Consider the following 72,089-nt stretch of genomic DNA (forward strand, 5'->3'; position numbering starts at 1 on the left):
TGTGATGCCAGGGTTGCATTTATTTAATGAAGTAGCGTTGCGGCTGTGACACATGCGTGTGCAACAACGTGTTTGCAAAAGTGTTTATGAATGTGTACATTTGCATCACAGGTCTATGAGTGTTTTGGTGGCCACACCTTTGCATACTTGCACCCCGCTATCATAACCCCTCCCCGCTCCAGCCCCACCCGGTGACCACGCATTTTCAGTCTTTGCGCCTGAAATATTTATGAAGCATTTTCCAGGATAGCCTCTTTTGTGTGCCATATGTGGTCCAGTGATTCCCATGGATGACGTCTTAAGTGGAGTGGCAACTCTTTGGTGCATTATCAGTGCTAAATAAACAGTGGCGCAAGATTGTTGCTAGGGTAGATGCATTTGCTATGATGCGAAGGAACGCCAAATAGTTACAAAAGCACTTAATGTTCTCAGTCTAAAGGTACATGAAAACTTTTACAAGAAAAACAGACACCCTAGGAACAGGAGGTTAGCTCCTCCAGAGAACTTTATCTGACAATTCTCCAAAAGGCCGTCATGGTCAACGGCAATTTGGAGGGGGCATGAGCTGTTGTGCAAGGTGAGATACAATGTGCATGTGTAGGGCTACATCAAAACATATGCATGTCATTTGTTTGCCCATGTGATGTACTAGATGTCTCTTTGTATGGTTTTAGAGAAAGTACTGATGCTGACACAGAAGCACTGGCACATGTTGAGGTGGAAGAGAGTGAGGTCCAATACCCTCAAGCTCAAGAAACCCAGGAAGATGTGCAACCTGCAGCAACCTAACACACAGGGCATGTTGAAGAAGACTATGTAGCAATCACCCCCACTTACGGGGGTGTAGAGGGCCGGAACCAGCCTGCCAGCCCGAGCCTAGGTAGGCCTGATCAAAGCAAGGGAATTGACTGGGGCTGCGGGGTGTCAGCAGCCCTGTACGCCATCCATAAGTGGGGGTCATTCCCCCAAGGTTCGTCAGGTGTGTGAATAGTTTTATTTGTTTTTTTTATGAGACACGGGTGCGAGCCCAATCTCCCATAAAAATAAAAAAACAAGATGGCCACCATAGAAAAGGGACAACATCCCTTTTCTATTTCCATGGCGGACACAACGGGAAGGAGCAGCAGTGTCAGGAGCCCTAGCAGGTAAGTGTGGTGCGGTGGTGGGATGGGATGGATTGAAGGCTTGCGGATGATGTGGCAGGCAGAGGGAGGGTCAGTGAGGGATAGGAAGTTGCAAAATAAAATAGCAGCACCCAGGAAATGGCTGCAGGTGGCTGGGAAAATGCAGGCCGTACACTGTGTGTTCCCGCCCGTGTTTCCAGCCACCTTATTGGCTGAACACCCTTCCCCAGGTGGGAATGTGCTATATGAGGAGGTAACTTTACCCTTCGCTTTAAAGAGTGATGCCAAAGATCTCGATGAAAAAAACGAGATATGACTTTTGAGTACCACAGAGCTGCAAAATGTCCAAATGTGTCATTAAAGAGGAGAGTCACCAGGCACACAACCATCAGCATGAAGAGCTGCATAGGAATTAAACAGGAACCAAATACACACATCTGTTAACAGCATGAAAACAACAATCCAAGTACATTTTAAAGCCCACGAGGCATACCACAGCACACGTGGATTGTTGCCGTAAAAATGCTAAGGCAATCTCAGCATTATTAACAAGCATTTCCAAAGACTGCTCTTGAATTAAACAATACTTTTAAAGACCAAACGGTGCTCTCAAAGTCACAAAGTGGTCTTCCATTTATCTGCAGGCCCGATTGGCAGAATTCTTCTTCTTCTTATTATTATTATTATTATTATTATTATTTTTATTGTATTTATTGAGTGCAGACCTAGCTTTGAGAAGCAGTGGAGCTCTTTACAGTGGTATACAACAATACAGATACACTATGGAGCATTTTACAGAGATATACAACAGGACAGATGGATAACGGAACTCTTTTCAGAGGTAACAAAGGAACAGATATATAGCACAGGGTAGGATACAGAGTGGCACAGAGGAGGGGTACAGCTGAACAGGGTAGAGGGAAGGATATGGGCAGACGCCGCCTAGCGATTCAGGTGGCACAGGGGTTGCCTTGATGGCCTAGGTGTTGAGGAGGAGCAACTCCTTGAAGAGGTGGGTCTTGAGTTCTTTTCTGAATTGTAGGAGCATGGGGGGTGGTGGCCGAAGATGATGAGGAAAAGATTCCATAGTCTTGCGGCGTATGCAGAGAAGCCTTGTTTTCTTGTCCTTTCCTTTTGGCAGCAGTGGATTTCAAGTCTGCACATGTCCTGGCTTCTAGTGTTGTGCTGTCTGCTGGAGATGCTGAGTTTCTCTGCAATGTAGCTGCATGACTTGAGGGGTGACTGTCTTATAGATGATGCAGCAAGAAGTGAAGGTGATTCATGCCTGCAGATGGAGGGCCAGGTGCTGTGGTTGTATCTGCGAAGACCCTTGATGAGGCGTGCATCCGCGTGTAGGACACTTCTCAGGGCCACAAGGGAGGATGACGGGAGGCTTTCAAGGAGGGCATTTCCCCCATCGAGGTGGGCAAGGACCAGTGCTTGAACAGTGGATCTAAAGCTGTCCGGAGGGAGGGCTTGTCATTCCAGAGGAGGGAGAGCTGATAAAAAGCTGGCTGAGGTTTTTTTGCTATGTTTGTCATGAAGGAAAGGTGTTTGTCGATGTGGAGCCCGAGGGACTTGGTGAAGGAAGTGAGCTCGGGTGTGAAACCCTCAGGGTTCATGGTTGATAGCCAGGTCTGTATATCTGGGTGTTCGGTGTTGTTAGTGAGGAGAAGAAATTTGGTCTTGGAGAGATTGTGCTTCAAGGCTTGTCAAACTCTTGATGCCTTCATTCATACTGATCTTTTACTCCCCGCTCCTCTTTCCACCCAGCTCTCCTGTTCAGACCATGCCATCCTCTCCTCCCACCTGGGTCCTCTCGGCCCTCTGACCGCACCTCCCCCAGCTCTGTCATCCTAGTTTGCAGACATCCGTCCGATGAAATGAGTGTCAGTTGCTGCCTTCGCTTCGACCTTCATCCCCCCTCCCCTCCCATTGCTGATTCGACTTCTGAATCTGCTCTTAACATCCTCCATCTGGCCATCACTGACACCCTCAACATTCTTGCCCCTGTCATGAGAATCCACCTGAAAACTGCCACTAAGTATAACACATGCTACAATTCTGAACTTGCAGTCCTGAAATGCAAGTGCAGAGTTGCTGAACAGAAGTGGCAGACCTCGAGCTCATCCCCTGAGAAACTGGCCTGGAGCCTTCTTCAAAGGCAATATCATCTCTACCTTCAATCCATGAATGGGGCCCACATCCAGGCTTGTGTCTCTGGGGCATCCAACAACATAGCTGAACTCTTTAAAATGTGCAAATAACTAGCCAATCCTTCTGCAGTCTCCACCTCTCATTTTCCCTCCCAGCCCCTCTGCACTGCACTGGCCGCACACTTCATTGAAAAAATGCAGAACATCCTGAGTACTCTTTCTTCCTCCCTTTCCCCCTTCCCCCAAGCACTCCCTTGTGCATTCCTTCCTAAAAAGCCTTCCACTGACCTCTTGTGCCCGGCTAACTACCGCCACATCTCTATCATTCCCTTCCTTGGGAAACTCTTGGAGAGGTTGGTTCTCCCCTAGCTAACCCAGCATGCTGAGCTAATTGGTTGCCCACATGACCATCAATCTGGATTCCGACCATCCAGAGGCATGGTTACTGCTCTCCTGAACACCCTTGAAAAACTGCTTGCATCTCTTGATCTAACTCTCCTGCTGTTCTCATTCAACTTGATCTCTCATCTGCTTTTGATATGGTCAACCACTCCATCCTCACAAAGTGGCTCCATGATATCTTGGGTATCTTGGAGCGGGCACTAGACTGGCTGACCTCCTTCCTCACTGAACGTCCCTTCCAGGTTATCCTGGGTTCATTCTCCTCACCCGCCTCTATCTCCGCTTGTGGTGTTCCCCAGGATTCTACCCTTTCACCCTGGCTCTTTAACATCTATCTTGCCCGATTTCTCAGCGTATCTCCACTTTCTCACTGCACTTCCAGTGTTATGCAGATGACACCCAACTCTTTTTCAAACTTCCCTCTGAACCTCTTCCTACTGCCTCTTCCATTCCTGACTACCTGTCTGCTATCTAGTCTTGGTGAGCCTTTAATAATTTCTGTCTCAATGCCAGCAAGACTGAGATCCTTCCTATTGGGACTCCTGTTCGTTCTTTCCTCCCTTCAATTTGGTCACCCTCTATGAGCTCCACCTCCACCTCCTTCCTCTGAAGCCGGAAACATTGGAGTTATCTTCTACTCCTCTCTCTTTTTCCTTCCTCACGTCCTGGACCTTGCCAAGAAGGCCCATTTCCAACTCCACCTCCTCACAGGTAACATCTCTTTCCTCACTTTTCCCCAGAAGCTTAATGTTTCTAGAGCTCTGGTACTCTCTAGGCTGGACTATTGCAACAGCCTCTTCCTTAATCTATCCTCTTCCTCTATTTGCCTACTCCAGCTAATCCAGAATAGGACTGCAAGACTTATCCTTGGCTCGAGCCCAGGGACCATATCTCTCCTGCCCTAAAATCTCTCCACTGGCTACCGGTTGCTGCACGGATCAAATGTATATCCCTCTGTATCATCCATAAGGCTGTCTTGGGCCTAGGACTACACTATCTACAACTTGCTCTCACCAAATACACTCCCTCCAGATCTCTCCAATCCTCTGGCTCCAACTCTGCTTGTCAAGCACTTCTGAATGCAGCAAGCAGGTGGCCTATCTCTTTCCTTGGCTGGCTCCCTCCTGTGAAACAGCCTCCACCTTCCTCTCCATCTTGAGCTGAATCTACTCAAATGCCGCAAGCACCTCAAGACTTTCCTCTTTTCATCCTCCTTCCAGTTCTCAATCCCATGCTAACCCCATAATCACTGAGATTGGTGGCCTGGGCCCTTATGTGTCCTTCTGGGTCCTGTCCAATCACTCCAGCCTCCACCCTCCCCCTGCACTTGCCTTTGGGTACCCACTGACGTGTGTTGTTTCACAGGCCTGCACTTATTGTACTGGCAGTTGACCACTCTCCCACCAAATGGTTACTGACTTGCACTTACCTATTGCCCTGCAACTGGCTCTCTGGCATTTCCCCCTCTGTGGAACCTCCAGCACATCTCCCCGTCCTCCGTTCCTTCTCTCTCTCTGCACTTGCATGTTACGAATGTTCACAAGGCCTAGTAGTACTGCCTTTGCATGTTGCCTGTTTTTCTCCCTTGTTCCCTCCCCTTTTCCCTGTGGGCACTTTGAAACACAATTTCTTTGATGTATAAGCTACTTACAAATGCAAAATAAATAAATAATTATGCACTGGACATCCAAGACTGGATCAGCGAGAGGCTGGTTTTGAGCCTGTGGATGTCCATGATCGAGTCGATCTTGAGGTATAGCTGTGTGCCGTCGGCGTATTGGTAGATGTGGATGTTGTGTGGCTAGGAGGGCTCCCAGCACCTCCATGTATAGATTGAAGATCACTGGAGAGAGGAAGAAACCCTGCAGGACTCCACAGGTGACGGGTAGCATTGGCGTTCTAGAGACGTCCATCCGAACAAACTGCTGGCGTTTGGTGAGGTAGGACTTGAACCAGCATAGGACAAGGTTAGTGATTCCCATACGCTGATGTGGAAAGCTGCTGAGAGGTTGAGTAGAAACAGGAGGCAGGGGTGGCCATCGTCAAGGATGTTGAGGGCGTCTCTGACCACCTGTATGGTGGCCGTCTCCATGCTGCATCTGGGTCTGAAGGGTAGGTTTGGAGGAGATTGTTCATGTCAATTTGTTGCTGGAATTGCGCTGCTACAGTTTTCTTGATGATCTTAGCTAGGAAGGGAAGATGGGGGATTTGGCGATAGCTAGCTAGGTTGTCGGGATCCAGAGTGGGTTTCTTTCATAGAGGGAGGATTTGTCTTTTCTTTAGGGTCGATGGAAAGGTGTCTTGGGGTAGGGAGCTGTTAAGGATCTCCGGGTAGGGAAGGCGAGCTTCTGCAGGAAGGGTCTGGAGGATGGATGCTGTGAGGATGTCTTCTGTATATGATGTGGCTTAGAGGGTGGGCAGGATTTCAACCAGGTCCTTTGTAGAGAGTGTCGTGAATGTTGTCCAGGGTGTGGAGATTTTGCATGGAGGGGCATGAGGTGGATCTGTGGATGCAGAACTGGTTTCTATGTGCTGGTGAATCTTGTTGATTTCGTTGATGAAGAAGATGTTCTTGGCAGTGGATTTTTCGTTGGAGTGTGGTATGGCAGGATCGTATAGTGGGTTGACACAGTGCTTGACTGCTTTGAAGAGGGCTCTGCTTTTGTTATAGGCTTCTGCTATGGCGTTCTGATAGTAAGAGGTCTTGGCTCTGTTGATCAGTTGTCAGCAGGTTGCTCAGAGTCCCTTAGGCATGGGCTGTGTAATTTGTGGATAGCTTGTGATGGGTTGGAGTTAGGTTCACTGGTGTTTTTCTGTTTATCTGATGTTTTGTATTGAGTCACATGCAAATAAAATGTTTGCACACTGATGGATTAGTATTAGGTAAGGGTTCAGGGTAGAATAGGAGTGTAATTAGAGTTAGAGTAAGGTTTAGGAACTGTGTTTTGGTGATTGTGGAGATTTTATTAGAGGTTTGGTCAGTGTTAGGGTTACACTCATGTACTTTTGTGTATTTAAAAATAGATTTTCTAGGCACCATTATTACTGACAATATTTTCCCTCTATGCATTGTTTGTATTTAATTACTACATTCGTTAAAACTACTTTTTGCTGAATAACTTTTCACATGACTACATTTTCTTGCAGATATTTTCACATAGAAAATGTCATTCTCGAGGCTTCTATCTCTGACATTTCTGTGACGAATCAACGTCCGGGCCACCAATGGTCCAGGGATGAATATCGGTTTCTAAATAATCAATCAGCCCCACACCTCTATTACACCAGAAGGGATCCGAACAGATTTGAAACACAAGTCAATTACAAACCTCCTTGTCCAATGTTGGTAATTTGGACAGAACAGCAGGCTTATCTGCAAGATTGTGGATCGTTGGTTAGTTGCAACACAGCCAAAATACAATTATTAACCAATGGTAAAAGGGACTGACCAGTCAAGGTTATATAAAAATATCTACTTTATTATTATTCAACAGGCAGTTCTAGCACACTACAAAATACAACCCACCCTGTTAAGGAATGCAGAGGACAGACAGTTTCAAGAAGGAAAAGGGATGCACTCTGGATACTGACAGGAGGGTAGTTGGTAAGGTAATTAATCTAAATAGTTCAAGGATACTTGGTTTCAGCACAAAGGGAGAAATGGGTCCTAAAATGTCACTAGGGCATATGGGCAAGGACCAGGGGGACTGAACCACAATGTACCTTGTGCTTGTACAAGTTCTTGGTGCTTGACAGTGCAGAGTCGGCTTCATGGTGCTTTGCAGCTTTAGCGACAGAGTTCAAGATGGGAGACAGCTGCGGGCATCAGGTGGCAGGCAGTTCGGCAAGCGAGGCTGGACGGATGGCAATTTTTCAGGCACTTCCTCCTGGCTTCTGCATCATCCATGTGGATCAACAGCCACCCCACCACGGGGGTGGGATTGCTGTCATGCACAGGTCAGAGCTCATCATTACCCAGCTTAATTGTCCTCACAACTTGACTATGGAAGCCCTACTTTTTAGGTGTATAATCTCCCCTGTGATGACTTGCCACTTCCTGCTCGTATATCACCCTCCTGGCTCTCATGGGAACTTCTTTGATTGCTACCCTCATTTACTGGCACACCTCCAGATGCAATACACTCATTTGGTGGTTCTGGGAGATTTTTATTTGAAATGTAACCAACGCAGGCCCCCTGTCCTTAATTTGTTCTTTGACTGCTTATCAGATCTTGAACTACATCAGCATGTGAAAGGCCCTACACATAAGCGCTAAGCTTGATTTTTTCAAAGGAATCTCTTCTGGCTCTGTAGTCTGTTGAACCTATATTGTGGTCTGACCACCTTTTGGTTTCCTGTGCGCTTGAGGTAGTGGGGCTGCGGCCAAAGATCCCTGCAGCCAGAATCGGGCAATGCTCATGGCACTCCGCAGACACTCAAAGCATGGTCTCCTCTGTTAGTGCTAAGTTTAGGGCAGCCCGAGTGGTCTCGCTCTCCCTTCTTTCCCAGACATTGCTGGAGGCAGCTAATGTGGCTTCTCATCTGCGATTGGTTCAACCTCGCAGATTGCCATTAGAGCCCTGGTTTTCAGATAATCTAAAGGCTGCTCGGCTTAAATTAAGACAGGCCGAGCAAAAATGGCGTACGGCCTACGACCCTATTCTAAAAAAGCAATACAAGTTCAGCAGACTATTCAGAAGCTATTAAAGCAGCCAAAACATCATACCTGACTGCGAATATTGAGTCCTCACTATGCCAACCTAGAGCACTCTTTTCAGCAGTTAAGTCTCTTTCCTCTTCAGTAGAATTGACTTCAAAGGTCATTCCCACTCAGGAACTGTGCAATGCTTTATCACAGTATTTCATTATGAAGATCAAAACTATTCACCAGAATATTTCTACAGTGGCAACCGCTTCTACCCGCAGTGAAAATAGCTTCATTCCCTCCATGGCTCTGGCTTGCTTGATGAGCTGCTCGGTCTTTGCCAGGTTCTCTGAAGAGACAGTACTGGCTGCCATCCAAAAAATTTAATCCTGCTACCCTTCCATTGTTGTGCCCCTGACGGTCATGGAACAAATCTCCCCTAACCTTCTCACAGAGATCACGGCGGCCATTAATAACTCTTGTCAATCGGGACTGGTCCCGCAGGAATTGAAGGCGGCCAGGGGGATCCCCCTTCTGAAGAAACCATCCTTGGATCCTGCTACTATGTTCAATTTCTAGCCCATTTCGCTTCTTCCTTTTCTCTCAAAGCTTTTAGAATCACTGGTGTCTCCTCTGCTCTCTACGTTTCTTGAATCCTCTCGTCTTTTGGACTCTGCTCAGTTTGGTTTAAGGCCTGGTAGAGGCACCAAGAGTGTCTTAGTTGCCATCCAGGATAACATGGCCAGGCTGGTGGACACAGGTGCCATGATTTTGCTAAACCTATGAGCAGCGTTCAACACTGTCGACCACTCCATCTTGCTATCCCACCTTGCCCAGATGGGAATATCTGGCCAGGTACTAGCCTGGGTCACCTCATTCCTGGCGGATCGTACCCAGACTCTCTCTATGCCCCCTTTTCTCTCTGCTCTGTGTCATCTCAGTTGTGGAGTACCGCAAGGCTCCTCCCTGTCTTCGATCCTTTTTAACATCTATATTTGGGACCTTGTGTGTCTCATCCGCTCCTTAGGTGTCAGATGCTACTTGCATGCCGACGACACTCAGATCCTGATCTGATTAGATCTTGATCAGGCTGAGATGTTGTTGTGCCTGCGGGGTGCCTGGTGGCCGTGTGGAAGTGGATAAACCACAACTGACTCAAATTGAACAGAGACAAAACTGAGGTGCTGGTGGTGGGTTGTCCCCCTGATTCTACACTTTGGGTGTTCTCTTTCTGGCCTTCCTCCTTGGGCCCTCTCCCTATTTCGGTGGACAAGGTGAAAAATCTAGGTGTGTTTCTGTCTGCATCTTTTTCTATGGACACGCAAGTAACAGCTGTGTGTCAATCCGGCCACTTCCAGCTTAAAGTACTAAAGAAAGTTCTTCACATGATTCCCATCTCTCTTTGCCCACCAGTGGTGGTGGCCATGATGATATCTCAGCTGGACTATTGTAATTACCTTTATTTAGCACAACCAAAGGGCCTGATCCAACAACTGCAACGACTGCAAAATCTGGCAGTGCATGTGACAACTGGCACACCTTATGGAGCTCATTTATCCCCGGTTCTTCAAGCCCTGCATTGGCTCCTGGTGACCCAACGGGTCACCTTTAAGGTGCTTTGCATTGTCCATCGTGCCCTCCATGACCAGGGTACAAAATACCTTCATATCAAGTTTACCCATTACCATCACAATCATAAGCTGCGCTCTGCCTCAGCTGACCTGCTGGTGATCCCTACTTACCAACGGGTACGGATTGGAGGACAAGTCTTCTCCATAGCAGCTCGGGCACTGTTAAATGAACTCCCATTGGCCATCAAGAAAATCTCCAACTACTTGGCCTTTAGAAAGACTGTTAAAACATTTCTATTTTAGGATGAGTTCTAATCTGCTCCTTGGCTACGGACCCCTCCCTCTAGCACCAAGATACCCTTGGGTGATTGTGCGCTTTAGAAATTGGCTTAACATAACATAACATAATACAGCGGCTCGGCATCAGGAATTACTGTCTCAGTACTGATTGGTTGCACTGAAGCACTGCCGAGGCGTCTCAGACAGCATGAGCGACTGTGGTGTGACAACAGTCAGTGGTGCAATCGGTTGCAGCGCGAGGGGCTCGACTGCCTTGAAAATGTCCTTAAAAGTGGATGCTGATTGATGCTTGTTGCTAGGGAGAATTCTAATTTCTGTGATAATTCCCTTCAACCTTAGAGACCCCCAGCTCTTTTTCTGGACTTTAGGACTTTTGAATTTTAACCCTAGTTAAGTGAGTGAGTGAGACATTTTTTTTACAATGTAATGTATTTTGACCTGATTTGGATTATGTGTTTCCACTGTTTTTGGAAACAAAGAAAAGTTGTCCCCTTTCCCATTGAAAAGATTTAAAATAAAGCCCCTCCTTGCATGATTGGGGGCGCAAACTTGTTCCTGCCTTGTCCTTGCTTGAATAGTCACAAAATATTAGACATGGGGATTAATGAGGAACTCGTCACATTTCTTTGTGTTGGTCAAAGTCTGTGTCTACTTGTTGGGACAGCTTTGGCCAAACCTCTAGTAATGTGAGTTCTACGTGTGTCAAACAGAAACGTTAAAGGAATGACAAAAATCCATACGTAACAAAAGTATGTTGCAAAAGCAATTTATATAATCCAAGTGTGTGGTAAAGTAGCATACATTTACAGTGACACATATATTCAATATGGACAGAAAAACAAAATATAATATATAAAATGTTTCACTTTCAGTTCTTGGTGCCAAAATTCCATAATCTAAGAAAAAAGGAACATAATTGCAGCCCTAATTGGTTGCTAAAGCATGTTTACAATAGCATACAATAAACCAAAACAATTGTAAGAATGTTGAAAATACCACATTAATTCTGTGGAGCAATCTCCTCTGAGATTTGCTATTGAGCAGAGTTTTGGGACTACGTGTGAAAAGGCTAATCTTGTGTTGCTTTCACCGTTTCTTGTAGTCCCTAAACTCAGGTGCTCAGGCTGACCTTTGAGGTCTGGGTCTTTGGACTGTAAGGATATCTCAGAATATAGCCAATGTGTTCAAAGGAAGTTTGATTAACATGCTGTTAGAAGAAAGGTTTGGAAATAGTCTGTCCATAGTCATCTTCTGTACGCTGACTAGGACTTTAGGACTTTTGAATTTTAACCCTAGAGTGAGTGAGACCTTTTTTTACACTGTAATGTATTTTGACCTGATTTGGATTATGTGTTTCCACTTTTTTTGGAGTCTGGCAAACTCCATAGGCATCAAAATGGCCCCAGTCTTCTTTTTTCACCATTTTCTGTTTGTGAGGTCTTTCCTGGATTTTACTCTGCACGCCAAGCCAGGTTTGAGCCCTTTATTCGTTTTCCCTTTGGCGAGCTTCAGTCCTGAAACCCGCCTCTGGCTTCAGTGTGTCTGGAAGGGCGGGAAGTGGGGGAGGTTCCCGAAACTTCCCTGTCTCTAGGAATGCCTGAATGCAACCAGTCCTGATTGGCTGGCTGGCTGTCCTTTTAGGACAGCCATCCATCCTGCTGTTTGAGTGACAGCCTAGACTATGCATGAATGCATGAATGGGAGAAACCTGCTTAAAAGGTGAGGGTTTTGGGACTAGAGGGAGAGTAGACCACTGGGAAGAACACCCGATGAAGAAACAGTGAAAAAAGCTTGCTGCATCCTCCTGAACCTTTGAATTGTCCGGTGAAGCCCTGCTGCTCTGCTGGCACTTCTTTTTCTGATCGACAAGAGATGCTCCGGAAGGGACGATTTCTTCCCTTGGGTTGGTTGGACCAAATAACCCTGAGACAACCTCCACTGGACCATCTTTCCTGACTGGCTCAACTTCCTTGCTCATGCAGGAACCGAGTGCCAGGGGTCGAGAAATCCATAGTCGAGTGCAACGTCTGCAATCCATCCAGAAGCTTCAGGAGTCTCCTAAGGACCCTCTAGAAGCAGGTAGACCAGAGTTTGAGTTCCCTCACCAGAGTGCAGGACTCAGCGAGTGAATGAAGCACACCGGGTATCCAGGATCTGCAGTGGTGCTGTTTACAGTGTGCTGAAACCACAAAGTGCCACCGATCTGAAAAGAGCCTGTAGCTGCCAACGATCTCCAAATTGCTGCCGCAGGAGTCCTCCAGACATCCTCCCTCTTGTCCCCACAACTGAGGCCCAGGATCACAGGATCTGCATTGCTGCAACAGGACAAGAATCCAACTGGACCACTCTTCTTCAAACCAGAGGTACTGTTCAGAATTGGGGTACTTACCTCAGTGTCTTTAGCTTTGCTCCTCTCAGTTGAGACTTGCAGTGGCTACTTCTGTTAGAGAGGTGATTTCAACTCTGTTTTCCACAAGGGTTTGAGAGGTGATTCCTACAAAACTCTCTAACTTTGTGCAGGTTCTTTTAACTACAAAGTGCCTCATAGACTGTGCTCCAATTGATTTTGGCTATCCTGGGTCCCTGCAGACTCTATTGACTTTGATATGTTATGTCCCTCAGAGGTGATAACTTGTTTGTAGACAGTTAGTGCTGGGAAAGGTTTTGTCTAGACTTCACTGGAAGATTTAAAGTATACTCACATGCACTGAGAACCTGTTTAACCTTTTTCCTTCCTGTAACATTTTCTTTCTGCAACCTCAGAATCTGCAAAGTGTACTAGTGATATATAAATGCCATTACTGACCTTGTGAATGAAGTCACCTCGGGTGTAGGAAGTGTGTAAAGAGTATCCAATAAACTTCTGCTGATTCTGGAAAAAGTATTTTAAAGTATATTTGATTGTTAAATATGTTTCTCTTTTTAAAGAATGCTTATTTAGAAAATGATGTTAAATAAATAAGTAACTATTTACAACTGAAACCTTGAGTATAAATGTTACTTGGCTATTTGCGAGTTTCATTGCTACAACTCTACAACTCACATTTACCCCTCTTGAGATAAGCCTGGCTGCTCAGTCACACTACCAACTTGGGTAGTACAGCCCTATACCAAAAGGTGGGTTACCTAATACCAAATAGACAAGTGTTGTGTAGTTTCACGCACCATTTTTCTGTGAGGTAGGATGTACCTGATAAGGCACAGATAACTTCTGACCGTATTCTTGGCCTAACTTTAAAAGTAGCACTCTGTGTGCATTGAATCCCAACTCCCTCTCCCGCTTCCACACCTAGCCCTGTTGCCTCCTCCCTCCCACTCCTGATTGATTGGCTAATCCACTAACCGTGCATGAGAGGCTGTAGGCCCTGCGTGCCACAGATCCCCCACTCTGCTGGCGTTTTTCTGTAAGGTAAGGTGTGCCTGCTAAGGCACAGATAAGTTCTGCCCGTATTCTTGGCCTAATCATAAAAGTAGCAGTTTCTGCGCATTGAATCTGACCTCCCCCTCCCACTACCGCACCCAGCCCTTTTCCCTCCTCCCTCCCGCCCCCGCTTCTGATTGGCTAATCTCTGCTCTTAACACACCCTCCCAGGGCAGCCCTTTGCCTGGGCAGCCCCAGCGGCTAAGGGCCCCAAGGCAAAGGGTGGCTCCTACAGTAGTGGCTCCAGACAGTGTCTGCAGGTGTCAACAGGGGAGACCAGGCACAGCCGTCAACCAGCAGCGACCAGCAAGGTAGGAGTGGTCTGGGTGGGGAGTAGAGCAATCACTGTACTTCTGGAAGCCTTGCCACTCTACCTACCCTCAGAAAATAGCACGCCAGGCTGTTAATACTAACCAGCTTAACAACTTGATAGAACTGTGAATATTAGCTTGTGTCACACTGAGATAGAGCTGTGAATATTAGACTATGCCACATTGAAGTAGTGCTGTGAAAATTTGTATACACCACATTAGATAGAACTGTGAATATTAGCCTGTGCCACATTGAACTAGAACTGTGAATATTAGCCTATGCCACACTGAGATATAACTGTAAGATTAGCCTGCGTCGCACTCAGAGAAAAATGTGAATATTAGCCTATGCCACACTGAGATAGAACTGTGAATACCGATGTAATTCATCTTCAACACAAAATACTTTAAGAAATATTTCACACTTGAAACGTAGGCTTCTCTTCCACTATACAGGGCTCTCAAATCTAGGTGTATCCCCCTAGAACTCTCAATGTTTATCTGCGTCACACTCGGAAAGAACTGTGAATATTAGCCTGCGCCACATTGAAATAGAACAGTGAATTTTGGCCTGCGCCACATTAGATAGAACTGTGAATATTAGCCTATGCCACACTGAGATAGAACTGTGAATATCAGCCTGTGTCACACTCAGAGAGAGCTGTGAATATTGGCCTATGCCACACTGAGATAAAACTGTGAATATTAGCCTACGCCCAAGACAAAACCGTGAATACCAATGTAATTCCATCATCAACACAAAATGCTTCAAAAAACCTTTCACACTGTGACACCTAAGTCTCTCTCCCACCATACAGGACTCCCAAATCTAGGTGTATCCCCCATATCTGCCTATTATATAGTGAAACCTATGGTACTGTGAAACCTAGGCCTCTCTCCCACCATACAGGACTCCCAAAGCTAGGTGTATCCCCCATATCTGCCTATTATATCGTGAAACCTATTGTATTGTGATACCTAGGCCTCTCTCCCTCTATACAGCACTCTCATAGCCAGGTGTGTCTCTCATACCCAAATTGTACTGTGAAACCTAGGCCTCTCTCCTTCTATACAGGCCTCTTAATTCTAGGTGTGTTCTCCTGTACCCAAATGGTATCTGAAACCTAGGCCTCTCTCCTATCATACCGGGTTCTCAAATCTAGGTGTACCCACCTTAACCTCAGATGCAGCACTCCTTCAGATACCCCTGTACAGGAAAGACGTTTGGGTGGCCGGGTTTCGTTTACATCTATCCTGACTATCAGTTGTTTGAGCGCCATGATGCCTTGAGTGATAGAGCGCAATACAAATAAATTGATTGTTTGATTGATTGATTGATTGATTATCTGCCTATTATACTGGGTAACCAACTGTATTGTGAAACCTAGGCCAATCTGCCTACTATATTTTGAAACCAACTGTATTAAAAACCTAGACCTCTCTCCCATTGTACAGGACCATCACTCCTACTATACAGGGTTCTCTAATCTAGGTGTATCCACCTCATCTGCCTATTATACAGGGTAATCGACTGTACTATAAAACCTAGGCCATATCTGCTCTCACCCATATCCGGCCATATCACTCACATTCACCGCTCAGATTCTTGCACCAGAGAGACCATGAATCATGAGACCATGCCGTCCACAAAGGAACATGTTTGCTGCAGCCGAACAACATAGATGCCTACGGTACGTATACCTCACACCACGTGTGTGGACATAGGCTGCAGGCATGGCCAAGCATCCATGCACCGTAGAATGCAGTTATAGCTATGCTCATCTGCTCTAGCACCGCATATAGCCGTCCACAAGGATACACCTGACGTACATCAACACCTCTGCCACTAGCATACAGTGACTACCAACTAAATGAAATTTGATACAGCTGGCCACACATCGACGCTTTTCAACAATAGCACTCTATCGTAAACCACCAATGGCGCCCACCCACATGCCTGACCAAATTTGGGCTGCTTAGCTGAGTTTAGCCAGCCACCTAAGTCCTAGACCTGCGAAAATGCACACATGCATCGCCTAATCTAAAACTCTTAGTACCTCCAGGACATTGACTACGGTCACCGAGGGTGTTCCAACCACAAAGCACATTGAGGCCATACAAATGGGGAAAGAGTACAATATAAATAACACAATACAATACAATACATCAATTCTTTCCTAACACTTGTGCATGCACTCCTCCTATCTTCTTCATCTCGGCTCGTGTCGTCCTTTAAGGTGGACGGCCCAAAGCTGAGGAGAGTGTTGCAGGCAACGGCCTTGGCCTTGGTTTGGTTCAGAGACTCTGGCACTTCCCACCTAGGAAGCTTGCTTGCAGAGCCTAGCAGGGCACGCTGTGTGCTGGCTGGGTACTGGTTCTGGAGCTGCTTGAGGGTCCTCTGGATTCAGTATCTCCCTATTTACCCTGGGTGATGTTTAGGGGAGGGATCTTGCTTCCCTCTTAGAATTCCTGGCCTTTCTTCACTTGTGGAAGGTGCAAGGCAGACTGTACCTTCAGACAGGGTTGCAATGAGTTCTTCTTGCGACTCCTTGCTAAGTCTTCAGATGATCTTTCAAAAGAGGGGCTCAACTTTTTTTTAAAGCCAAATAGGCTCAAGGGATTGGTGCAGGCTAAGCCTACTTTAATTACCAATCCTGGGGCCCCACCAACAATCTTTGTTTATGCATGAGCTCACAACCAGAGTGCTTTGCAACAGGAAAGGGAAAGGGGTGACAACATGTACTACCAAGTCCCACCCATCTTCCTGTCTGTTGTGGATCAAAGTGTATCTCTGGTTAATTGAGCTCTCTATTGTTCCTGATTAAAAGCTGCAAGTCTCCCTTGAAGCGGCGGTCAGACCAGACTTATGGTCGCCGCCAAACCACATATTCGAACCTCCCTGAATGGCATCCCTCTGTGGGGTTGACCACTGTAAATAGTTGTCCCAGACCTGACATTTCTTTTTTGTGTTTTTGGTTTTTAAACTCTGTTTATTGGCATTTAGCAGCATAAAACACAGTAAACACTATTACATACTGGCATTACCTCCTCCCCCTCTAGCCCCCCCCCGGTACACCCACCATATTGCAGAGATTTGGTACCATTCGTATGTTATGATGCGTTATTGTCCCATGTAACGAATCAGAACAATCTTACGTCTGTACCATTACATTAGCACCAATCACACTCACTCACCAGGTCGTACTATAACGGTGCAAAACTTTGACCACGTCAGTTAACTTTCAGCCTCTCTCGCAGGCAGTTCTTCTGCAGTATCTTCAGATTGTCGGATCAAGTAATGTGTGTATGCATCCCACATATTGCCAATAGTGCCTCGGTTTTGATTCAGCGACCCCCAGCCATTTTCCATATCAAGGCAGTATGTAATGTCTAGTTTCCATTGTGCATGTCTTGAGCTTCTCGACCCTCCCCATTGTATCGCTACCCGTTGTTTAGCCAATATGAGTATTAAACTAATCAGTTTCCTAGTGTGTTTGGGAATTCTTTGGTATAGGCCAGTAAACCTATTAACGGATCTGGGTGAATTGACAGGCCCGCTATGCCGCTGACAGTTCCAAATACCTCCTCCCAGTACTGCTGTATAGCCGGACATTTCCAAGACATGTGAAGGAAGTCTGCCTGTTCAGTGTTGCATCGTTTGCACCTTCCTGAGGTGTCTGAGTAGTATTACTGTAGCTTAACCGGGGTGTGATAAAACTGGTGTATGTACTTGAAGGCTCCCTTTCTAATCCCCATGCAGCAGAATGTCCAGACCTCCTCTGGAATGTCCCTCCCCAGGGTCTTTTACCATTTTGCCTTGGGTGAGGTTCTGGCACTACTCCTAGAGTTCATGTACAACATCGTATAGCACTGACGTCACTTTACTCCCAACCATTCCTCGCAATGTTTTATCTAGCATGGGGGAGACGTGAGGCTGTTCCGGAAGAGTAATAAATACCTGGGTCAGACTCACCCGTAAGCAAAAGTACAGAAATATGTCCAGAGCTGACATTGCCCCTTTCTCCTTTAGCTTCTCCAGGGTCACAAATTTCCCTTCTGGGAAGAGGTCCCCAAAACTTAATATCCCCAACCTTTTCACCAAAGCCACAAAGCCTGGTTCAGCCGTCATCTGAATCTCAGGCATATATATCATGGGAGCCTGGAGTAGTAGAGAACCTCTCCATTCCTTTTATGTTCAAAGTGCACCCTCGGCTCTGCAGGTTACATCCACTAGGTTCCTTGTTGGGTGCGTTCTGCTTGGGTCTGTGAGTATGACTGATCTAGAAGGTCTGGCGCAGCCACCACTCTCTCTACCTCCACATGTCGCCTATCCCAGTGTATGTCATACCAGTGCTTCAAGTACCCTGCCTGTGCCACATGGTAATATATTTCAAGGTTAGGTAGTGCCAGGCACCATGCAGAGATCGGAGCCGCTAACTTATCCCAGGATACTGTGTGGGGTTTCCCAGCCCAAAGACTTTGCTTTTTGAAGTATGCCCTAGGTACTGCTATCGGAGCATTTAGGAATACATAAAGGAACCTAGGAAGCAGTGTCATTTTAACTAAGGGTACCCGGCCATGTACCTTTAAGGGAAGATTTTGCCACTGTGCCACCGCCGATTGGGCTTGGCCCAGAGCTCTAAGGTAATTGCTATGATATACCACTGACTCGTCTCTAGCAACAATAATACCCAGATAGCTAGTCTGGGTCATATGCCACTGGAAGCCCCTGCCATCCTGGTATTGTACAACCGCTTCCATCAGTGGGAAGAGTACCGACTTGGAAGAATTTGCTTTCAGACCAGATATTTTCCCAAACCTTTGAACATCCTGCATTATCTGGTCCAGTTGGTCTTCGGATCCCTGACGAATAGCACCATATCGTCTGCATATAGTGAGATTACTATTGTGTGCATGTGTATCTGCACTTCTCTGTGTATGTGCGCTTCGCGTATTTGCTCTGCAAAATGGCTCAATCACTAAAGCAAAGAGCAATGGCGAGAGCCGGCACCCCTGCCGGGTTCCCCTTTCCAGGGACATCTGTGGTGTCATCTGGCCATTCACCCTCACTCTAGCCACTGGTCATGTATACAGCAACTGGACCATGGTGATAAATCCTGCACCCAGTCCTATCCATCCTGATACAGTGAACAGGAATGGCCATTCAACCAAGTCGAAGGCCTTGGTGGCGTCTAGTAAGCCCGCCACCACCGGGTCCTCGGGTGACATTGCCGTCATCATCCCAAACATTCTGCAAAGACCATGGGAGGTAAATCGTCACGGGATGGAGCCCGCCTGATCTGGCCGAACCAACATCGGCATCAGCTGCGATAACCTAGATGCTAAGACTTTGGCCAGGATTTTGTTATCTAAATTAATTAATGAGATTGGTCGATAAGACCAGCATTCGTTGTTGGGTTTATCCGGCTTCAACAATACTACGACTACCGCCTCCCTGAGTGTGTCTGGCAGGGACCCACTCTCCAAACTTTGTTGGTACATTTCCAGCAGGTGGGGCCCTAGCTTCTCAGCGTATTATTTATAGAATTCTGCCGTGACCCCATCCGGTCCCGGCGACTTCCTGTTTGGCAGAGACTTAATGTCATTCAGCACTTCTGACAAAGCCAACGGGCAATTCAGCAGGTCTCTCTGGTCACCAGAGAACCATTGTAGGGACATCTGCCACAATTATTCCTCTATGTCAGCGTGAGAGGCCTGTATCTGAGAGGAATATAGATGATTGTAAAAATTAAAGAATTGCCCCACTATTTCGATATCCTTGAATCAATCTCTCCCCTGCTCATCTTTAATGGCCTGGATCCTGCCATGCAGCTCGTCCATTCTAGTCGCCCTAGTCAGCGATCCGATCAGGTTTATGTCCTTTCCCATATTGGCACACATTAGCCTAATTGCTGATATACTTCACCTCTCCCAGTGCTAAGTCTTGAAATTCCTGCAGCTGAACCAGGATCTCAGCTTGTTCTCGATCCGTGGGGTTCAGGGATGCCATCTGCAGCCTGTGTATACTTCCCTCTCTGAGTTCAAGATCTCGCCTGACCTGCCTAAGAATCCCTGTCTTCTTGGAAATACACTTCCCTCTCAGTACGCACTTAAAACCTTCTCACCTGCTGACTGCACTGAACCCACATTTTCCTCAAAGTAGGCGTCTATTGCTTTCGCTATAATTTCTCGAAATACCGTATCGGTAAGTCCCTCGTTTTTGAAGCACCAAGGGGGCTTTCCCTGTTTTCTTCTGGATAAGTTCACTTCTAGCACATCAGGGGCATGATCAGACAAAGTATGTGCATGTATCCCCACCTCCAACACCCAGTCCACTAGAGAATGTGACACCAGGAAGAAATCTATTAGTGATGCTGAGTTGTGAGGTCTCGAATAGCATGTGTATTGTCTCTCCGCGTGATTGCAGATTCGCCACACATCAGCGATATCCCACGAGATGGTCATGCCCTGTAGCGTATTGGTCCTTCTATTCCCAGATCCCTGAGTGCCCCCAGTGCCGGTTGCATCACCATTTTAAAATCCCCTGCCCAGATTATCTTCCCAAGCGGTAGCTCCCTAAATTGACGATATACCCATTTGAGCGTGTCCACCGTGTCTAGATTGGGGCCATAGTAGTTAATTAGCGTGTACAGTTCCCCTGGGATAGTCCCTTGAATGATGAGGCCTCTGCCCCCTTCGTCCTTCCTTACTGTGGTCTGATGGAATCTCACATTGCTAAGTATCAGGGTTCTCACCCCCCTTGCATATGACGAGTACTAGAAGTAGTACCTATTACAGCCCCACGCTCTCCCAAACTTAGATTCTGTGTCTGGAGTAAGGTGTTTTTTTTTGTAAAAAGGCAAATCCTACTTTCTGTCGTTGCATATACAGCAGTGTTTTCCAGCACTTGGTGGGGCATTTCAGCCCCCTAATGTTCCACGTGCAAAGCTTAAGTGTAGCCATGAGTCATTGGTAACACACAAAGCTGGCACACCTCCAGTGGTGCCCACACTCTGAAGATTGTCAATTCCGACCTTTTCCCTCTCCCGTGTTTCACCCCTTGCATGACTGACTGGCTACCCATAGCTTGTCCCTGTAATCCGGTCCCACTGGGTGCCGGGGAAATTGTGAATATTGTAGCAGGTGTACCTTGTGTCCCTCTCTCCCCCACTGACAACCCCAACTTATCAGTGAACCCCGAGTCTCATCTCTTCACCCCTCCCCCAGAACTTTCCCCCACCCCCTGTGCTGAACTCTCCAACTATTCAGCTGTCTCCCTTTTCCGAACAAGTGTCTTAACATGCCTCCACTCAGGGGGCCACTCTGAGCCCGACCTCCTAACACATTCAGACTAACCCTAGATCCCCCTGCTAAATCAAGGGCATATCATTGTCGGTGGCACAATTAAGTCATAGCAAAAGGATATATTCTCGTGAGGCATAATCAGTCATTATTCCCTCATAGTCTAGGGTTCCTCTGCAATGATTCTAGAAACCTTGTGGCCTCTTCTGGGTTGCTGAAGAAGATTACCTGATCATTGTGTTCAACTCGCAGTTTAGCCGGGAACAGCATTGCGTACTTCATCCCCCGGTTCTGCAACAATTTCTTGTCTTCCAGGAATGTCTTCTTTGACGTCTGTACCTTGTCCGAGAAGTCTGAAAACAGTTTGATTGTTTGATCCTAGCATTGAACTGTCCGTTTCTCCCGAGCCTTGTGCAGCGCCACATCCCAATGTCGGTAATTTAGTAATTGTGCTATTAGTGGGCGTGGTGGTGCCCCTGGGATGGGTTTCCTTCCGCTTTGTACCCTATGTGCTACTTCCCCGATACATAGGTCTGAGAACCCTTCAGGGCCCAGAGCTTCTCCCAGTATTTCTTCTACCAGGGTCTCCATGTGTTTCCGATTGGTCTGCACCGAAAGACCTATGATTCTGATGTCATTCTGCCTCAATCTGGATTCTAGGTCATCCTGTTTGTCTTTGAGTTCTTTCAGGGCTTTCTTCACTTTGGAAATCTCTCTGGCTGTGGGAATGGAGATGTCCTCAACCTCCGAGACCTTTCTTTCTGCCTCATCCAGCAGTTTGGTATGTTTGTCTAGATGGACCTGCATTTGGCCCACCTTGTAGGTCAGGGAGTCCAGTTTACCATCTAAGGATTGAATACTAGCCTTCAGCTGCGTGAACATCTCTTTGATATCTTGGAATGCACCTGCTGGGTCTTGAGCCTGGGCCTGGGAGTGCACCTCATACGTGGTCTCCGATGTTTGGTTATTTTTGACTTGGGCTGGTGACTCAATGTGTAATTTGGCCTGGTCTTTGCCTCTCTTCCCTGATTTTGACATTGCCAGGGGTCAGGGCAACCGACGGAGGAGGGGCCGAGATCACTCCAAGCGCTGGATCCACAGGAATTGTCCACCACTGCCGTTGTGGCGATGTCCGGGGCAGGACAGGAAGTAGAGATTCTGTGCATTTCTGAAAACCAATAAGGGTCTTGTCTATGTCGGCCTAGCACGGGCTGTCTCGCTCTTCTGACGGTGTGTATCTTCTAGGTTCCGATGAACAGCTGAACCCCTGCTCCCTGGGTATTGCTCAGTGTCTTGCTCTACCTATACACGGTCTGTAAAATCCCAGTCAGACTCTTCCTCAGCCTCCCAAATGCTTTTTACTATGCCCTAGTGGGCCCGCAGTGGCGGCTGCAGGCAAGGTCACCACACGGCGCTCACCGTCATGGACATAGGACATAGGATGGTCTGACCTGTAGAGGCGTCTTAGTGTCCCACCAGGGTCTGTCTCTCGTCCATGGGTCCAGGTCTTTTCCTCCAGGTCAGTGGTTTTGAGCACCCCTTCCAAGCGGCGAATAGTCAATGTAGCAGGTAATGATGTCCAAGCAGATTTGTCCCCTGCTAATCCTCAGGTCTGGCCCTCGCTTGCTTACCGTGGGTGCAACTGGTCTCATTGCCCAGAACCCATCCCGCTGAGTGTCCCGTCTCCCAGCTCTGTGGTAGTCCTGAGATATGGCTGGTGCGTGCTGGAAAAAGGTGGGTCTCACCTCTTCCAATACTTGTGCCTCTTGTGAGAGGTTGCAAAGTGGCTCGTACCCTTCCCCTCAGCCCGTTTTGTGGTCAGCGCAGGCATCTTGCCCTTTTTGTTTTTTGTTTTTTCGTAGTCTAACGCAACTCTTCGCAAATTGATGCTCTGCGTGGCTCTGTTGTAATGAGTGTGATTGTGGTGCCGTTTTTCCTGCACTACGGAATGCATTCTGTGCCCCCTGGCCTGAGTCACGAATGGGTTGTGTCCTCCCACGATGTTGTGTTCAATTTGGAATGTACTGTACAATCTCAAGACATGTGGGTGCCATATTAGAGTGGTCCCAATGCCACCCCGTGGGTCTTTCTACTTCCTTTCACCTTCTACTGGTGATGGTATGGCCCTTCTCGCCCCGTGTAGCTTTATGTGGGTTTCGGCTGTCAGCGGGGTGGCCGTGTTGCTATCCTTGGGTCGGGCGCACCTCCCTGACTTCCTCCTCAGCCCTGTGTGTCGGTACCCGCATACCTGGTCTTGTGTGCCGATTTGGGACTGCAGTAGAGTAGGAAGGCTCAATCCCCTCTCTTCGTCCACGGTAGGGGAGATGCACCCCGCCAGGTCGATCCTTGAATCCGGAGCTCGTCAGTGGAGGGTTCCGTCAAGGCTGCCGTGGTCCCCAAATGCTGCTTCCTATTGGGTCTGTCTGAGTTGCGGCTAGGGGACGGCTGGCCTACTGCCAGCAGCACCGCGTAGCCATGCTGTCACCCACACCAGGGATGGGTCTGAGCCGTATCGCGCTTACTTCTGCTCCCGCAGGACCTATGACCCGCTCCTGAATCCTCAGGCAATACGCATACTTCGGCATCTGCTGTCTCTTCAGCCCTGCCCTTGGTCTCTCAGCGGGCTCTGAACAGGATTCACCAACCAGCTGTAATTCCTTGTTATCTGCAGTCGGCCGGAATTGATTGCACCCCTGTGTTTTGGGCCAATATCTGTGTAGACCTCGATCCTGTTCGATATTGAGTCTTGAGTCCAACCACTGAGGTAGCTGTTACAATGCCTTGGAAGAGCGTGCCTCGCGCCTCTGCTCCCCCAGTGAGTCCACCGGATACTCAATGATGTTGGTGGGAACCCGGTGGGGCAGCTGCTCCGCCCTCCCCTCTTGTCGAGGTGTTAGTCCTCTGTCCAAGGGTCCGATGTGTGGGTCCTTAATCCATCTGCCGGTTTGGCGCGCTGCTCTCCGTCACTGCCGAGGAGGCTACAGGGCGCACCCCATAGCTCCTCCTCCCCGCCCATGAGGTCCCCTGGCCGCTCTCAAGTTGTCTCTCGGCCCAGTTTCAGGGGTCTACGGGACCGATTTTCATCTGAATTTTTCTCAATTCATGCAGGATGTCTTCAGCCACGATATCTGTATTCTTTAGATAGTTCCAGCAGGGGAATATGACAGTTATTGTTCCGGATCTCAGTTAGGTGGCGCAGAGTTCACAGGCTTGCAGCCATCTTAGTCAGGCTCTCTAGCCCCTCCTCCCCAGACCTAACATTTCACTGCCCTTGAAACTAAGATGCAGGAGCTGACTTCAGGTTGACACAGATACATATCAAAAGGGTGTTGGGTATCCTGTCCTTTGTCGGTCCTGCGACCAGGCCTCCCACAGGCCTTCTTCAATTAACTTCTCATCAGTATGCACTGGCACCAGTAGGGTGGACAAAGGATAGGGCGGATCCATGGAGCCGTTGTCAGTTAATGAGGCTGGCCATGGCAGGAGGAAGGTTTGTCTTCCCCCTCCTTCAGAAGCTTTGATGTACCTGTGGCTGTCACATTCCAGCAGAACATGACAGGAGGACTGCACCTGTAGGCTGTGTCCCCCCCAGAGTACATGTGAAGATGTGTTTGTTGTGCGGTGAACATAGGAAAATCTGTGCGGAATATCCCCACATATTTTCTGGAGGTTGATCTCCCAACATTCCATTTCATTATAAAATTACAAAAAAGCCTGGGCTACCGCATACTCCCCGTGTGAATGGTCGAATTCCTCACAACTTCTGCCTATGGGGTGATGCATCACATGCATTTGAAGTCAGGAAGTCCTGATGCTCCACTGTTGCCCTGCCTAGTGAGGGTGCGTCACATGGGAAGATGCTCACAAAGACTGAATGTTGCATGCCTCACAACCGCCCACCAAATAAGGCAAGTACGGTGGGTTCTGACGGGAGGTCAGCCATGAAAGAACCTTTTCAGGTCTGTAGTTTAAAAATGTACTTAAGGCCATACTTTACCCTGGGACTTTCTTGACCATTTTTCTCTCTTTTTCTGTGAAATCTGTCAGCCATTCTAGGCTGTCCCAAATATTTCTCTCAGGCAATATCTGGGGTGTAATCTTGTCCCTGAGAGTGCAATCAGTAGTGTGTGTGTATTTTGGTTCATCCCTTTTAGGGTGAATATTTGCTGCTGTCCTCTGTGCAGAATTGTATTCTTTGCACGAGTCTGTGATGTGATATATTCCGAGAACCTATCAGGCCATCTCAAGTGCATTTGTGGGGAAATGATGTTTGCTAGGTATCCTTACATGGATCTCTTTACAGCCTGTGTTGGGGAGTCTGCCACCAATATGTTGTGCATGGGAAGGCCATAGGAAGAACATACTTAACAACTGCTTCATTTTAGGGCATTTATCTAAGCATTCTCTGGTCATATTTCAAGAAAACCCCTACATATTTTTGATTCTTTTTGTTATGCCTGCTTTGACAATATTATCTTTCTATGCTTTACGTATGCATGGCCATACAGGGGTCTACAACATTTGGCTGCCCAGGTATTTTGGACTAGAACTACCCTTATCCCCAGTCAGCATACTCAATGGTGAGGGATCATGGGAGTTACTGTCCAAAAAAGCTGGAAAGCTGCTGCTTGCAGACCCTTGCAGCAGAAACAATATGTAGTGATCTGAGTACTTAGATGCTTCAACTGGAGGAAGACCTCCTGATTAAATGTTTTGCAGCCCCAATATTGTGGTCCTTCATCAAGAAGCAGAGAATACTGAAGGGAGCAAAATCTCAGAGAAGACAAAAGGGTGCAGCAACTCCATGGGAGAAGGAGGTGAGTGGAACTAATTCAGCAGCATGGCAAGCAGAAAGAGGCAAAGATGGGCATAGGGGTGTGCAGGTGGTCAGAGGCGGAGAGGTGGGCACAGAGAAGGAGAGATGTGCCCAAAGATGGGCTTATGGACGAGCATTGGGATCTTGATGTGGAACTGCAGGAGAGGTGGGCAAGGAACGAGGGCTAGAGAGGAACAGTACAATGGGGACTGAGAGGGGTGAGAGAAGCAGAAAGATGAGTGGAGATGAGGGAGGGGATAAGAGAGTATATTGGAGGAAGCCCCCAAGAGGTGTCACGGCAGTCACAAAGAAAAGAAGGGAACAGAGGAAAAGATATTTGGAAAAACACTGGCAATGAGTGAGAGAGTGAGGCGAGGAGTTCAGGAGGATGATGGAGGAGGAGAAAAGGGGGAAGCTTGGTGGGTGCACGGGTCTTCTCTGGCTCCGTAACTGGTGGGCACAGCGATTGGTGTGAAATCACTCTGTGCACATTGGTGGGGCTGGGAGGGGCATTGTTGGCTGTGGAAGTGGTGGGTGGGTATTATGTGGCTTGGTAACTGGAAGGTACCAGTCAACACCAACCTAGATGTACATTCATGTAATATGACATTGATTTGTATAACAGACATTACTAGTGTAATGGACATCCAGCTGGCAAATACATAAGGGTCGGTAGATACATGATTTTAATTTTACAATGGAATAACGCTGCTGGGTAGTTTCCGCTACTCTAACGTTTTGCATTTTTTCATGACCCTTCCTTCAGAACCATCTTTCACATCTGCAGCAGTTCAGTGAGCATAGTCGCAAACATGAGTTTTAAAATGTGGAATTCTCCCCGTGTTCTTATACTTTTGGTATCTGACTCTCTCTTCTTTACTTTGTAGTTGTTACAATGAAACTTGGGCACACAGGCATTTCAGAGCTTGTATTTGTTGACTTCCTGTGGCATACTTACAATGCAACTTGGGCACACTAGCATTTCAGAACTCGAGACTCAGAACAATATTTAGAAGGAAGATTGAAGGAGGGAGTGATGTGTGTCCCCAAAATACATTAACCATATTTTGTTTTGGGTTCGGGAGACGCTCATGTTGCTTCTGTTGTCCAGCTTGGATGACAGTACTGGACACAAAGATGTTTTCAAATGCACCATTAAGTTTCAGAGCCTTTGACTTCTAATGTGGAATAAACGGTCTCATCGTGATGTAAAATAGCAACAAGAATGATGGGCGAAATTCCCACACCTCTTCCACACTTTCTGCCCAGCGAGTCATGGTGCTGAGGCCAGGGGGGCAGTGAGGGGGTGGGGGGGCTCCTAGAAAGGAAATGGTGGACTCTTTCCTCCCCATCAGTCTTTTGTTTCATAAACATTTGAACACACATAAACACGCATACACCAAAACGTACACGCTGTCATACACATGCACTGACATCAATACACTAACTCATGCACTGGCAGAAACAAACACTGAAAAACACACGGGTACACACTGTCAGGCAGGTATAGACATTTAAGCACACTGTCATTCGTACTTCCGTTGACATACACGCTACAAATATGCACTGGCTGGAATATTAACCCACTGATACACAAACACTATATGACATCCAGACACTGGCACTCACACATACACACACACTCACATGCCATGCTCAAACCTTGGAACCTACACACTGGCATGCACAAACGGTCAAACAATGCTGTAAACACAAACGTACATGCTTTGATATTAACCACACACACAGTGACATACATGCACGATTTTACACATTGACACACACTGACCACATACGTACACATAAGTGCATTCTCACATGCAGATACTGACAGCTGCCCACCGCCCTCCCCACTCACGACAGAACGCACATATATTCTTACTGAAAGACCTTGACATGCTAACATGTACATACAGAAATATCAATCAGACAAAAGCTTAAACCCGCCACACATACCCGCCAAACCACCCATACACACACAAACACACACACACACACACACACACTTACATACATTATCACATAGATCTACAAACGAGTAAGGTGGTTTCTCACGAACACACAAACATCCTAAAAACAAGTAGACACATACACACACATGCAGATACCCTCAGACAAACACATGTTTACACAGAGACATAAATAGGCACAACCCAACCACACATATATACACAGTATGTACACAGAGACTGAACAGACACACACAAACACGGTCACAAAAGAACACATTATATGCACCTACCACGCATACGCACAGCAGACAGACACACTGACATATACACATTACCACATAGAGAAACACCCCCGTGACGACCTAACACGCCCACACAAATATCAGCCCAGCAGGCAAACAGCGCACACACAGGGGGTCATTACGAGTTTGGAGGTAGCCATGGCCCTATTAGCGCCATGGCTGCCTCCAAACCCGGGTCCGGTCTGGTGGAATGGGGACCTAGGCGGACCCGATAAGTCCCCATTCCAAATGCCATTCCCCATTCCCATTGAGCCCACATAGGGCTCAATGGGAATGGGGAAGGCGCTAATAACGGGCCAGCAAATTGTGGGCCCGTTATTAGCTCCAAGGTCCCTTAACGGGTCCCGTAAAGAACGGCTGGTCAGACCAGCCGTTCCTGGTGGGACCCGCTAAGGGACCTCGGAGTAGGGCGGTAAGGGTTTAACGGCACCGGTCTCCTTACCGGTGACCGTTAACCCTTACCGCCCAACTCGTAATGACACCCACAGTCTCACTGCTCTCACGAGACACATTAATTCAGGAAATCGCCCACACACACACACATACACACACATGCACTTTGGATAGATTGCCCATTTTGACCCGCTAATAGGAGTGCATGCAAACACATTCCTCACATAGACACATTGAAGGCTGAACCCCTAATAAAGATGACGCTCACTGACACACATCTATGCATTATCCCATGAACCAACTAGTCACACAAAAATATACCAGACAGGCATATTCAACCCACGAATAAGCAATGAACATCCTCGGGCACCTACCCACTCATTCCTGTGATGCAATGCTGGATTTATTTTGGGCCGGCTGTTTTCAGAACTGACATCCGGAAAAAAAAAACATCTCCCCGGAACAACATATTTGCTGCAATCGGTTGTGTTCAGACTTGAACTTCTGCCGAAACCAGGATTAAAACCCAGGTCGTAAGAACGAGGAGCGAGAGACAAGACCACTTGAACGTCTGAGCCGGATGCCCGTGAAATCGCTTGTTAGAATTGTACTCACTAGTAATTATTTAAAAAACAACTTTTTTAGGTTTAAAAGGTGTGTAACTGTTACAATGTGCCAGCAAAATTATAGACAACCTTCCTTTCCTTGATTATTTTCCAAGTGTTCGTGATTCACCTTCTGAGAGGCAAATGTTTATTGGGAGGGTAAGAACAAACAACCCCTCTTCCTCCCTGCCCCACCTCCCGCCAGTCACTGGTGGGATCCCACAGTAAATAATGGCCATTTCCAGCCCCATGAGCACACATTAGGCATTCTATCTGGACATAAGTGTCTCTGTGCCCTGGACAGAGACCACCTTGAAACAGACAAACATATAGTACCTGGGTACTTCTGACAAACGTCAACACAGTAGCCAAAGTGTCTTCCATTTCCCCTTGCTCCGCATTAACATAGCCCAACCCCTGCTCTTTTCAACCAAAGCGCCTGGAGGCCATGACAATGACAGTGGTGCATGGTTTGCATCCCACTAACAACACACACATGTACTGGTATCTGCCCGTCTTTACATACTCACAAAAATGCAGATATACGAAAAGTCACTGGAGCGCACACACTCACAGGATCACAGATGTGTAAGCAGACTGTGGGCCTCATTACGAGGCAGGCCCTCCCGTAATGAAGGGTGCCGATACGGGACCGGCACCCTTTATTACGAGACGCCCTATTACGAGGTTCCCTTTGTGGGACCCGGTAAGGATGCCTGGTAAAACCAGGTGTCCTTAGAAGGTCCCGCGAGGAGACCAGGGACCTAATAACTGGCCCGTTATTGATGGGCCCGTTATTAGCTCCCTCTCCATTCCCATTGAGCCCTACAGGGGCTCAAATGGGAATGGGGATGGGTGTTTTTCAAATAAGGACTTACCGGGTCCTCCAAGGTTGGAATAGCCTGGTAAGTCCTCATTGGAGGAAACGTTACTGGAACCCAGTATGGAGGCTGCCTCCATACTCGTAATGAGGCCCTGTATGTTTTTTACAAGCTAAATAAATATATACACCTACATGCTAACTTATGTACCCACAATCCTCTGGCAGAACCCGCCCTGCAATGTAGCATCTGAGGACCAGGACTTGATTTCTGTGGGGTAAATAGTCCCTGAATGTCAGAAATAAAAAGACCAGGCCAGGCCAGTATTAAAGAGTGCAGCTGACTGGTGATACCCATTGTAAAAAGCAGGCCAGTCCCAAAATACTTCTGTTTCTGCCTTAAGGCCTATGACATGAACAGAAATGGGCCTCTTTCAACTTTACCAAAAGGTGCTCGAGTGAAGGAAAATGTGCATCAAAACTTAAAATTGCTAGATGTGCCCAATGCATGGCAAAAGACATTTGTTGCTGAAAATGCTGTTTTCATAAAATATGAAAAGCTACACTTTCTACTTTTCAGGAATCCAGGTGAAACTGAGACGTTTCACGCAATGAAAAGAGCGTTTGTTTTCAACAGCCAAAATGACATTTAATGGAAAGGTGTTAGGCAAGAATTGATGGAGTAACCTGGTCTCGGGGGATAGCTCAGGGGCAACACGCTTGCCTTGGAAGCAAGACAGTGCAGAGCAACACAGGTTTGATCCCTGGATCTGCGCTTAGAAACCTATGGGCATTAAGCTCGTTATAAATAATCAATTAAAAAAAACCTGTGGAAGACAACACAATACTTGTCATCTTGGTATTAGGTAACCCACCTTTTGGTATAGGCCTGTACTACACAAGTTGGTAGTGTGACTGAGCAGCTAGGCTTATCTCGAGAGGGGTAAATGTGAGCTGTAGAGCTGGAGCAATGAAATCCACTAATACAACTAGCCAAGTAGCACTTATACTCAAGGTTTGTAGTTATAAATAATGTATTTAACAGCAGTTTTTAAATAAGCATTCTTTAAAAAGGGCGATGTATATAACAATCAAATATACTTTAAAATACTTTTCCAGAATCACCAAAAAGCTAGTAGATACCCTTTAGAGATGCTTTTTACATACTTCCTACACTCTCTGGTGACTTCACTAACTAGGACAGTAATGGCATTTATATATCACAAGTACACTTTGTAGATTCTGAGGTTGGTAGAATGGAAAGGTTAAGGGAAGTAAAAAGGTTAAACAGGTTCTCAGAGCATGTGAGCACTTAAATCTTAAAATGTAGTCTAGACAAAAACCGTACACAGCAATAATAGTTAAAAATCAAGCTATCACCTCTGTGGGACAGTACATATCAAGGTCAAATGGACTAGAAGAGTCTGCAGGGAGCCAGGACAGTCAATGTCATTTGGAGCACAGTCTATGGAGTTTAGGCACTTCCTAGATAGCAAAGTCTTGCACAAAGTTAAATATTTTGTTGAAGAAAAATCAGTTTAGGTTCACAAGCTGTTACACATGTGAAGGGTAGAGCAGAAATCAACTCTAGCAAAGTAGCTACTGCAACTCTCAACTGAGAAGAGCAAACCTAAAGACACTGAGGTAAGTACCCCAAGTGAGGATAGTGCCTTTGGTTGGAAGAAGAGGGATCCAGCTGGCTTCTGTCTGGTTGCAGTGATGCAGATCCAGGGTTCCCGGGCCTCAGTCGTGGGGACAAGAGAGGGGACGTCTGGGGACTCCTTTGGCAGCAATTTGGTGGTCAGTGGCAGCTACAGGCTCTTTTCAGTTCAGCGGCACTTCGCGGTTTCAGCGCTTGGTAATCAGCTGAACTTTAGGACTTTTCATTTTAACCAGCTCATTTGCTGGACTTTAGGACTTTTCATTTTAACACTGGAGTGAGTGAACCCATTTTCTCACTCTCTCATGTGTTGTGATCTGATTTGGATTATGTGTTTCGTTTGTTTTTGGAGTCTGACAAACTCTACAGGCATCTACTTTTTATATGGTGACACACATCACCTTTAGTGCAGCGTCACAGGGAAATCCTCTAAATTTCTCATAAGGTATAAATAGCTTTTCTTGTGTGAACTACTGTTCCCAAGAATAGTAAAGTGAAATTGACTTTACTTACCTTTTCTCTGTGCATGTCCAGCACACACCATCTTATTTGGAGTGCTGAGGGTTACTTAGTAGCCCCTTTTCCTACCTATGTATGTAACATTTTTTATGTTACCCTCACTACTTTAAATGGCTGGTGGCAGTGGTTTAAGTTTTCTACCATTGTGGTTTTCTACCGCAGGCTGAATCCTCAGCTGCAGTATAGCACCCATTGGTGACCATTTTGTCAAAATGGCCCGGTCTTCCTTTTTCACCATTTTCTGGTAGTGAGGAGGTCTTTCTTGGGTTTTACTCTGTGCACCAAGCCAGGTTTGAGCCCTTTGCTCGTTTTGCCTTTGGCGGGCATCATTACTGAAACCCGCTTCTTGCTCCAGTGTATCTGGAAGGGCAGGAAGTGAGGGCGGTTCCCAAAACCCCCCTGTCCTTTGTCTTCAGGAATGCCTGAATGCACCCAGTCCCGATTGGCTGGCTGGCTGTCCTTTAAGGACAGCCTCCCTGCATCCTGCTGATTGAATGACAGCTAGGCTGTGCATGAATTGAAGAAACCTGCTTAAAAGGCGAGGGTTATTAGACTAAAGACAGAGTCGACCACTGGGAAGAACAACCCGGCGAAGAAACCATGAACGAAGCTTGCTGCATCCTCCTTGACCTTTTAATTGCCCAGTGAAGAGCTGCAGCTAGGCTGAAACTCCTTTTTCTGATCAACAAGAGAAGCTCCCGGAAGGACGACTTCTTCCCTTGGGTTAGTGGGAGCAATTAACCCCGAGAGGAACTCCATTGGACCATCTTCCCTGCCTGATTGTACTTCATTGCTGCTGCAGGAACCAAGTGCCAGAGGTCTTGAAATCCATTGTCGAGTGCAACATCTGCAATCTGACAGAAGCTCCAGGAGTCTTTCCAGGAGCCTCCAGAAGCAGGACAACCAGAGCTTGAGTACCGTCACCAGAGTGCATGACTCAACGAGTTAAGGACGCCCAACCAGTGTCCAAGATCTGCGTTGGTGCTGATTACCAAGCGCTGAAACCGCGAAGTGCCGCTAAACTTTAGGACTTTTCATTTTAAAGTTCTCTAGGGTTGAAAGGAATTAGCACATAAATTAGAGTTTTCCCTAGCAAAAGGCTTATTTCATTTTTCATAATTGAACACTGGAGCTCTCTGTTAACTGTCCTGTTTGGTGAAATTCTGAATATATCTTGGGGTTAATATTGTGGAAGCAAAAACTATATGTAATAAACAACAGGTTTAAATGTAATTTACTATGCAACTGGGTAAACACAATTCTGTGCAAAATGTCAAAAGGTAAAAAACCTTGCTATACTTTGAGAAGCATGGACACAGAGGGGCAGTTCCACTGAAACAAAACTGTGACCCATGACCTGTTGGAGCTGGGCCAATCAAGAAGAATGCCTGGTTGTCATTTAGTTGTTGATAACAGGCCCTGCAGAAGTAACCTTGAGGTCAAGCTTTCTATAAAACTGCACAGTAAGCAATGAGCAAGGCCTTTGAAGCCAAGAAGGACATGTGAAGATAAATACATAAAAACCAGATAGCTTGTCACATGTTTTCAGGGAAATGCAAACCTACTTACTGAGGCCATGTGATGCTTTGCCATTGATTAAACATTGAATACAGTTTTTCCTTAATAAGAGGAGCAGCTTGTGTCCAATAGAGCCCATCCTGGGTTCAAATTAAACAGAAGAAAAACACCCATTGTGACCCTGTAAAAACAAAATGTGTGTGATGTACATAGTTTAAGTTATGTGGAAAAGTATGATTTTTGCTATTTACGTACACCTGAGTAATGGGAGAGTTTGCACAGGGTAGATCGTGAAAAATTAATTAGTATGTATGACCTGATTTGCAGTAGAATATATAACCCATATATATATAAATATATCATTATGGGGTTATTTGAAAAACCAAGGGAGTTATTGCAGTATGAGATTTTTCAGAACAAAAGATTCACATATCCTTGTCAATGTGAAATGATGTATCTATTCCCCTCCCTCAGCCTACATCACACATATCTCTCAAATTCTGGTCCTATCAGCAGCCAGTGGGCATTCTGGTGGGAGGTGAATGGAACTTGCTAGCCAATCTTGACTGTGGGAATTATGACAAGGTCGCTGTGTCACAAGGCCTAGAAAAGGTGGGGTTTACATCAGAACTGGCCTTTTTGTGAATTATTCCGGGAGAGCTTCTTCTGGACTCTTGCAAGGAACAACTAGCAGAGAGGCCTCAATCCTTGCATTGGAGACCGTGGCTGGGACGTAGATAAGCTAGCTGGGACCCAAACCAGAGGAGCAGAAGGAGTCTGGGTGCAGGAGAAAATCCCTGACTGAAAGCCCTTGACTAGACATGTGCTGTCCTAGGAGTAATCCTGCTGTTTTCCCTGACCAAAGCCTCCCATATAAGTAGATATCCCAAACCAATCACTTGTGTGCGGAGCCACCTGCCTTTATCCCTTTCTACTAGTGTGTAGAGGGGAGTGAAATTGGGTAGGCCCTTCACACTTTTTATTAAATATGACTAAAACGTATTTCCCCGTTAGAAAACCACCCCTCTGTTGAAATTGCAATGTGGGAACATCCATCCTTAAATATTTTATTAAAGTGTGGGGAGGGGGGGAACTGTGTATACCCTTAGCACATTTGATTAAAGTAAATCAAGTAATTCCCACATAGAAAATCACAGGATCTAACAATAGCTCATGCCCAGTGTGTTAGCCCTGATATAGCTATAAAGACCTGGTTGACTGTCTCTGAAATCCTTGACTTCCTCATAGAAAGGTGGGGCTAGGTGTCCTTAATCTCAAAAGGAAGTAATCCACAAAACACTACCTTTCAAGTCAGTGTGGAGGGTGTAAAACAAAATTTCCCATTCATTTTAAACCAGAATTACAAAACATTTGTATGTTATCCGCATGTGTGTTGCAAAACAACATTTTTCTTTTGTTTTCATTTTTCTCTGACCGCAAACTATCAAGTCTTGCCTTTTATTTTCATGTGTGTTGAAAACAATTTTCATTTGAGGTCCTTTTAAATCAGTGCAAAATGTTTTTTCCATTGTGCTCACACTCCTTGCACCTTGCCTTTCAATCAAAGGGGTCGGATTTAATTGAGGCCTGCAGGGTGGGGGTTGCTGTGAGAAGAGCATTGTTTCAAATGAAGTTATTTCTGTGGATCTTGTATGGTATTGCAAACGTTTTCTATTGGTTACATTAAATCTGTGTAAGCTATTATTGCATGTTTCAAAATGTCACCTGTGTTGTTTTATATAACCAATTTATTGTGTAATCTTGGTTCCTAGTCTGTTGGTGACACAGGGTATTTGTTGTGGTTGGGTGCGAGATGGGTTGGAGGCCTCACCAAATTGAACCTAAAGTAAAAGTGCTTGATTGTGTGACACCTTGCTCGGGGGAAAGGAACTCCCTGAGAAGCGAGTGACGGCAAAATAAACCAAGACAGGTCTGGAACCTGGGTTTAGGCATCCTAGACTAGGAGAGTGCCACAGCCTGTCCACTAGCACAGGAAGATGGATGGTGAATTCTCTAATGTGCTTGCACTCCCAGAAGAACCTTCTGCCTGAGAAAATGAGGATGTACACACCTCCTTCCTACTCACTTTAGCTTTGTGCCCTTAGGTAAATGTAATTATCTAGCAGGGAGAGATCCAGGGATCAGAAAGGACTGGTCTGCAGAGAGAGCCAACCTTAGGCATGGGCGCGGGGCTGTCGCCCTGGGTGCCATATTAGCCCTCTTGTCACGCCCGCTCAGTGGAGTCTTTCAAGGGCTCCCATGAGCTGGCGTAGTGAAGGCATCCGATCGAAAGGAAATGCACCTGATCTCATGCTGGGGTCGGACGCTCCTGCACAAGATCGGGGTGCTTTCTATTTCAATAGTCTTTGAAAGACTACTCCATGCTGGTATAGCTGCAGCGCTCTGTTCAAGTGATAAACTCCCAGCTCCACTATGGGAACGGGGCGCATTACATTGCAATAGAGCGTCCCTGCCATACCAGCGTGGGACATGCTACCCCATGATGGTGTAGCAGCAGTGCTCTGTTGAAGTGATAAACTCCCTGCTCCAGCACGGGTGCAGGGTGCTTTCCATTTCAATAGGGCACCATTGCTACACCATCCTGGGCATCAAGGCTGCCCTGTGTTGGTATGGCAGAGCAACCCCAAATAGGGCACCCCTTGCCTCCCGGAGGGTTCACCAAATTTTCTTTCTTCCTCTGCACTGCAATAGCTAAGGCCGACCCTATCTGCAGGCACAGTTAGGGGAGAAAGGGCAGGTGTCTTCCTGTGTCCATTCTGCCCCACAGAATCCCCCGTCTCTCTATGCTCTCGAAATCCTAACTCACTCTCAGACACTGGGCCTCATTCCGAGTATGGCGGTAAGGGTTAACGGTCACCGTTAATGGTAACGGTGACCGTTAACCCTTACCGCCATATTCCAAGTTCCCTTTGCGGGTTGGCATTTAACGCCTGCTCTTAGCAGGCGTTAAAAAAACAACCCGCAAAGGGACCTTGGAGTAAATTACGGCACCGTAATTTACGGTGCCGTAATTACCGAAATCCCCATTCCCATTGAGCCTTATGGGGGCGAAAATGGGAATGGGGATGGGCTATGGTGAATGGGGAATTACCGGTCCCGCCAACCTTGGAATGGAACGGTAATTACTCCATTCACCATGCCGGATTTCCATGGAGTAAATAGCTCCATGGTTGCCAACCATGGAGCTATTTACTCCATGGTTACTGCCAAACTCGGAATGAGGCCCACTGTTTTTTTTCACTGTCACTCTTTCAAAATTATTCCAACATCTCCTCTGCCCCCTTCCACTTCACGCCTCAATAATCTTCTTAGTCTCGTCTAGATTGCTTTGTCTATGGACCTCAGCCACTTGGAGACGGCATTAGTCACAACTGCAATATTGTGCAGCTCACACACACACACTGATTCTCCGACACATACACGCACGCACACACAATAAAAACACTAATATTTACAATGTGTCACACACTCATGAAGTGCACAAATTCAGCCGACAATGACACTATTTATAAAAATAGGGCAAAGGTTGGTTAGAAATATGCACACGCTCACACATACGAACACACATACACAATCACATAACTGCAGACACATGCATACACATGTACACACACGTACACTCAAATGTGCACATACACAAACACACACAAACACGGCTCCACACACATTCAAACACAAACAATTGCACACACACAAACGAACACAGACACGCGTGTGATGCACACATGGTTTAAGTTCCTCTATATAATGTTACTTTGCATTAATTTACATTACACAAGCACACACTACATCCATAAACGCTTACATAGAGACACCCCGCCTGCAAAATACGCACACACAATATGTACATTCTGTTATTGCAGAAGTTCGAAACGTGTGAGTCTGTGCACGCCAGAGGTGGCAGTGTCATAAAAATCATTGGTGCACGCACCTCTAGTTCATTTGATTTTTAAAGTGCATACCCTTAGTTCAAAGGATCACGCGAGCAAAAGGCACAGTCTGCTCAACTTGCGGGTGCAAGCACGGCCCATTTCCCAAGTCACAGCTCCCCCGTGCAACGCGGGCAGCGTCCATGGCTCTGCAGCCAGAAACTTCACGAACTCGCCACCACATCTCTCGTCTTCTCAGCAGCAGAGCCTTCCTTGCGCTTGATGGGCCATGTCCAGCTGGAAGGCCGTGCACGGCACCTGCCACCTTGCACAGCTATGAAAGTAAAAGCCAGCAACACAAGAAAGCAGCCTTTCAAGGATGTGTCTACAGCTAACATGCAAATATAGTTTGCTTTTATGTCAATAGTCGAAGGCTCCTAACATCATGCACAACGCATAACAGTTTATTGCACAGGTTATTTTACCGTGTGTCTTAAATCCCCGAACGTGCAGTGGTTACATACGTTTTTGAGAGGCTTGTAGTATTTTGTATATTGGGGCTTATAGTTTTCCATTCAGTACGTGGAAAATAAAGCTACAATTATATTATTTTGGTTCAACATGTTTCTATGAGGATTTACATGTTGACATGTTGCTTTACAGGGCAATTTGCATATTTTGCAAGTCAACTCTATAAGCCAGTATTATTGCACGCCGTGGCATCCAAAACGTAACTGTTTGTACCGAGAAATGCTTGAAAGGTCTGCTGTGAAGTGCTTAAATTGCAGACAGGGTTCAAATCCCTACTTCACTGTTTATCCAAAGTGTGTGATCCTGAGCAAATAATGTAATCTTACCCCGACTTAACTGCAACAATTGGAGTGCTTATTGGTGATTAGGTTTGCATCCTTAAAATGAGACAGATTTTGATGACTTTAAGGTGAAAATGGTGTGCTGTGTTGCTCCTTTGTCAGTGCCTGCCAAGGCTGTCACCTAAAATGTCATTATTATTGCACTAAGCTCTCTCAGTACCATACCACTTGATTTGACAGGTAGACAATGCGCTATATCTATGTGTGCCTGCCTCTGGGACCAGCCCTGAAATAAACACACACTTTTCTCCAAGCAAGTTCAGCCTTTGCAGAAGCAATGAACGCACTCGAGAAAGGAAAGCAAACGTTTTATACTTGCCATTTATTTAGCAATGAGCAGATCAATGAACACTACAAATTGCACATGAACTTCAATTTGGAAAGAATGTGAAAAAATGCAAGTTACAAATTACATGGAGCACAATTTTACATTCTTCAGGTATTAGCAGCTACACCAGGAACCCCTCTCGCTTTAAGCGCTGGACCCTGGGCCACGACCTATCAGATCAGGCTCTGGACTCTTCGCCACCCCCTCTCAAGTCAGCGCTTAACGATACACAGCCCAGTAGGAACCACTGCAAGGAGCCGTTAACCCAGGACACATGTATGTATACGATGCAAGTTCACCAGAGAATCCGCCTCTCACCCAGTAGGTGCAAAGGAGCCAGATACTCAACCCTTTTTTTGGCAAAAGTGAGGAGATGCTTCAGATGTCCGCCCCCTCCCTCTTTTGAGCACTTATTTGAAATTCCCTGAAATGAGGAGCACCCCCTGCAACAGATGTAGCGGAGGATGGGGAGATCAAATCATGACTGTGTCATTTCTGACCCTATCATTATTTTTATTTTAAGTGTGTCAGCTGCAATTTAAACAGCGGCTGTCACACTTTCATTTCCATCTCTCAAAAATGGATGGAAATGATTTTTGTTCTGCATTTCAATGAGACAGGCCCTTGCACATTTTTTAGGCGCTTTGGGGTCTGCACAAGAAATGGTAGGGGGCTAATGAAGAAGCAAGGGGATCAGGCCATGATTGATTTGTTCCAACATTGATGTGTGCAGATCTGAAAGGATAGGGGTCTCTGCACTGCACAGTGTAGGTTTTAGATATTTTCTGAGCTGTCTGGAGCAGTGGTTAATGTGTTTTCCATGTTGCTATGGTACTTGTTTGTGTGGTTGTCTGTGAGTGTGTCAGGGAGCTGCTTAAGAAGTGTGGATAGTGGTGCTGGTGTATCTGTGGTGGGTTAGTTTGCTGTTTGTGGAACTGTAGCACAAGCACGTTGCCTTCGGATGGTGTGTGTTCGATTGTGCAACCTATGTTGTTTTAGTGGACGGGTTGTGTGCCATTTAGTGTGGGAGGCAGATGATTTTTAAGTGGTGATTGTACCATATATTTCTCCTATTAATGGCAAATTTGATTTCATGGGTACACCATGCAAGAGTTGGAATTTGGGCTTTAAAAGTTCACTTTAAGCTGCGCCCAGAAAATGGAATCGGTTTGCTTCCGGTTGTTCTTGCTGCCAACTCACCAGGGAACCAAAGACCAAAAGGGGGATGAACCAGAGGAGCAACTCGCAAGAACGCAAAGGACAACAGAAGAGTTATTCACCTGATCAGCCATGGAGCAGAGGTGCGATGGACGAGAGCAGGTATGGGGCAACTGAACAGAGAACTTTGCTTTTACCTTAGTCTTACTTCAGTCTATTTTTCGTTTTGGCTATAAAATGAAACTATTACACTAGAGTACAGCTAGGAAGGAGATGACGTGAGGAGGGACACACAGTTTAGGGTGTTGTTTAGTTATGTACCAACCTATTGACTGCCCATGGTCATTCCCAACTGCCATTGGCCCCTCTGTGCACAAAACCCATTCTCCCAAGATTTCTTTGAGCATCAAACATTGGCCTACTGGTGTTATTTCTAAGTAGTCTTCTGAGAATTAATGTCTCAATTGCAGCTGTAAATGTGCTACTGATGTATTTTATTGTATTGCATTTGGTTATTTATATAGCGCTGTTTCCCCATTTGTATGGCCTCAATGTGTTTTTTTCCGGATTGGAACGCCATCAGTGACCGTAGTCAATGTGCTGGAAAGTTCTAGAAGTTTAGGTTAAAAGATGCGTGTGTGCATTTTTGCCGATCTAGGACCTGGGTGGCTGGCTAGGCTCGACTAAGCAGCCCGAGAGGTCCAGGCATGTGGGAGGGCGCTGTTGGAGGTTGCGATAAAGTGCTATTGTTGAGTGAATCGATGTGTGACCGGCGATACCAAATTTCTTTTCATTGGTATTCACCTTAAGCTAATGGGAGAGGTGTTGAGGTACGGCAGGTGTTTCAGCGTAGACGGCTATATGTGCTGCTAGACCGGAAAGCATAGCCGTAGTGGCATTCTAAGGTGCATGGATGCTTGGCCGTGCCTGTGGCCTGTGTCCACAGATGTGGTGTAGGCATATGTACCAAACGTCTTCAGGGATTATACGTACCATGGCCTTCAGAGTTGATCGGCTGGTGCAATCGCCATCCAGAGCGGACCGTGTGATCCCTTCACTCATGATCTCTCCCTAGTGAAAATGGTCAGAGAATGCGCTGAGGGTGGGTGAGTTTATTGCAGTGTGCCTTAGTGGGGGTGCAGGCTACCCTGGACCATTCGTCTCATTTTTCGTGGTCTTTCTTGTGGAGGGGTCTAATGGCTGTCGAGCACGGTGGGATTATTGTAGGTGTGCCAGAGCGAAGGCTGCTGGCTTACCTAGTGTACTTGTCACGTGTGAATGTTGTTGTGCATGGTGTGATAGTGTGTCAGGCGAGCCACTGCAAAAGCTGCTGGCCCCTGTGTTGTAATTCGTGCAATGGATGTTGTTTCAGTGGTGTAGTCTCGAGGTACCAGGAATCAGGGGAATATTGGGAAAAGCCAGGATTTAAGGGCCTTCCTTCAGTGTTGCAAATGTGTAGCGGTAGGGAGTTCCAGATGATTGGTGCTTGGACGGAAAAGGAGGAACTGCCCAGCCTTGCAGAGTTGTGATGTGGGGTCACTAGGGGAAATGCTGTGCGGGATCTGAAGTCCCAAGAGGGTTGGTGGGGAATAATTTTGTCTCGGAGGAATTCCAGACCAGTGTTGTGGACGGCCTGGTGGGTGGTACACATGGTTTTGAAGGTGGTGCGTTGAGTGATCGGAAGCCAGTTGAGGATTCTTTAAGTAGGGTTGCTGTGTTCTCTAGCAGGCAGGTTAATGAGCAGGTGTGCTGCTGCTTTTTGGATTCTTTGGAGTTTCTTTAGTTGAGATTCCGGGGCTCCTAGGTAGAGTCAGTTTGTGTAGACTAAGCGGGACAGGATGATGGAGTTGATGGCCGGGAAACGGTGGGGATAGGTGAGGTAATGAAAGATACGCCTGAGAATCCATAAGTGGTAGAAGCAGGTTTTGGAGATGATGGTGGTGTGTTGGGTGAGGGATAAGTCTAGGTCCAGCGTGCATTCAAAGTTTTTGACCATGTTAGACATTGCCAGTGTTTGCCCTAGTGATTTGGGCCACGGGATTGGTTGTGGGAGGAGCGCTGTGTTCCCGCAAACTAGGATTTCAGTTTTCCCAGGGTTGAGGATGAGGTGGTTGGTCGTCATCCAGTGGTCGATATCAGGGAGGCATGACGACAGGTCCGGACTGCCAGAGCCTTGGGAGTTTGGGATTTTGAGGATGATCTTGGTGTCGTCTGCATAGTTGTAGCAGGAATGATTGTGCAAGCGGATGATTGTGGGAAGGGGATATAGTTAGAAATTGAAGATTAGGGGTGAAAGGGATGCTCCTTTACTTACTGATCATGATGTGGATGTGAACTGGTGGAGGTGCATAATTTCTGATCGATTTGAGATAAAGGAGGGGCTCCAAGAGAGGGCTGTGCCTCTGATTCCTAGTGTTCGTAGTCTGTCTACTAGGATAGAGTGATCAATGGTATTAAAGACTGCATAGGGGTTTAGCAGGATGAGAACAGCGCAACCTTGCATTAGCTGTTTTATTTAGGTCGTTCCAGATGGAGAATAGGAAAGATGATGTTCCCCTTAGTGGTCTGAAACCTGAATGTGCAGGGTCTAAGAGGTTGTTGGCTTCGGCAAATTGGCCAAGCTGTTTGTATGCCACGTGGTCCATGAGTTTGACGATGAAATGCATATTGGAGATAGGCCATTATTTTTTGGGGAGGAGTGGGTCAAGTGTTGGTTTTTTGAGGATAGGTTTGAGGTAGGATGTTTTTAGGGCTTTCAGGAAAGATCCTGATGTGAGCGAGTGGTTAAGGATTGCGCATGCGACATTACCTGCACAGGTCACAGTTAGGATGTTTTTCAGGATTGAGGGTGGGCAGGGATCCTCAGGGGAGCCTGATGGATGGCTGACTGCTACAAGTGTGAAGAATTCTTGATGTGTGATGGGAGAGAAAGAGTTGAGGAAATGTGTCTGCGAGGGGTTTTGACGGGGGTCTGTGGGCGAGTGGTACGGCAGCGGTATACGTTTCAGTTTAGAGATGTTGGTGGAGTGTCTTAAATTGGCGGCATTGTTGAAGTGGAGCAAAAGGGTACCACATACGGCTTGGGAGCTCAAGTAGGCAGGCTAGAGCATGCAGAGGATTTTCATTCGGTTATGATTCTATGTAGTTCTTTGATCGCATTGCGAGCATTTAGGATTCGGTTCCCATAGAATGTTTTCTTGCTTTTATTGATTTCCGTCTGTATATTCCGGTTGATCTTGCTAGGGCGGTTTTGTTCTGGGCTGACGGGTCGGCTCTCCAAGCTCTTTCCAGACAGTGCTTGAGAGTTTTGAGTGATTTGAGATTGGCGGTGAACCACCTAGGTGTTGGTCCTGATCTCTGCGAGGTCTGTTTATTCGGGGTGTGAGGGCATTTGTAAGCCAGAGATCAAAGGATTCGATTGTTAGAGGCCCTTCCTGGGGGTGAAGTGTATGGAGAGAGTTGAGGAGTGAGTGCTCTAGATCTGGGGTGATTACAACTTTGTTCCATAGTGGGAATGTAGAGTGGGTGGTTGGCGGTGCTCGTGTGTGGCCTTGAACGCTGACTGCTGTGCTCAGAGGTATGAAGACGTACAATGCTGAGTGATCGGTCCATGACAGGTGGTGAGGGGGCTGGGTAGATAGGTTTGTGGTTCTGAAGATCGTGTTGAGTGTGTGACCTCTCGTGTGGGTCGGTGTGGAGATGTAGTGTTTCTAAAAATGTCTTAACAAAGTGTGCCTCCAAACACTTTATTTATATCTGTTCCTTGCACTGAGGTTCTGTTTAAACAAGCATTGGCAGTAGAGCTGCGTGGAATAGTAGATTTAAGTATTCAGCCGAATACCGGTATTCAGCCGGAGCCGAACAGTTACCTTTTTAATAAATAAAGTTATGTAGACTAGAAAAAGACTTTGGGCCTCATTACGACCGAGGCGGTAGGGGTTTAATGGCGCTGGTAGAGCTGCCGGCGCCGTTAACCCCCTACCGCCTCATTACGAGGTCTGCTTGCGGGTCCTGCTAAGGACGCCTGGTAAAACCAGGCTTCCTTAGCGGGTCCCGCGAGCAGACCAGGATGCTAACAATGGGCCCGTCATTAACGGGCCCGTTGTTAGCATCCACCCCATTCCCATTCAGCCCTATGGGGGCTCAAATAGGAATGGGGATGTACCGGGTCTGGGTTCCTTGAATGGGCCCTCCAAGGTCGGAATGGCCCGGTATTTCCCCATTCAAGGAACCCGCTCCCGGTACCCAGTATGGGGGTAGCTATGCCACCAAAAGCGGCATGGCTACCTCCATACTTGTAATGAGGCCCTTTGTATGTTAAAAACACGCTTTAAAATATGTATATCCATTCTTTATTGCATTTCTTTGCTGTCTATGGAAGATGTTTGTGTACCACAAAATTAATACATTATCAGAAAATAAACTGTTCAATAACAGCACTGCTTGTATTTATGTGCATTCATAGGTATTGCTTGTTAGGAAGGGCTCAAGTAACTAAGACTACCTGAAAGTGTTGTATGCATTTATATAATCATTGTGAGGGGAGACTGGGATGTCTCTACTACTTTCAAAAGTTCCTTTTGGGCCTGCCCATCCTTAGCCCTCTGGCTCCAGCAAGGCACTGAAACACAAAAGGAGTGATTACCTCAATTAGCACCCGGCTGACTGCTTAAGTACTACTGAATACAAACCTTTGGGATGCTAAAGCCATGCTTTCTATCTCTGGTACTGCGTGGGGATGAGGCATTTGAAAAATGTATTTTCAATAATAGATACTATTTATTTTTATTTATTTTCCGGGTGGGGTATGTTTGTGGTGTTTGGGGGCATGGTAAAAGACAACAGTCAAAAATGTAGAGTGAATGCTGATCCTCCATGGTTGTCGGCTGACCCTAATCAGAAGGGACAGTGCTGGTTTTCAGATCTTTAATTGTGATCTGCATGTTTACTTTACTTATTTGGTTCACTTGTACATCTATCTAGTCCAATGATTCTAAATTATAAACTGCTATCTCCTTGTCTTTACTACACAATTATATCTCTTTGTTTATCCCTCTAATGTTGGAAGGAATATTTCTGTTGCCACAGACTGGGGCATTTTGTTTAAAATACATAGCCACATTCTTTAGTATGATCTGTCACTTTTTCTCAATTTAAAGGGGCTCATTCTGGTAACAGGAGAAGTTTGGAGGGCAGGAATTGTGACGTATATTTTGATATTACAAGCACATCCCTACTGCAGGCACACTCGCCACCGAGCCATCTTACTTGCTTTACAACCTTGCAGGCTAAATACAGTCCTTTGCTGCAGGTGGACTACCTCCTGAGCTTTTTTACTCCAGGGTTGGAATTTACTGTGGTCTCTGCAACAGCTAAATTAATCCACCTGATTATAATCTTTGGATTGAGAATTGGTGGGATGGGAATCTGTAACTTTCAGATTTCTCACACAGGTCACCTGCAGATCAATAAGCACCTAAATAAAATACAATTTTCCAATAGAGAATTCATACACTTTTGTTCCAGCTGAATGGTTTTCAATTGTAAAATACAGGTGAGACCAGAGATACATAAAAAATATTGAGAGTTTTGCTTCGGTTTACCCCTCCCATGAAAACCACCAGATGAAAGTCTGTCTGTCCAGCACATAAAGAGCAGGCACTTTGTTTGCACTTGCACACAACTGCTCTGCCTGTACTCAATCAAGACACTTGTGTACAAGCGCAATACATATCATATCAAGAAAGTGACAGCAGCATGTATTTAATAATCCTTAAAAGGGATAAACATAACCTTCCTGAATGATTCCAATCACACAGTCAAAGCAGCATTTAATGTATTTTGCAGGGCATTTGCAGGGCATTTTGCAGGGCAATCAATTTGGCTTTGAGTGATAAGTAAGTATTCGGCTGAAGCTGAATATCAGATTTTAAGACGGAATTCGGCCAAATACTTACTTGACGCCGAATTTCAGTACACTCCAAATTGACAGTTAACATTGTTGGATTGTGTATATAAATGACAGGCGTGTGTCAGGCACTCTGATGGTATAGGCCTAGATAAACATACAAATTTGCAGTTGTTGCTATCTTATGGTTAGGTAGTACCATTATGGCAGTGCCTGGCAAATGCCTATGCCATGCCAACACAAAAGCCAAAACTGTTGGCATTGTTGGTATGTGTGTTCAATATAAGGCTGTAGTAAGATGGTTACTGGCAAATGAAAGGTGAACTGAGTTTTAAGTAGTGGTATGGGCTTGCACGAAGTATTGCATTTCTGCTTTACTGAATTGCCTACATTTGTACCTAAAAGGATTAAGAGAAAATGAATCTATAATATTCTAAAATGAACTTTAAAGCATCACCTGTCACAGCTGGATTAACTTCCTATACTATTCATGTGGGAACAGTACATTTTGGCCTACTGACACTGTTCAGAGCCGTTCAGATTGATTGGCACTAATGAACATGAAAGAGATGGTGTCAAATAGTATCTTAACTTGCATGCACAGTTGGATCAAAGATTTCTATCTATGAATACATGGTTTTGCTGTTTGTCAGGGGAGAATCCAGCGTGATCTGTTTTTTATTATTCCTGGCAATGTCGAGTGCAGCCACAAAGCAGAAGGAGCCATTGGAGATTGCAAGCCAAAGGTCAAGCCCAGCCTGGCCCTGTTCTGCATAGCCTAGCTGCTCTCGTACATCTCCCCTGACCCCTCACGCCATCCTGCTCCCTCCTTTTTTGATGCAGCCAGAGTGCCACTAGGACCCTTTTCCCACTTCCACCAGAGGGGACTCGCAGACAATACATAAAAACAGGCAACCACAAAGACAGGCATACAAACTAGAGAATCACACATGCACACAAGCAGGCACAAATACTAGGCACACACCGGATGTATACACACAAGCATACAGGTACAGGCAGCTCTGGCCAGTGGGCCGGCTCTGGCCGGATCCAAGATCCGGCATCAGATTTCTAGCCAGATCTCGGGATCCGGCTTGCCTCTGCCTCAGCCCTGGCAAACAGCACGCTGTGCGAGATATTTTGGTGCACCACCCGCCCCCTTCCCACCTCGGAGGTGGGGACGCACCGGAAAAACGTTTCTCAATGTCCCTCGGTTTCCTAATTGACTGTCAATTAGTGAACCGAGGAACAGGGTGAAAAGTTTTGCTGAGCCGAGTCCTATACAATGCAAGAAGAGCAGGGGGAGTGTGTTTGTGTCAACTGAGCCCCCTGCTGTTCTTGTACTGTATATAGCCCGGTGCGCCACTATTCACGGATAGCAAATAGAGGTGCGCCGGGAGTGTCCTTTAAGGAACGCCCAGTAACCTTACCCTAATTGTGTAGACAGATATGTCGCAAGAGAACCTGCATCCCGGGAGACCAATCCCAGCTAAGAGGAGTAGCAGAACGGCTGAAGTAAAGGCAGCAGGTCTCCCTTGCTCAAGAAGCACTGAAAGGAAATGGGGCCTTACATATGCAACTATTCCCAGGCCTGTGGGAACATCGCCTGTGTTCAATTTGTCAGCCATACAAGAGCAAGCAGAAACTGTTCACTGGAAGCGGCTCCCGGGTCCCACCAAAGTTTCCCAGACTGGCGCGGCCAAGAAGAAAGTAACAGAGGATCCCTTCAGGGTTATGAGAGGCCCGACACATTCGTACTGGCCTCTGATTCCATCATAGCGCCTCCTGTCGCTGACAGGAGGCGCACCTTTTGCACACGTGCAGCTCAGATTACTGACAAAAAGCGCTAGGTGAAGAAGTGGAAAACCGGTTTGAGTACAGCCTATCTGTTTGGTTCACTGCTATACACAAAGCATGTGTTTGTATTTTACTATGGGTTGTGTACTTTTCAAGCCATGAAAGAAATTGCCCATTTTAAAACTATTATTTCGAACATTTCCTTTGATCTGAGTTCAAATGCCAGCTCTGCCCCCCTGAACTCCGCCCCCACCCGGTCCTTGTGAGATGCCCCTTCAAATCTGTTCCATTTTCACCACTGGGTGTAGGGACCGGTGTCCATATACGTTGCGGAATTGCACCCCCACACATTTACAGAACAAGCACACACGCGTGGAACTATGAAGCACGTTAGTGAGTGGCATGTATGTATGGACTCCTAAACTCACAGTCTCCGCCGTGCACTCTTACACCGAGGTGAACACACACAAGCACAGCTGCTGTCTTCTAAACAAAGTGTGACTCAGAAAAGAAATTCGTATACACAGCCGGGTTTATGGGGCGTCGTGTCCGCTGCAAAGCATACCTACAAATACTTCCACACAAGTCACGCCAGTTAAATTCCAGGCTACGGTGGCACCTGCGTTGTGTACACACGGTGCGGGAGATGTGGGGCGTGTGCGGTATTCGCACCTCAGTGCAGCTCCACAGACGACCCCGAGCTAAATTACAGGCGACCTGGACAGTCTCAGCCCTCCAAGGAGCCGATTTGCAGAGGGTGTGGAAATCCCACACCCTGCACTCATCCCCGAGTCATATTTGCACACATGAAGGCAGGTATACTCTCTAGGACACACGAGTGAGAGGCCATGTCCGCCCCCTTGTCTTTTCATTAACACCTGGTTCATGGCTGGCGCGCGGTGTCGATTTTAATTCTCTCCTCACAGGGACGGCACTGGCAGATGCTCACAGTGACACACTTTAAGCTGGATATAATGAGCCGACCTGCTGGAGGGAGTTCTCGTGGTCACGTATTTCAATTAGCGCGGGTACTTGAGCTGTGCAGCGCTGAGCTCAGCGTGCCGAGCCCCCGCGGGGCCAGCACGCGCTTCTGCCTGTTCACTTCGGGCGCTTTCCCCCCTCGCAGTTTCCCCCTCCACCACCCACTTCCCCCGGCAGTCTTTTCTGCTGAGAAGTCCCGGGTCCACGCTGCTGCTTTTGGAGCTCTCCGTGGTGCTGATCCGTTTTAGCCTCCGGCTCTCTCTCTCTCTCCCAGGTGCTTTCGTTGGCTCTCTCCCTGGTGCTGAATGGTGCTTCATGAAGTTATCCATTTACTCCGGCTTTACTTGCTGATTTTCGGAATTCTCTTAGGTTCTGGAGGTTTTTTGGGAGCTCTCCTTGATAGTGTAGGGTATTATTACCCGGGAGCTCTCCACGTGGATACGATGCTTGCGCACCTCTCAGAGTGTAGGGGTTGCTTTCTGGAACGTATCTTGGGTATCAAAGCGTTTTTATTAGAGTTTCTTTGTTTGTGAAGCGTTTTGCTATAGCTATTAAGCTTGCTGAAACCTGCATGCTGCCCCTCTCCCTAACGGTGAGCAGTTTTCCTGGCATTCTCGGCGCCACTGAACGTTTTACGGTCTCACTTCGTGGCGCCGAAACCCTCATCGGAGGTCTCCGTGTTGCTGGACGCTTCACCGGCGATCGCAGTGTTGCTGAAACGGCATTCACGCTCCACGCAGCACCGACGCTTTCACTGGCGCGCTCCATAGTACCGACGCGTTTTGGTAGAGCCATTCACAGGCTATCATTTTTACTGAAGCGCTGCACAGCGATGAAGCTGTTTGCCGTGTCTCTGTCGGGTGCTGGGTTATTTTGCCGTAGCTCTCCGTGGAGCTGAATCGTTTCACAGGCGCTATACACCAGCCAGGCTGAGCCAGAAGCATCTCGGAGAGTTATTCGAGCGCTGGATATTTGCTGGAGGCGTCCTCGGAGGCATTAACGCTTTCTGGTGGCGCTGTCCAGTGCCCTTGGCTTTTGCGAGTGCTGAACGGGGTTGTTCTACGGCGCACCGGGGAACTTGGATGTTTATGTTGGAGCTCTTCGGAGTTTCTTTTTCAGCACTTCTCTAGAGATCTGAAGCTTTTTTTGAGGGCTCTCGAGAGGGTTGTTTTGGGTGGCAGGGAATCCTTACATTATTGTGGCGCTATTCATGATTCTGAATCTTTTTCTCTAGCACTCTCTCTCTTGCTCTGAGGATTTTTTTTACAGATTTCTCGGGTGCGCTTAATCTTCTGCACGAGCTGGCATGTGCCAGTTGCTGGGAGTTTCTGAGGAAGCGCCCTGAAGCGCGTAAGCATTTCCCGGACATCTCTGGCTTGCCAGGGGAGGCTTGTTACACATCCGGGGTGCCTAAAGGCTTGGCTGGATGACTTCAGAGTGCTTTCCACCTTGTACTGTGGCTTTCCGGTACGACGGCGACTTCTGGTGGCGCCCTTAGAACCAGGAGTGGACTGGGCTGCGGGGGACCCTGCAGATTGCCTGGTGGAACACTGCACCCTGGACCTCTTTTGTAAGGTTACCTGTTTTATTTCCAAATTGTCTTACGAGAAAGCGTCTGGGCTTGCACAACATTTGCAATTTGGGGCCACTTTTAAAATGATATCAGCAGCCTCTTTTGGTCCCAAGTCCACCCTCTGTTAGAACTACTCCAAATTGTTGGCTAATTTAACTGGAGCTGTTTGCGGTGCTGAACATTTTCCTCGCAGCTTTCAAATGCTTTGCTCGAACTCTGCAGGGACCTGGAGTTAACATGTCGTGCACTCGCGGGTGGTGAAGGAAGTGTTTTCTTAATCTTTCCCAGGAGCTGAAGGCGTTGACTGGGGAGCTCTCTATGAACCTGGGGAGCTCTCTGTGAACCTGGCAGATTTTCCTAGCGCTCTCTCCGGGGCGGAATATTTTTCGGCGCTGCTCTTCGCGGCTCAGAGTCATTTGCCGCGGCTCGCCAGCGTGGAGGGTTTCCTTTGCTGGGAGGAGGTATGTCTGCCAGGATGTACATATAATACGGAAGTTCTCTGCTGGAGCTCTCCGCGGTGCTGAAGTTTGCCGCTAGGGCTCCCCGTGGCGCGGATTCTGAAGCACCCCACTGCGCAGGAAGATGTTGCTGGCGTTTACCCGTCTGCAAACGCTTGACTAGAGACACCCATGGCTATGAGATACTGTGTACTTAATTTCTCAGAGATGCTGATAATAACTGGTACAGATCGCTGGAGGAGTGTTACTTGTATGTGTCGCAGCGCTGCAGAGTCGTTTTCTCACACTCTTGTTCCGCACAATGCTGAGTTCCCCAGGGTGCTGAAGTCTGTTACCGGGGCTGTACAGGGTGCAATAAATAACTTAATTCTAGAGCTCTGCAGTGGACAGGTGGCTTCTGAGCCCCCCAGAGCGCTCACGCGGTTTTCCCGGATCGCTTTAGTCTGCTAAAGTGTTTTGCTTGAGCGCTCCACAGTCCTGAATGTTTGTGTTTAAGCTCCCCAAAGAGATACGCGGCTTTGATACTAACCCGTGTGCAGAAGCTTTCGGGGGTGTTGAAACCCGTTGCTGAAATTAAGCCTGGCCCTGAAGGTTCACTTCGCCTCTGCTCTGGCCGCTCATGAGTCCTCGCTGTCTCTGCTCACCGCGCCCTCCGGTACTGCTTCCTCAAATCTTCTATTCAAGGCGCTGTTAGCAACCAACCCGAAACCTGATTCCAGTGAAGTGAACCTCTCCTCTCCTTCAACCACAGCAGATAGGTTGCGTGTGAGTCTTCTCCATTGGGATGACCACGAGCACCTGCCCTTTCCTCTGCTTATTCAAGGCATGCCTCTTAAGGAAGGCAGGGGTGGCCCTTAGCAGGAGCTCCTTGAGGGCTTTCCTAAACTCCTTCCTGATCAGGCAGTACAGCACCGGGTTCAGGCAGCTGTTGGCGTGCGCCAGGCAGATGGTCACGGGAAAGATATAGGCTTGTACGGTGTAGAAGGCTTCCGTGAAGGGTAGCACGTTGAATTTGATGAAGATACTCCAGATAGTCAAGGCTTGGTTGGGCAGCCAGCAGATGAAGAAGGACAGGACCACGATGGTGACAGATTTAGTGACTTTGGACCGCCGCTTGGAGTTACTGTTGCTCACCTTGAGCCTGTTGAGAGACTTTAGCAGAAGGAGGTAGCACGCAGAGATGATTATCAAAGGGATGAGGAACCCTAGCAGGACCTTCTGAATCTGGTACAAGCCAAGTAAGAACTGCGGGTCCATGTTCTTCACCTCCGGGAACTTGACGAGGCAGAGTTCCTCATCAGAGATGACCTCAGTGGTGGAGAAGATGGCATGGGGCAGGGTGACCAAGATAGAGACGACCCAGATGAGGAGGCTAGCCACCTTGGACAGGCGCCTAGAGGAGCCCTCGTTGACCTGCATGGGCAAGGCCACTGAACAGTACCTGGCCACGGCCATTGCCGTGAGGAAGAAGACGCTGGCGTACATGTTCATGGTGGAAACGGACGAGATGAGCTTGCACATGACCCTGCCGAAGGGCCAGCTGAAGTCCATGGCAGTGTCTGCGGCCCAAAAGGGCAGGGTCAGCACGAACTGGAAGTCGGTCACAGCCAAGTTCAGCACAAAGAAGGTGACGGTGGACATCTTCCTCCTGTGCCTGGAGTAGAGCAGGAGCAGAACCAAGAGGTTGCCCACCACGCCCAGGGCGCAGACCACGGAGTACACCAAGGCAATGAAGATCCGGGTGGCCCTGGAGGCGTCTGCATAGGGCTCAAAGTCCTCCGAGACAAAAGAGCTGATGCTGTCCATCAGGGTCTGGTTGGTGCTGTTCCTAAACTTCCCAGAGTGGACTTTCTCCTCCAGCCCACCGCAGCTAATCACCGACATGGTGATTTCAAGGAGCAGTCCCCGTCCTCGACCCAACGTTCTCAGCCCTGGAGGGAATGGGGGGGCATCTGGCCTGGAGCCTGGTATTCCTTGCCTTCAGCTCTGATTGGAAGTCCTCGAGGAGGTACACGAGAAGCACCAGCTCCTGCTTTTATTGAAAGTCAACAGCCCTCGGAAGGGTAGACATCCTGGCACACTGCCTGCTACCATCTGCCTCTACTGCGTGTCCAAAGTCCTCAGCCCGGGAGGAGGCATGAGGCACCTGGCATGCTTCCGGCGCCCTCTGCCTCCAGCTGCTGCCGGCACCTCGCAGCCGCGGAACTCTGCAGTGCACAGTGTACACAGAGGAGACGCGTGCAGCTAGTTTTCGGTCGGCTGGCTCCCTTCCACCTGTCCTTTTATAGCGCATCAAAGTAACTGCCTACTTCCCCGTCAACCCTTTCCTCACTGGGAGGACCCAGGCGAGTGTCAGTCAGGTGGATGCTTGAGGCGAGAGGGAGGCACGGGAGCGGGCGGGAAGGAACAGGGCTGCACATGCATGATGACAAGAAGTGGAGGGGGGCGCGTGAGTGATTACTGGGCATGTTTCGCTGGATGTGTACACTTCAGTCGATCATTTCGCTTTCGTGTTCATTTGCGTAGCATCGAAATCGTTTAGCAATAGCGCGAAAGAACATCATCGCCAGACGGCGCGAAGGGCACGTGCAAGGAGGGAACTGCTGGAAGCTGCATGTTCGGAGGTGCGTATTTTATCTATGTCGGGTACAGCTGGCAGGGCGCCATTTCAGATGAGCCCCCGCCACGCCTTCTCTGCTCAAATCATACTCAGGTGGCGCCGACTCCTGCCCCAATCACGCAGGTTCACAGCTCGTGCACAGCAGGGGTCCGAGACGAGTTAAGAAACTGTGCGCCAGTGCACGTGCAAATTTACACGGTGTTAGCATTGGGCAGAGTTTTTCACTTTCAATACAATGTTGTACAAGGGAAACTTTGCCTTGGAGCAAAATTACATTGAAAGTGCATATTTGTTTTCATAAGGACAATTTTGCCCAGGCGCTTATACCATGAAAAATGACACTTGTCACGGTGCAAATGTTTCTGAATGTGGCCCCAATGTTTTTCACTCCAGAGCAAACTTTGCCCTCGTGCAAATCCGGCACAATTTTGCAATTGCACCAGTGCAAAGTTTCCGTAATCTGGCCCCATATGTTTTTTGCACTAGGGCAGACTTTCCCTAGAGTTAATACCGTGCAAAATTACACTTGCACTGGTGCAAACTGACTGTAATTTGACCACTGGTCTGCAATTTCCCTATTCCCTGAGATTCGAACTGCGTGTACTGAATTTTCGCAGGCAGATCATTAACCCACCGAGCTGTTTTAACAGATTTTACAGCTGCTAGCAAGAGCAAAGGGGAGTCACTTGGCAACAGCTGGGAGACTTTTCGCCGACAAAGGCAACGAGAAGCCACAGTGTAATAACAGCAGTATATCCCGCCTACAGCCCTCTTTATACGACCTATTTAAACGATTCCCACACAAAACGCATCCCGGTCCTGGGCTCTCCAGTAACGGAGGAGTCAAGGAACAGTCCTTGGAAAGATGCCCGCTGAGTCTGCCTGGCCAAGAAAAGACATGGCTCGCGGATCCCACAAGTCTCTGCAGCAAGCACCCAACTGCCGCGCTATCTTTCCGCCTCAGACGATCGGAAACACGATATCTGTTTTGAAATGTGCTGTTTCGTTGTTTCCATGGTGTTTTATAGTGCTGTGTCGAGAGCCGTAAGTGGCTTTCAATCTCCAGCAGGGGCTCTTACGGGAGCGTGGCCTGGCAGGGGGTCGCGCTGCAATTAAAAGGCAACAGCTGCCTCTCCCGAACGCTGCTTGTTAGGCCATGCCTCCGTAAGAGCCCCTGCTCCATTTTCCAAAAGTGCCGGCGCCTAACGGGCAGCATTCACGTAAGGTAAGTGTTTCCTTGTGTTTTTATTGCTGCGCCGACCCCCCTGCCAGGCACCCCTTACATCGGAGCTGCGGGGCTCATCACACTGTCACCTGGGGCGCAGGGTGATGATCACTGTCTCTTTAATGAAAGTGGTCCTGGAAGGTGGTCGTCGTGGGTGCACAATAAAAAGGCGAGGATTTGTATGTAAAGCCTGAAGCTCTCGCTTACACGCGAAAACTTCAGGCTGCAGAAAACAGCCTCGCCTTTTCACTGAGTCTCCAAGCCCCTTCCAGACTCCCCTTTCATGATTGATGCAGGGATCATCACCCCTACATCTCGAATGAAAGGGGTGCCTTGCGGGGGATCGGCAACACACTGAAAAGGCGAGGTTTATTTTTTTCTAAAGCCCAAAGCTCTTGCTTGCAAGCGAGATCTTCAGGCTTTACAATCTTTGGCCGGGTGGGCTGGGGTTGGCAGGGGACTTTAGGGAGCCCCGGCAGGGCCCCGTCTCGGACACAATTTGTGGAGCCTGCCGGGGCTCGCCCCTGCCCACTTAAAGCGGGCACGGAAAGCCTGGCAAAAACGAATTCTTCCACTAGCCCACAAACCTGCTTCGGCAATTAACAACGTCATGTGTCAGTGACCTCCATAGATCCCCCAGGGTGACCTGCATAGCTCCCTCCGGGTGACCTTCATAGATCCCTCAGGGTGACCTGCACAGCTACCCCCGGGTGACCTCCATAGATCCCTCTGGGTGACCTGCACAGCTCCCTCCGGGTGACCTCCATAGCTCCCTCAGGGGGACCTGCATAGCTCCCTCCGGGTGACCTCCACAGCTCCCTCAGGGTGACCTGAATAGCTCCCTCAGGGTGACCTCCATATCTCCCTCAGGGTGACCCCCATAGCTCCCTCAGGGTGACCTCCATAGCTCCCTCAGGGTGACTTGCATAACTCCCTCAGGGTGACCCCCATAGCTCCCTCAAGGTGACCTGCATAGCTCCCTCAGGAGGCAGCTGCGCATCAATGGGGAACATCTCAGGCATCAGCGCTGTGCAAATGAATTGCATTTCTGGGTGCAGCTGTGCTCATTATTTATCTCCAAAACAATTACATTGGCTTCACCCGATACATACTCGGTCCGAACAGTAACCACACAGCAGTGATCGCCCCAATGCCAGCCCCTCTCTCTCAGCCACATACCTTGGGCACTATACCCTTCATCAACCCAGCAGATATCACCACATCTCTCCCCATCGCATATCCTTTCTCCTCCGAAACACATAACCTCACTCCCATCACCTACCCTCTCTCCTCCATCACATACCCTCCCTCCTCCATCACACTCCCTCTCTCCTCCATCACACTCCCTCTCTCCTCCATCACACAATCTCTCTCCCATCACACTCCCTCTCTCTTCCAACGCATACCCTCCCTCCTCCATCAGACACTATCTATCGTCCGTCACACTCCCTCTCTCCTCTGACACATAACCTCACTCCCATCACATACCATCTCTCCTCCATCAAATACCCTCCCTCGTCCATAACACTCCCTCTCTCCCCATCACACTCCCTCTCTCTTCCAACACATACCTTCCCTCCTCCATCCCACACTGTCTATCCTCCATCACACGCCCTCTCTCCTCCATCACATAATCTCTCTCACATCACACTCCCTCTCTCTTCCAACACATACCCTCCCTCCTCCATAACATACCCTCTCTTCTCCATTCAGGGGCGCAACAAAATCTACATTTCAGAGGGAGAGGAGGGAGCCAAGTGTTGATGGGAGGGGCCACTTCACAAAATAGGCGGGCAAACTTGGAGGTTCTGCCCCCACTGTTCTACCCCCCTATGGTCTGGTGTGGGGAGCAACTATCAAATAGTACATTTTAAAGTGCAATATGCAGAGAGGCGATGGAAGTCTTTCTTGAAAGGCGCTACAAACACAGTTAAACTTGAACACTGCCAGTTTCGGGAAAGGCTTCCCTCATCTCTCTGCCTTACAAAATGCAAGTGCGCACATCCAGGGGTGCACCTAGTCTAAAATGTACCTGTGTAGGGGCATCTAACTTCTTTAAGCATTGTAATGATACTATGCTAGTGCAGCTTCAATGTTACACGCAGTTAACTCTCTCCTTTAAGTAAAAAACACCCACATAAGGACTATTGTGAGAATGAACTGCCTCCTGCCCCCCCACCCTCCCAATCACTCTCCTGGCATGTAAGTACAAACCCCACATCACGATTTCAATTGCCTAAAAATGTATACATATGAATGCAGGTGCTAACAATTAAATGCTTGATGTAACTAAGGTTTCCACAAAACACTTCAAGGGATCTGACCTCGGGTTCTCCGCATTTCATAACATATCCCCAAACCCACTGAAGAAGATCATCACTCAAGACTCTGGTGCTTCTGACCTGTCAGCACCGTCACTCCTGATGCATGCCACAATGCCTTTAAATTCCATACAAAGCTTACATTAGATAGCAAAACTAATCCCCCTTCGATTAAAACCAGTTGGCAAGTGAGGAGGCAAGTTCAAGTAGAGTCGGCGCTGCATCCTGTGCTGAGAAAGTTGTTTATTCGTGTTAAAAGTGCTGTATTCAGAACAGTGGTGGAAGTGGACAACAGTAACTAGTGGTACTCTGCATCCGAAAAGGAGGGAGTGCGATGGTGGGAGATGGGGGAGGGTCAGACTCTGCCGGATGGGGTTTGGCCTTTGGATTGCCATCTACAATGTCTCTTGTTGCTTTGTGGCTAAACTAGACATTGCGTGGAATAAACAAGCGCTGGCAAAGTCGACAGTTTAGGCTTTTATTTGATCTATTTTCAGTTCATTGTGCATTTGTAAGCCGCTTATTCAGCAAGTAAATTGTCTTTCTAAGTGCCCACAGGGCAACAGGGAGGGGACATGGGAATGAAGAACAAATACAACAATGAAAGATAGAGGTGGACCCACTAGGCCTTGTGAGCATTCAGAATGTGCAAGTGATGAGAGAAGAGAGAAGGGATGACAGAGTGGTGGGGGGTAAGTGCTAGATGTATCAAGAGCTAGAGCGTGTGAAGCAGTAAGTGCCACGGTGGAGTGGTCAGCTGCCAATAAGCTAAGTGCAGGCCTGTGGTGACATAGGCCAGTGAGTGCCAAGGCAAAGTGCTGGTGGGAGTTAGGCACTGATATAATGGTATTACCTTGCAATAAAATGGCAACGGCTGAGAAATTGAGTGATTACCCGGGCATATGATGGCATTAACTGGCAAATGCCTTTCTAATACCTCAACCCAAAACTGTTGGCTTTGTGATTGCTTGTTTTTAAAAGGAATTCAGTGCATGGCACAGATCTAAATCAAGTGGCTGAAGGCACACTTGGTTGAGGCTTTATTATTACACCAGAAGCCATTTACAACTGTAATTAAGCCATTAACTCTCAGCAGACTGCTTAGAAATAACCTTGCAAGACTAATGATTCATGTTAATGCTTGATATAGCTAGCTCAAAGAGATCCCACAAGGATGTGTTTTTGAGGGGCAGGTTGTGGGTGGGATTGGCCATAGGAATTAGCATGGCCATGGGCAGTCAGTGGGCTGGTAAATAACAAAACACCCTCAAGCTGTGTGTCCCTCCTCACAAGTCATCTCCCTCCCAATTGTACTCCAATTCAATGGTTTCGGTTTACAGCCAAAATTAAAAATAGAATGAAGTAAAACTAAGGTAAATGTGAAACTCTCTGGTCAGTTGCCCCTCTGAACCTTGGCTGCTCTGGTGAACTCTCCTCTGGTCCTTGGCACACTTGTGAGTTGGACCTTTGGTCCATCCCTCCTTTGGTCTTTGGCTCTCGGGTGAGTCGGTGGCAAAAACAAGAAGCAAAATGCTTCCATTTTCGGTCAATCACATAAACAAGTACCTTACTACCTGAAATGCACATAACCACTGCCCCACACAGCTCACAAAATATCTAAAACGTTCCCTGTACAGAGCAATATCTTTTAAGATCTGCACACATCAATGTTGTAACAAAGCAATCTTAGCCTGATTCCTCTGTTACTGCATTAGCCCCCTAGCCTATTTCTTGTAGATCCTGAAGCTCCTAGAAAGTGTGAAAATGGCAGATGGTGTGCAACGAAAGACTCAATATCATAGCATAACAGAGCATAGCAAGCAACTTCAGTGGCTGGCAGCAACAGGGGAGAAAATATAATGTTGGCTCAACCACAGTTAGTCTGCTTTACTAGAATATCTGGTGCACTGACTGGCTGGTGAGGCGCCTCATTACAACTCAGGCGGTAAGGGGTTTACGGCGCCGTAAACAGCGCCGACCCTTACCGCCTGAGTACGAGGTCCCTTAGCGCCATGGCGGATTTAACACCTGCTTTTAGCAGGTGTTAATATCCATGGCGCTAAGGGACCATGTTGTTAATTACGCCACCGTAATTTACGGTGGCGTAATTAACGCCTTCCCCACTCCCATTATGCCCTATGGGGCAAAAATGGGAATGGGGAAGGGTAAATGGGGATTGGGGATTTACCGCCCCGCCGACCTCGGAATGGGGCGGTAAGTCCGCCTACCACCATGGCGTAAACATAGTTTACGTCATGGTGGTAAAGTCACGGCCCAGGCGGTAACTTACCGCCTGGGTCGTAATGATGTCTGCCTGTCAAATCAAGTGATACGAAACTGGAGAAGGACCAGTGCAGCAATAATGCAATTCTATGTGACAGTATTAGAGCTACTAGCAGAGGAGCACCAGGGTACACCAATGTGTCCCTACACTTATTAAAACTGTCCTATTATAAGGGTCTAAGCGTAATCACTTATAAGAACTTCAATTTTTGCAGTTGAAGGTCAGGGTCAGATTACATTATTTTCCCAGGATCACACACTTATGCTAAACAGGGAAGCAGGGATTTGAATCCACTCTGCAATTTAGGCACGGCCACTTTCTTCACGCTTTACTTCGAACAAAAATGTAAGTTTTGGGTGTCAAGGCATACAATAATACTGTCCAATAGAGTTTACTTGCAAAATATTCAAATTGCCTAGTAAAGCAACATGACAAAATGTAAATCCTTGTAGCAAGCAGCATGTTGATCCAAAATAATACCAGTGTACCTTTATTTTCCACATCCTGAATGAAAAACTATAAGGTTTAAAAGGTAAAATATCTTTGTACCTACTTTATTTTCAGAACTTTAAGACACACAATAAAATAAGTTGTGTAAGAAACTCACTTAGGTTTGGAGATTTGTCACAAACCTCCAGCGTGTTGTTAGGTATAGTTTTAATAACTGCGGACATCAAAGCAAATTTTACATTTTGGCATACCAAGCTATTAGCCATGATGGGTATGAACAAATGTTTCCAAGTGTGTTTTATTGTGTTGCTCACTTTAACTGTCACATATTTGCAAGGTGACTAGTGGTCTTTCAGTTGGAAATTCACCATCATGCATAAGAAAGGCTATGCTGCTGATGACAAAAGAAACGTGTTGTCAAGTTCATTATGCCCAGGAACACAGCCAGTATGTCTCGGGTGGGGTTTAGGGGCTGTGACTCGGGCAAACACGGGCAGTGCTTCATTATCTGAGATTAGTAGATTGTAGATTTGCCTTGGAAGAAACAAAATGTGCCCAGGACTATGTTCCTGATCCTTTGAACTGTTAAAGGCTTACCACAGAAGCCCTGCCCCTAAGCTCACATTTCGGGGGTAAGGGGCTGGAGCCCGATTAGCTCAATGATGTTGCATGCCTGCCTCCATCATATACCCCCTCCTCCATCACATACACTGTCTCTTCCATCATATAGCCTCGCTCCTCCATTACATACACTCTCTCCTCCTCACATAATCCCCTCTCCCCATCAAATACCTCTCCCCATCACATACCCTCTCTTCCCATCACATATCCTCTCTCCCCCACTCTTCCACCACATACCCTCTATCCTCCATCACATAACCTCTCTCCCATTCACATACCCCCGCCCATCACATACCCTCTCTCCCATCACATACCCTCTCTCCTTTCACATACCCTCTCTCCCTATCACATACTCTCTCTCCTCATCACATACCCTCCCATCAAATACCCTCTCTCCTCTATCACATACTCATTCTCCTCCATCACATTCCCTCTCTCTTCCATCTCACACCTTCTCTCCCCATCACATACCCTCTCTCTCATCACATACCCTCTCTCCTCTATCACATACCCTCTCTCTCTCATCACATACCCTCTCTCCTCTATCACATATCCTCTCTCTCCATCACCTACCATCCCTCCCCATCACATACCCTCCATTCAGACACCCTCTCTCCTCCATCACATATCCTGCTCCCCATCACATACCCTCTCTCCCCATCACATACACTCTCTCCCCATCAAATACCCTCTCTCCCATCACATACCTTCTCTCCCATCATGTACCCTCTCTCCCCATCACATTCCCTCTCTCCTCCATCACATACCCTCTCTCCTCCGTCACATACCATCTCTCAGCCATCATATACCCTCTCTCCTCCATCATATGACTCCCTCCCCATCAAATACTCCCTCCCGATCACATACTCTCCCACCCATCACATACCCTCTCTTCCCACTCCTCCATCACATAAACTCTCTCCCCATCACATACCCCTGTCCATCATATACCCTCTCTCACATCACATACCCTCTCTCTCCCATCACATGTCCCCTCTCACCATCAAATACTCGCTCTCCTCCATCACATTCCCTCTCTCCTCCATCACATACCCTCTCTCCCATCACATACCTTCTCTCCCATCACATACCCTCTCTCCTCCATCACATAACCCCATCCCATTAAATACCCTATCCCGATCACACACCCTCTCTCCCCATCACATACCTTCTCTCCCCCGCTCCTCCATCACATACCTTCTCTCCCCCACTCCTCCATCACATACCATCTCTCCTCTGTCACATACTCTCTCTGCCATCATATACCCTCTCGCCTCCATCACATTCCCTCTCTCCTCCATCACATACCCTCTCTCCCATCACATACCTTCTCTCCCATCACATACCCTCTCTCCCCATCACATACCCTCTCTCCCCATCACATACCCTCTCTCCTCCATCACACACCTTCTCTCCCCATCACATACCCTTTCTCCCACCACATACCCTCTCTTCTCTATCACATATCGTCTCTCCCCATCACATATCCTCTCTCCCCATCACATACCCTCTCTCCTCCGTCACATACCTCTCGCCCCATCACATACCTCTCTCCCATCACATACCCTCTCTCCCCATCACATAACCTCTCTCCTCTGTCACATACCTTTTCTCCTCTGTCACATGCCCTCTCTCCCCGTCACATACTCTTTATCTCCTCCATCACATATCCCTTCTCTCCATCACATAACTCTCTCCTCCATCACAGCCTCTCTCCTCCATCACATACCCTCTCTCTCCCCATAACACATCCTCTCTCCCATCACATACCCTCTGTCCCCATCCCACACCCTCTCTCCCATCACATACTCTCTCTTATCCATCCCATACCCTCTCTCATCACCACATACACTCTCTCCTCCATCACATACCCTCTTTCCCCATCACAGTCTCTCTCCTCCATCACATACCCTCTTTCCTCCATCACAGTCTCTCTCCTCCATCACATGCCCTCTCTCCCCTTCCGACATCCTGTCTCTTCCCTCACATGCCCTCTCTCTGCCATCACATGCCCTCTCTCTGCCGTCACCTGCCCTCTCTCCTCCCTCACATGCCCTCTCTCCGCCATCACATGCCCTCTCTCTGCCATCACATGCCCTCTCGCCACCGTCACATGCCCTCTCTCCCTGTAACATACCCTCAGCCACATTACGCCACCCACTGCGCCATCATGTCTAACTCTAGTCACCCTTTCTCTGATTTTACTCCTCTTCCGATCGCCCTGCTCGCCAAACGCCACCACCCTCACTTCTCCTTCCCAAGCATGCCACCCCCTTGCCACTCCTGCCTCTTCTAAAGCTACCACCTGCCATGTCTCTCCACCCTCCCACGACATCTTACCCTCTCTCGTCTTGCTGTTAAGCCCTTTCGCTACACCCCTCTTGTCTCAGTGCCTCCTCTTGTCACCCCATCATCCTCCAGTCTCCTCTTCTTCTTCTCTCACTCCACCCCTGCTATCTTCCAAATGCCCCACCTTTACTCTGAAGTCGACTCTGCCCCTCTCCTGTCTCTACCAACGCCCGATTATTCCCCTTCCGCTCTCCCCCCTCCCCTCCTTCGTCCACACCTCTCCTGTCACTCCCTTTCTCCTTCCGCTCCATCAACCCTCCTGCTGCCTATCCGCCTCTGAGGATTCCTCCTTCAACCCTCCCCCTTTCTCTCATGCATATCTCCCCTGACACTCCTCCTCTTCATCGTCTACTATCCATCGTGCCACTCCTTCTCCCATGTCTCTGCATCTATATCCTCATTATTACATTTCTCCTCTCTCCCTTCCATGACAACCCACCTTGATGCGACCACTTGCCATGTTCTGTCTCGCCCTCTCTTTTATTCATCGACTCCCTCATTTCTACTCTTTCCATCACCCCTCATGCGGGACCCTCTCTTCATGGCCCAGAGAACTCCTCTGTCACTCCCCTTCTGCATAGGCTCTCTTAGGACCTTGTGCAGGTCCAGTTCCACTGGAGAGGAACTGCTAGCACCCGCCCTTTTAGGGAACATTGTTAGAAAGCTAGGGTTCCTTTCCACTCCCTAGCTTACACGTGGCATGCGTGAGTGTGGGCAAAACCCTTCTGCAGAGAGGGAGCGTGGTCGTGATACAGCATAACTCGCACACCACACACCGAATCATAGAAAACCCTTTGAGTCCACAACGATTTAAACAGTTTCACTCAAACACACACACACAACAGTCGCAGTTGCAACCTGTTTTGGGCAATGCTGTAGGGCATCCCAAAAGCGAGGCAGGGTAACTGCTGTCCCATGAGCAGCCTGGGAGAGGGGCAGTCACAACCATATCTCAGTCTGCTCCTCTCTTCCCCCCAGCTGCAGAGACACGCAGTCTCTGCAGCACAAAGCCTAGGAAGGGTGAGGTGTGAACAATCACCTCACCCTTCCTCCAAACAGCAAGGCGCTAAGCACCATAAGGAAACCAACAGTCAGGCAGGGCCCAGGTTCAAAGACCTGCCCCCATCAGGGGCCAGACAGTCGGCTATCCGGCCGGGGGCTGTGACAACAACAGCCCACACTACATACATAACAAAGACCCAGGACCTCCTTGGGTCTTATAAATAAGAGCAGCATGCTCTGAGTAAACACAATCTGTTTGTGGACCCTGAACGGGGACCCAAACAAATAGGAGGTTCACTGTTTACTCAGTGTCTTCCAACCTTTGCTTCTTTACCACAGAACCCTCCCACCCTACAAAAGAAGGGAGAAGAACAAAAGGGAAAGAAGTACAGGGCACTGTACGGTGCTCACAACAAGTTGTGGGACACAAGAAGGCGGGCATGGGCCAGAGGGGGTAACCCCAGGACCCGGTGCCCAAAAGTATGATACTATTATGATATGTGATATTGTGTATTGCCATAACCATATCTGTACAATAAAATCCTACGGCCTTTTATTGCCAACACTTGACACAAGTTGTGAGGCAATTATTACGGGTGAGGCTTGGGGGGTCGGCCAATACTAATGCATGCATATGGGTTCAGCAGTTATCATGCAGACTCGAGTGAACCAGGGAACTTGCTTGTTACTTTACACTGCTGGTGGGGAGCCGGAGCTAGTTGGCTCATGACCTAATACAGAAGGCAATAGCAGATACTGAGTTAGGAAAACACACAGCAGGTGTTGGACCATATTGTAGTATAATGTATTGTTGTCTACGCTTCATTGCATGGATTATTGCAATGCAACTTAACTCGCACTTCGCCTATAGACAAACACCCCAAAATAATGCGCTTTTTATTTTTGCTCCTTTGAGAAATGTGCAGGTAACCTTATTCTCAAAGTGGACCGCCTTTCAGCAGTAGCTGAAAAGTAGTACAAAGATCCACTTCCCAACCCCCTTAAATAAATCAGTGTCGGGAACTCACTCCCGATACTAATGAATTACAGGCTTCCAGCACCCAAGTGCGTATTCCAGAGTGAAAGGCCCCTTAAAGGCCTTGCCGCTGTGAAATGTGGTAAAAGAAAATACCATCCTTGTTTGCAGAAAATAAATGCAAGTAGGAATGCAGCAGTTAACACCGTGCCTCTCAAGTTCAAAGAAGATGCATGGTTCAGAAATGAACCTATTGTGCATTGGGTGTTTTCCTGAGCCTAAGCCAAACAGGCACAACAAAAGGTCTTTTATTTGTATGCATTTGAATTTGCATCCCATTTGTGGATTCGGGATGTGCATTGGAATGCACACAAATAGCCTCTTCTTTGCGCAGATGTGTAAAGGGAGTGAAAAAAAAACGGCATCTGAATGTGCGCACCTAATAACAGTGCCTTGTACCTCTTTTTGTTTGTTCTTCTCCCTTATTTTGTAGGGTGGGAGGGTTTTGTGGTGGAGAAGCAAGTGTCGGAAGACAAGTAAACAGCAAACCTCCTGTTTGTTTGGGTCCACAAACAGATTGTGTTTTCTCAGAGCATGCTGCTCTTATTTATAAGACACAGGGGAGTGGGGGCTGTGTTCCATCCCCGGCCGGGTAGCCGACTGTCTGGCCCCCTGGGGGGGCAGATCATTGAACCTGAGCCCTGCCTGACTGTTGGTTTCCTTAGGTGCTTAGCACCCTGTTGCTTAGAGGAAGGGTGAGGTGATTGTTCACACCTCACCCTTCCTCAGCTTTGTGTGGCAGAGACTGCGTGTCTCTGCAGCAGAGGGGGAGAGGAGCAGGCACGTGGGGGTGGAGCTGCCCCTCTCCTGGCCTGCTGAATGGTAACATCAGTTACCCTGCCTGGCCTTGGGCGTCCCTGCGGCATTGCCCATAACTGCTGAACCCATATGCATGCACTAGTGTTGGCCGACCCCTTACGCACACCCGGAATAATTTGGCTCACAAACATTGCATCAAGTGTTGGCAATAAAAGGCCATAGGATTTTATTGTGCAGATATGGTTATGGAGATAACAATAATCAGATATCATAATAGTATCATACTTTTGGGCACCGGGTCCTGAAGTTACCCCCTGTGGCGTGTGCCACCACACACGGGCAGGTTGCCGGTTGACCATGTTCCCCCGAAAGTATCTCCTAGTGACAACCCCTGGAGGCTAGCGTCGCTGAAATTTCGCGAAAGAAATGTTCCATGCCCTGGTTTGATAAACGAGTGCCGTCTTTGAAAAAAAGGTCAGGGTCACCCAGAGTAATGGCCGGATGCTTTATGAAGCCCAGTCCTCTTGCTGTACAGAATTTCTCTAGTACCCTGTTGAGTTTTCTTCTAGAGATGTCTACAGATTTGTAACAGTTGGCCCCTTGCCATTTCTTTCTGGGTAGGATGGCCGAGAAGTATATTTCTGTTTCCCTCCAGTTGTGTGAAATGCCCGCTAGTGAGGAGCAAATTTCCTCCAATAAATTTCTCCTTACTGTGGTAACCAGATCATTGCACCCTAGTTCTATTATCAGAAATTCTGGCGGGTCTCTGTATGCAACAAGCTCTGCTAGTGTTTCGTGTATGTCAGCCCACCCTAGGCCTCTGTATCCCCACCATGAAGCAATGGTGTTTCTGAAGGTTGGCCCTTCTTTGGTTTCTTCTGCCCATCGGCCTGTCCTGAAGACGAATGAGTGGCCGACTATCCAAGCTGATCGGAGTGGGGTCCTCCATTTGCCTGTTGTTTCTGTAGAGGGGGAAAGAAACGTGAGGTGGGGATGGCTATATTAGCTGTGGTCTGATGTATCTTTTGTAGCAATCTGACTTCCATCCCCCTATGTTTTTTAGCTGTTGAGGTGCCAGACCTCCTTGCCATGCCATGCTGAGGTGGTGGCCCCTATTCTGAAAGAGTGGGTGCCAAAGCTGTTGGGGTCCCACCCTGCCTTGCTGATTGCCTTCATCAGCCCCCCTTTAAATTGGTAGCGGCTTAGTGCTGAGGCATCCTTGTGGATTAAACCCCCCCCCCCCACCTTGGGCCTTTGTGTGTAATAAAGGTTGGTGATACATACCGGGCAGTTTGTTGCCTCATCAATACAACAAATGTTGATGGTTCTTTTGGCCCCAGTTTTTGACTGTTGGATTTCTATGCTGACGCTGTCCTGTCTAACCCTGACCTCCATGACGCCTAAACCGTTTGTTGCCTTGGTGCTTGTCTTGATATTGGGAAAATCTTCCTCAGGACCAGCCCTTGAGAGCAAAAATGACCCAATTCAGCCCAAAATACAGGTTCTATTGTGCCGAGCAGTGAACTCATGCTAGTGACAAATGACACCTTCAAAAAGTTTTAGCATTTATTCTAAACAGTGAATTTCAGCAACATCTTGGGATTCAAGTTAGAGAAGATTACAAAACACAAAACTTAGAGAAATGCAAAATATAGAGAAACATAGAACTTAGAGAAACATAGAGAAACACAGTCTTACACCCCTTCAATCAGCACTGGGAGACCCTGGCCCTCATAAGCTAGCTGTAGCAAGCCCCGCTCAGAGGACGACGCTGCAGGGTGCCGACAGAGCAGCAGGTTCCGGACACTCGATTTTGCTCGAACCAAGTCCACAGATCGATCTCCCACCTGAGTCATGTGGGCATGCATTTTTATAATCTCGTGCTGTCAGTCCATGACGCACAGTTCCAGAACTTTCCCTGTGCAAAATATAGGCTTGCTCATGGAAAAACCCAACTCTGTGAATTTCCACTGTGCTCCTTTTTCTGTGCCCCTCCCTACTTGGAGCCCATCTGCGCGAAAGCTCAGGAATGTCTTATCAGTGCCTTCCCAGAGAAAAGAAGATTAGTTTACGAAACCATGCAGGGCTACAGTTAGAAAGGCAGAATATTCTAAGAGAAGTCGAGATGAATTAACCCTATGTGCGCAAGCTCTAAAAGGTATGCACTCATAGCTTAGTGTTCATAGCGCTTAAGATTGGCTATCTAAGCGCTATATAGGTGCCATAATGTTCCAAACACTCCAATAATGTCTATTAGCTACAGAACTGGGGCCTTCGCCCTGCCTGTCTATCTACAATGTATAATGTGACCTACCACTCCTACTAGGCCTGCATATTCCTTGTAGCTCACTACTGCGTAACAGAGGTGCTACAACAGACTACTGTCAGCATTTTTGGCACATACTTTGAATAAACTATTGGCTTTCAGTGGCTAATGCTGTCATCTAAAGCCCTGAGTGGCAAATTTGCAATTTTGTGTATCACTCCACTCCACCCCTATATAAGTGTGTGCGACAATGCTGGCTAATACCCATCAACATAGTATGTAGTGCAGTGATAAAGACCTTGGGGCTTTGCAAAAGGTTTAAGCAAACTATCTTCTAGCGGTTAGTCAGCGTGGCATGCAAGGTTAGTAAAAACACTACCTAAACAAAAATGTACACAAAGTGAACAGTGACAAATACCCTTGCCAAAGCCTGGCTTACACAAAAATACCTACACAAAGTGAACATGGACATTTACTCTAGCCAAAACCTGGCCTACACAAAAATACCTAAATAATTATTGTATAACCGATTGTCAGTTAAAAAGCAGCATGCAGTTAGAATGTCAAGGCAATCCGGTGTAGTCTAATCTACAATGCACTATTGCATTTATGTATGGTTACCAATTCTAAACCTGGCAGCCTTTCACTCTAAGGGCCTAACCTCCCCCTGATCCCAGGGCATTCAAACGTGACTATGGGCTGTGTGATTAGATACTTCCCCCATGTATGTGGAACCCAACCAGAAACCATCTAATTTCATGAGCAAGGTGAACCCATGGGCACCAGGTTATCTAAATAAAAACAATTCTACTCATTTGCATTAAAGCATGGCATGTGTTATTCATGCAATCAAAAGCAAGCGATTTGATCCATATGTTTGCTGGTAACTGTCGCTCTGTGTGCCAGTGGGTTGAGGATGGTCGCCCCCACTCGGACCGAAAAGCCAACACCTGCTGATTTAACAATTTTTGCCATAAAGTGCATCGTGTGTATTTAGCAGTCTTGTTGACCTGCCCTATGGCAGAAAAAATGTCTTCATAACTAAAGTTTTGCCATCTGCAGTGGTGGCCAATACTTGTAGCAGTGTTGGGCTTATCAATGGACTCCACTAGGCCAGAGGTTTAATAGCAGAGCTGACATCAGAACCCATAGTGGCTAGCTTATTGCACACAGTTTCTATGTCAAAAGCGTATAAAGCTTCTGTTACCCCCCGCTGCTCCCGCAATTAATTAATCTAACTCCCTAGCTACGCGCACTCTAGTGATGGGCCATAGAAATGGACTCCGTTTGTAGCAGCTTGGTAGTACTAAGGAAACATTGCCTCATGATAAATCTATGTCTAAGTGTATCACTGTAATAATGGAGGTGTGCATTACCAGCCTACAATTTAAATGTTGCCTTACTACTGGAAAATCTAACATGTTCACAGTTTCTACCTTGTGTGACTTGGAGAATGCCCTTCTCCAAGTGGGATGCCTACCATATACAATATTTGTTTTAGATACAAACACCATACTACCGTCCGGCAGTGGCTGTGTCATCACACCATTGTGTGAAATGCATTTAATCAAATTATAGTCCATAAAATCTTGGCGAGAACACTCGCTGCAGTTCTTGGTCAGAAAAAACATAAAACAAACAAATTGTTGGATTCATTCACTGAAACATTTGGGCCTAGGATTTCATAAGCATCAGTCATATGAGTCAGTGACAAAAGATGCCCGACAATGTGCCAAGCCAGTACGCTAGCAATTCCATGTGGCTACTCATTTGTAGCGCTTTTCCAAGGAATTATACTAAATGTCTACAATCAAAAGGTGACTCTTTGCATTAGTGTGCTGGAGACAGCTGTCCACACGGAAACATGAAACTGGTTGGATTAACAAAAAACTGTGTCACACTGTGTCATAAAATCAAATATCAAGTCAGTCTTGGTTTCAATTACCCGCCTTAAGGCTGGCTGTAAAAGTATCCAGTGTTTCAAAGATTACCATCTCTATTTAGAGCTCACACACTTGTCAGAATTACTTACAATTAAGAACCTTAACCTACGCATAGCTAACTTTGGTGTGCACACTCATTTTATCTCAAAATATATTACGCTCCTGCTTGCATAATCCTGCTGCCCCAACAATTCATAAATCATTTTCCCGCCTACGTGCAACGTAGAAGTTTTAGAAAAGGCAAAACATCTCTGGTTAAAGCAATTAAGTTGGAAGAGCAAAACATATCGTTTTTTCAGATTCATCTCAAAAATGCATTTAAAAAAACATTCTTCAATGTGTTAGCATTCAAGTGCTGTGTCACACAGCTGTTTGTGGTGCATGATGTCACAGTCCACAACCCATTGTCCACAGTCCTTTAAACAAGAAAGGCAAAACATATCAACCAGGTTATTTAAAACCATCAACTGAGTCATTTGAATGTGCAGCATCAAATGTTTGATAACTAGCCAAGTCTGCACCGTGTCAGTTCAGCAAAAGTTATTACTCTGTTGGACACTTCTCGCAGGTTGCAGAACAAATGTCCTCATACGTCATGCATGTTAGCAGCATTGAGTGCGGTGCAGGACAGGTTCAAAGTTCACATATCATCTCGCAGTGACTCGCTTTCTCTGAGAATGCGTCTGCTTGACTGATCAGTGTCACCCGCAAATTGCACACATCTACCCCAATCATGGCACGCAACTGTCTTGGTTTTTTGCCTAGGCAAAATACAAACAGAAATGTTAGGATTTCATCAAAAGTACAATGTCATTGTTATTCACGTTAGGATGTCATCAAAACTACAATATCAGTGTTATCCACCCCTTCCCTTAACACCACCCCCACCTTCAGAAGTCTCATCAGGTAACTACACACTTTATCATTGCTACCACAATTATTGGTCACCCTTCTGCATGTTACTGGGGGCTTATTTGCACTCAACCTTACGGGGTGTAACTGCCTAGTCACAAACTCATTTGTGCAATGCTATCATAGTTGGTCAATGGTACTTCAGACTGATCTGTGATTTTACAAAAGCCATATAATAAGTACCCAGGTCGCACTTCTCAATGGATCAATGCTTTTCTTTGTCACCAGAGCGATCACGAATGCCAGGCGCCAACTTGCTTCCAGTGTCTCATGATCTTGATTTAGGTTGCCCTGCTGGCATCACTCCATTTTTTCAAAGGTAAATTCCTTCAATCCAATACCGCCTGCAGTTGCACAAGCAGCTTTGTTTATTTTTCTCCATACAGCTAATGTCTTTCAAGCCTCTGGTTTTCCACTTGTCATTTTCCCAAAGGGTGTCTGCTGATTTCCTGGGCCACCCCTTTGAGCGCGATAGTCTAAGTCAGTTTCTTTATTTGCTTCAACAAATCATTCATTCTTGCACTAAGCCGTGAGGCTACTGGATCATGGCTAGTGTGCAGTGTTCATGTTATACTCCAAAGCCCCGCTCTGCATGTTGTTTCTTGCAAAACGGCTACCTTTGTCAGTTTGCTTCCATCTGGAACACCATAACGTCTTTGTCAGTTACTCCAGCCCTGGCAATGTAACTTGCATTTTTGCCAGCTGTTTATTTTCACTTCTTAAAGCGCCTAGAGGTTTCTTCTCCAGTGCACAGTGCTTTACTTCAGTTCACATCACATGGAGTACTGGGATGCAGCTTGCACAGCAATGTCTCTTCACTTCACATCACATGGGGCATGGGGATGCAGCTTGCACGGCAATGTCTCTTGAAATGGGCAGCTGTCTTTTCTTAGCCCATTCACAGATGCACAGGTTCCCCAAATGTTCAGATGCGATGCGCCCGTCTGCTATTCTGCATGCAGCATTTATTTTGCTTACAGTGTTGATACTGGGCAAATTCTTTACTTCTGATCAGCTCTGTTATTGCATGCCAGTGTCAGAAAGCATGCGTACATCAGCATGTGTAAGGTAGATTGCGCTCTTTTTCATCTTCTCACTCAATGGCAATTATTGCCTTCAGTTCTGTTTCAGCATTCTGTCTTTGCACCCCCCTCCTCAGTCTTTGCTCACACTGACGGTGTCTCTCACAGGGGATGGAATGCAGGAATGTCATTGTTTATCTTTCCTGTGCAAATGGCAGCCCCATACACACGCAGCAAGCTTATCTCTTTGCCTATAACTCTTAAACTGTGGCGGCTTCAATGGAAGGCACTCGTTTCAGACAGTTCATCCAGATTAACTGTTTCCTGCACTGCTTCAGCATCTCAGAAAAGCTCCCCTATCTGCCAGCTTCTATAAACACCATTTTACTGAACAGGAGCGCAGCATTCTGCTTTCCTGCCATCCTCCAACAGTTTTTTTTTTCTTTCGCGCACCTCGCCCAAGTCAGTGCAAGTTATCTTCAAGGCACAAGCTCTGC

General features: G+C 47.2%; 1 protein-coding gene across 1 annotated transcript; it reads right to left on the reverse strand.

Moving 5' to 3' along the window:
* Positions 1 to 38,898: 38,898 nt before the first annotated feature.
* Positions 38,899 to 53,102, reverse strand: LOC138574123 (relaxin-3 receptor 1-like). Its single transcript, XM_069649388.1, has one exon. It carries the CDS (start codon positions 52,664 to 52,666, stop codon positions 51,524 to 51,526), a length of 1,143 nt encoding a protein of 380 aa, XP_069505489.1. The 5' UTR covers positions 52,667 to 53,102; the 3' UTR covers positions 38,899 to 51,523.
* Between the last annotated feature and the right edge of the window lie 18,987 nt (positions 53,103 to 72,089).

This window comes from Ambystoma mexicanum, chromosome 1p (assembly GCF_040938575.1).
Source record: "Ambystoma mexicanum isolate Mex_15411 chromosome 1p, UKY_AmexF1_1, whole genome shotgun sequence".
Taxonomy (NCBI): domain Eukaryota; kingdom Metazoa; phylum Chordata; class Amphibia; order Caudata; family Ambystomatidae; genus Ambystoma; species Ambystoma mexicanum.

Bases quoted from the DNA above. Each gene is read 5' to 3' on its own strand.
- LOC138574123 (XM_069649388.1), bottom strand. From the start codon at position 52,666: ATGTCGGTGATTAGCTGCGGTGGGCTGGAGGAGAAAGTCCACTCTGGG.